The sequence below is a fragment of the Silene latifolia genome, chromosome Y, assembly GCF_048544455.1.
Source record: "Silene latifolia isolate original U9 population chromosome Y, ASM4854445v1, whole genome shotgun sequence".
NCBI classification, from domain to species: Eukaryota; Viridiplantae; Streptophyta; class Magnoliopsida; order Caryophyllales; family Caryophyllaceae; genus Silene; species Silene latifolia.
The window spans coordinates 367,559,517-367,631,605 of NC_133538.1; the positions used below are offsets into that span (position 1 = coordinate 367,559,517).

A 72,089-nucleotide genomic window follows, 5' to 3' on the forward strand; every position below is an offset into this window, starting at 1 on the left:
ACTAATTGTCGTTATCAAAGTTGATTGATCAAGCCATTAATGAGGCTTGATCCTTCAACCTCTTGGTTTGAAAGCCCTTACTATTACCACTGTGACCCATCCATCTTGTTATCATTTTTGCATATCTTTTGATATATATCTTTGTTAAGACCTGAGTTAAAACAATATGTACATATAATAATTATTAATTGTATTTCTAACTTATATTCAATGTACCTTTAGTATTAAATCAATGTACATACTTGATTAGTTAAATGTACTTGATAAAAATTAAACTAAATATTTTATGTACATATGGTAATTATTATTTGTAATTATAATTTACATAAATAAGATAAAATTTATATTCTATAACATATTATTATAACGGAAAATGTATGTACGTAAAATATATTTATACCAAAGGTACATCTTATTTCCACTGGAGGTACATAATATATACCTATATGACATGTCATGTATATTCCAATTTAATTATCAAGTGTATATGTATGTATATATATATATATATATATATATATATATATATATATATATATATATATATATATATATATATATCATTAACTCATTAAGTGCATCTTAGATATATAATGGGTACATATATAGATTTGGGATCCGGTGAGAACCACTAGGATAATGAGAACCGTGAGAACTCCCCCTTACAAAATTTTATTTTTAAAATAACGACATATTTGGATTCGACGTACAATTTCATGTCTAGATAATATATTTCTTGGCTAAGTTATAGAAGGAAATTGAGGCGAAATACATTTTACTAATTTTCATGCACCTACTAATCATTTTCATATATGTAACACTTTTCATGAACCTACTACTCGTTTTCATACATCTAGATCATGTTTTAGTGTGTCATTGTATTTTTGTACACTAAGTATATATATATATATATATTTTTAATATAATAAATAATAATAAATAAATTAAGTTTAATTACACCCAATATTATACTTTAATGAACTAAATTAATGGTAAACAAATCGGGTTATGAAAACTATAAAGAGATAAATAAAATAAAAATTCCCAACATATGCAATATTTCATAATATATTAGATTTGTACTTTATTTAGTGAATAATAATGAGCGCTCTTAAATAATATTTTAGTATAAGATTTCATATTTATTTAAATATATAACTCTAATAAATTCATATAATAAACTAATATAAAATTTGATTTGATAAAATTAAGCAAGAGAAAGATTTAACAAATATCTGAAATATTTATTTAAATTAGAACTCTTCATGGACGGGACGGGCCTATTCCCGCTAACAAAGAGGGTTTGGACAAACGTATTTTCCAAATTTTACAAAGGCCCGGTCCACGAACCCGCTGGGACTGGGCACTAAACCTAGTTAAATGTAAACTAAAGGTATAGATGGTAATTACCATAAGTAAATAAAATATTTTATTCAATTTTTTTCAAGTATACTTAAGTAACTCAATAAATACATTGCATAAATGTGTCACAATTACATAACAAGTATAGGTCCACAAAAGGTCATGAGTTCGAGCCTCATCAACAACATTTTGGTATGGAAACCATACACCTCGTTTTCTTTTTGGATATTCAACCATTATTCATTTCCATTTTTATTAAATATTTCTCAAAATCTCCTGAATTTACTATTCAAGGTGACCCAATTCAGCCTGCATTCATCATTTTTCTGTATCAATATTTCAGAGAAAAAAAGAAGCAATTTTTACGGTAAAAAAACAGTGAATTTCGTAGATTTTTTACTTCTTTTTATCATCAATGAGTTTACTCAGTTGGGTTTTTATGTCAAGTGATAATTTATTAGATTAAAGCAGCAATTTTTCATCTGCGTATTTGATTTAGAGTAGTTGGTTTAATTTTCATGTTTTTTTGGATTATATTTGCTTTTTTATGTGTACCAATTTTGGAATTTGGGTTTATCGTTGATTGTTTTGCTTGATTATGTGTTTTCTTGTATTAGTTTGACCGTTTTATGGTGTTCATTGGTTCAATATATTGATAGTAAGTCTCTGACACGTTTTTGTGATATATTTAGGGAGAGATCGTCTCGCTCGAGTTTTTGTGACTGTATTGAGGTTCAATTGTCTAGTTGTGGATCTCTTCTTGTATTATGAACTGGGTAATGCTTGCTTGATATTATCCAATGTTTGGAAAATGATTGTTTTCTTGTTTTTGTTTTGTTTGAATTGGTGCAGTTTGATTTTGTAAGTGTATATAGCTATTCTTTGAAGAGGGTTAGTGGATCAGACGGGAAAAATGTTGTCCAAATCCTATTCGAATTTGCTAGATTTACTATCAGGTGATTTTCGGACTGTGAAATTGGAGAACAAGGGGCTCTCTAGAGTAATGAAAGTGCCAGGGAATGTTAATGAACTTGAAACCGAGCAGACCCAAAGTCTATCTTCGGATAGTTCGTGTACTATAACCCAAGACCGTATGATCATTGTTGCGAACCAGTTACCGATAGTTGCTAATCAGGGTTTGGATGGTACTGGATGGATTTTTAGCTATGATGAGGATTCTTTGTTATTACAATTGAGGGATGGTTTGCCTGATGATACAGAAGTGTTTTATGTTGGATCGCTTCTGGCAGATGTAGATAGTAGTGAACAAGATAGTGTGTCACAAATTCTTTTGAGCACCTTTAAATGTGTGCCTACATTTTTGCCTCCTGATCTTTGTGATCGATACTTCAATAGGTTTTGTAAGAAGCACTTGTGGCCACTTTTTCATTATATGTTGCCCTTTTCAGCTGGTAATGGAGGACGATTTGAGCGGTCATTGTGGGAGGACTATGTTTCTGTAAATAGATTGTTTGCTGAGAAGGTCATTGAGGTGCTTAATCCTGATGATGATTATGTTTGGATTCATGATTACCATTTGATGGCATTGCCAACCTTTTTGAGGAGGCGTTTTCACCAATTAAGGATGGGATTTTTCCTTCATAGCCCTTTTCCTTCATCTGAAATTTACCGCACACTCCCTGTTAGAGAGGAAATTATAAGATCCTTGCTGAATGCAGACTTAATTGGTTTCCATACTTTTGATTATGCCCGACATTTCCTTTCCTGCTGTAGCCGCATGTTGGGTTTAGAGTACCAATCAAAGAGGGGTTACCTGGGCTTAGAATACAACGGTAGGACAATTGGGATTAAAATCATGCCTGTTGGGGTTCATGTGGGTAGAATCGAGTTATGTATAAAACATTCAGAAGAGGAGATGAAGATAGCTCAGCTGAGGCAACAATTTGACGGGAAATCCGTCTTACTTGGCGTGGATGATTTGGATTTATTTCAGGGAATTAATTTGAAGCTTTTGGCAATGGAGCAAATGCTAAAGCAACATGAAGCATGGCGAGGCCGGGTTGTGCTAGTTCAGATTATTAACTCTGGAAGAACTACAGGAAGTGATATACAGGAGATGGTGTCTGAGATAGAGGAGATCTCTCAGAGGATTAATAAAGAATATGGGAAACCAGGATATGAGCCTGTCGTTATTATTTACAGACCGGTAAGTGCAACTGAGAAGATGGCTTACTACACAACTGCAGAGTGTGTGGTTGTCACAGCTGTGAGGGATGGTTTGAATCTTACTCCATATGAGTACATCGTATGCCGAGAAGGGATTTCTGGTTCAGAATCAAGTGCTGGTGTGGCAAGTGGACCAAGGAAGAGTATGATTGTGGTTTCTGAGTTCATAGGGTGCTCTCCATCCCTCAGTGGAGCCATTCGGGTTAACCCATGGAATGTTGAAGCAACTGCAGAAGCCATGAATGCTGCTATCTCTATAAGAGACTCAGAAAAACAATTGCGACATGAAAAACACTACCGATATGTTAGCTCACATAATGTGGGCTACTGGGCTAGAAGCTTTGTGCAAGATTTGCAACGAAACTGCTCTGACCATTTCACGAGAAACTATTGGGGTACTGGTTTAGGATTTGGCTTTAGGGTTTTCTCTATTGATCCTAATTTCAGAAAGCTCTCTATTGATGCTGTTGAGTCAGCTTATAAAGTTTCACAAAGCAGGGCTATTCTATTTGACTACGACGGAACTTTAATGCCACAAAATTCCATGAGCAAAAGGCCTAATCAGGAGGTCATTTCAACATTGGTTACACTTTGTGCTGATTCCTGCAACACGATTTTCATTGTTTGTGGAAGAGGGAAGGATAGTCTAAGTGACTGGTTTTCACCGTGCAAGAAGCTGGGCATTGCTGCTGAGCATGGTTATTTTTTGAGGTTTGCCTCTTTTTTCTCTGCCACGTGTTACTTCTAACAGTTGGATTTTCTCTTTTATGATTTAGAATTTTATTTTCAATGCCATATGTAAAAAATTGATTAGCAAGTATCAACGTGGGCTGTTAGCTTCTAAGATTAAGAAGCTGAGATCAAGATCATGGTACTAAATCAGAGATTCAATCTCAGAATTGGTTGTCGTGATCTGCTACCACTCGTTGCGATATAATTATTGCCTCAAAAGGCGGTGGCGGTAAACCTTCGAAACCCTAATATCTCGGTCATGGTTCTGTATCGCAACCAATATTTAATACCTGGTCAATATCTTAAATCGTTTTTGTCTCTGGATTTTGTTAAAAAAAACGACCTTACCTACATTCTTTTGGGACTGCAGTTCTGCCTGTGAGATTGAAAACTATAAAGTTAATCATAGCTCTGCTTGTGTGCTGAAGAACGTCGAAAATTAGAGCCTATGTTTATGGGATATGTAGGGGAGCTACTGTAGTGCCTGTAATGTTGTCTTAACAGAGTGTAATTTGACATTGGAGAGGGTTGATTGAAGAGAGAATTCATGTCGATTATGAAGATCTTTAGTTTATTGAGTACTCCATATTTTGTTATTTGGACCTCTTTGTTAATTATATTCCCCAAGGTTTTTGTATCTATTAATTGATTTTTCTTCTCAAATCTATTTTACTCAAAAGAGTTCCCTCACTTTTATATCTTCCCGCTTAATTGAGAAATGGGCTGTTTGATTACTTCCCTGGCGGATTAAAGCAAGCAAGAGCATAAGATATAAGTAAAAATAGAACAAACATAAAATGTCGAAAACTAGACCCTTGTCTAGTATGGGTTTCTGTTGCTTACAAAATTATGGTTTATGGATATAGATGACAAGTTTAGCACTACATTTTACTAAGTGTTCTATTCTGTCAGAAAAGATACCTTGTCGCTAAAATTACTGTGTTACTTCAGGTGGCCTGAGAAGGAAAACTGGGAAACATGTGGGCATAGTACGGAGTTTGGGTGGATGCAGATTGCTGAGCCAGTGATGAAACATTATACAGAGGCAACTGATGGTTCGTATCTGGAGAGTAAGCAGAGCGCTCTTGTGTGGCATTATCAAGATGCACATTGTGACTTTGGTTCGGCTCAGGCTAAAGAAATGCTTGATCATTTGGAAAGTGTTCTTGCTAATGAACCTGTAGTTGTCAAGAAGGGTCAGTTTATTGTTGAAGTCAAACCCCAGGTATGCTTCTTCCTCAACGCCTCCATTCTATATTCCCATGTTACTCATTCCAGTTAGAAGTAGTGCGTTCCCAGCATCAGACTCGCCATCACAAAAATAAAAATAAAAACTTCTGTTTTTGGCCCAAGTTAAGTATCATGTGTCATATAAGTGTAGAGTTAAACATGGCCACTCAAGAAAATACAGGTTGGAGTATATAGGTTATCTAAGTCTAGCATGTAATATCTTGTCTAGCTTACATAGTGTCACGAATCACAATCTATGTTAAGTATTTGCACAAAATGTTTACTTAATCTTCCTTTCTCCCAAAATATAGCTTCTTTTTAAATATTTGCACATATTTTTTTTTTAATATTGGGCGCATCAGTGCATGGGGTACTTATTTATTTTGTTTGAGGAGCCACTGAGGTCAGTTTAGATGCGTACGGGTTTGAATTTACCAAGCTTGGGTTAGGTCACATATGCTATATGTATCAAAGTGTAACGACAACAGCCTAACGAATTCCATTATCAAATTGCGTTTGCTAGGGGGTCACAAAAGGTATGGTTGCTGAGAAAGTTTTTAAATCAATGGAGGAAAAGGGGAAACGCGCAGACTTCGTGCTGTGCATAGGGGACGACAGGTCGGATGAGGATATGTTTGAGACAGTAGAGAATGCAGTTTCAGCAGAGTTGTTGTCTCCAAAAGCGGCAGTGTTTGCATGTACAGTAGAGCAGAAGCCTAGCAAAGCCCATTTCTTTGTAAATGATACAGATGAAGTCAGGCTTATACTCGACTCGCTTGCCAACTTATCCCTTCCTTCCAGTTCTGCTTCTTAGATAACAAACAATACAATTATAATTCATTCTTTTAATTCTTTTTTCTTCTTCTTTTCTGTCTTGTTTGTGTACATCATTATATCAAATTATCAATCTTTCCAGTCAATTCTTTTTTTCCAGCTCATAATTTTGTCTATGCATAGTGCAGTTACGTGAAAGATGCAGAAGTTTTCTTTGACGATACTAACTGTTCACATACAACATTAACTCGTGGCGATAGAAGATCTTGGAAACAAGCGTATTCCGACTACAAATCTTGGTGAATACCATAAATTAGATTTAGTTAACAAGGTGTTGTTCATGGTATCATAACATAAACTACTTAGTAAGGACCAAAAAAAGTACTTGTATCAATAGTTTTTCAATTTCCGATTAATTACAATTTTACACCGTCTAAATTATACAATGGTATGTTCCACCTGGAGCCTGTATACCTCAGCATCAAGAAAGGAAGGAAAAAGCTCGGAGTATAATATGCATACATGGAAACCTATGCTGCAACTGGAGTTGCTACTGTTGTGGGTACACGGTTTTCTGGAGGAATCTCTACAAACTATGACAGAAGAGCACGGAATTCGTCTCCCTTAATGGTTTCCTTCTCAAGGAGAACATCAACAATTTTGTTCATGGCCTCTCGGTTGTTCCTAATGTGGCTAAGCACAATCTCGTAAGCCTCATCGGAGAGTCTCTAGATAGCAGTGTCAATGTCCTCAGCCAGCTTCTCTGACATGGAGTTCCTGGCCATCAATCTCAATTCTCATGATCACATCTTGACTTTGTGATGAATCGATAAGAGACCAGGGTCCAATATCCGACATTCCAAACGTGACAACCATCTGTCCAGAAAAGATATTGACAATTCATCGATTTAGCAAATCTATTGTAAAACGGTTTTACATACAAAGTACATACATAATATAAAGCCATCATAAATTAAGGCACTTGATCAAATAAAATTAATGTGCACTTAATGAATAATAATATTCCATACTAGTTATATAAGATCGCACACATAAGTATTGTGTATCGAATTAGGAATCCTCTCTGACAGGTACCAGCAAAAGAGACAGAATTTAGGACCTATTCTGGTCGAGAAAGATGAGGATAGTCTTACAAGAAAAACCAAGTGCTTACATGGATAACTTATTTTTCCTTCGAAAACATGGAATCAAAAAAAAAAAAGAGGATATTCTCAGTTCAAAAGTATTCTTTTGAAACCAAACAAAGCCTTAGTATAAGCTGCTTGAGTTCAAAACTGAAAACACTGTTTGGGTTGTATACGTGCACCAACATGGGCTGATTTTTATTCGTTATTTTGCCAACATAGGAACTAGGAACTGCATTTTCAATTAAAGCCAATAAGAGAAGACAGGATTGGATGAATTATAGTTTCACCTGTTTGGCCAAACCAGTGATTTGCTGCAAATCACCAGCTGCTCCAGTGGTGACTTCCGGTTCACCAAAGATGACTTCCTCAGCAGCTCTTCCACCTAGACCACCCACAATTCTAGCAAAGAGTTGTTGCTTTGAGATTAGGGTTGGATCATCTGACGGAATGAACCAAGTCAGCCCTCGTGCTTGTCCACGTGGGACTAAGGTGACCTTCTGGACAGCGTCATGCCCGGGTGTCAATGTTCTGCAAAATAATACATCATGAGTAATTGTTCTACAACATTTTCAGTTGATAGAATGTTAGGGTTTTTTTTGAACCATTGAGAAATTAAACCAACTCCCACCAAAGATATACTTTGAATAATGTTTGGTCTGATCGCCCTTCAAACGGTTTAAAACAAACAGTAATCATCCAATCTGAAAAATAAAAGTTATGGCCAAACCAGAAGGCGTACAACTGTACAAGTGTACAACATCTTCGTATTTAATCACAATTACAATGATTGTACTAGTTTCAGAGATTTAAGGTAGAAATGGTCACGGGAAAATTTTGTATCCTGAAGTCATTTTCAAAATGCAATAAAAAAAAGTAGAGATGTGGATTAATTCTATCCTGGAGAAAGAAATAACCCAGAGACACCTAGAATCCTAGGTAGAAAAAAGAGATTTCTCCGATTTCCATCAAGAAAGAGGATTGCAGATGTAAACATGAAGAACTGATAAGCTTGGTTGAAAGAAGAAAAGAAACCAGAAAAGTATGGTTATACTCAATGATGATACTTGGTTAACAAAGACGGCAGCTTACCCCAAGACAGTCACTGATGTTAGTGAACTGCATAATTTTTAAAAGCTGACTTACCCACAGATAGCATGGCCCACTTCGTGATACGCAACAAGGCTTTTGCTTTTACCATCAGTCATCACTGTTCCCTCCATTCCAGGTACAATTCTATCAATCAAATCATCTATCTCTTTGGAGGAAATTGCAGTCTTGCCACGGTGACCTGCCAAAATCGTAGCTTCATTTAAAAGGTTTGCTAGTGTTGTTTTGATAGAGTGCAGTAACAAAGAAAGAATAAGAACAGAAACAAAACCGATTTGCAGCGACGAGGTATGAAGGCCTCTGCCTTGAAAACTATTTCGGCATGACCGTGGTGGCGATCAGCAGGCGCCGGTAGTTCCCCAATGTTTGACACTGCAGCACCCAGACTTGCCCACTCAAGGCGGGAAGCTTTGGAACGATGATAAGAACAGTACCCAGAAACGAATTTAGAAGAGAGGAAACATTTGAGATTGAGAGAGTAGAGTGAATTGTGTGTGTTTCTGGTGTAGAACTGATGCTCTATTTATAATAAATAGAGGCAGTTAGAGAGCCAAAAAACGTGGCCCTAAAACGCAGCCAACAACAGAGAAAAACCGGGAGAAAGACTTTCTCCCACTAACTGTCATATTGACTGACTGTTAGACATATTCACTGCACATGGACATCCCATATACACACAAGAGCAAAAAGGTAAAAGGGGGCCTTTGGCCCGCACCGCAGGTGCTCTACCCAAACCCGAGCCCGAGCTCAAGCCGGGCCGGGCCGGCGCGCGCGCGTGTGTGTGTTTGGACCCAAACCCACTGACCCAATACTCCCAACAAAAGCCTCCTTGGTCCACACAATTAACCAACCAAGGGGAGGGACAAATATAAATCACTCAAACTATAGCTTCCCCACCGATGTGGGATAGAGGCAAAACCAAAAAGTTGGTTTTTCCCTTTTTTCAAAGGCATCATTTCCAACAATCCCCCACTGATGGCGAAGAAAAGAACTAAAAGAATTTCTGGGTAAAGGAAGGGTTGGATACTTAGGTGTCAATATCTTTCGATTTGAATTGACACTTTAGTGAAATGAGGAAACAACTTACTTACAGCGAGAGAATATCTTGCGATTTGAATTCCTAGTTGTGCTTCGGTCGATACCCCCCACAACACATATCATACCTTCAGATCTTGATCGTTCCGCGATTTCAAAGTGCAACGCGCTCTTTAGAGCCTTGCGTTTACCTTGGTACTAATAGATATATTCACAAAACTTCTCATAGTTTTATGATTATTATACCTACGTAGGTGGCTCAAGTGCTTCTCAATAGCACTTCTTACACGAGCCATTAAGGACATAAGTCCAACCTTGTGTATAATTCATCAAGTGCGTCTCAAAAGCACCACCGTTTAAGGCTATGAATCATACAACGCCATAGGAATGGAAGCTTGTGACCTAGTTGTGGGAAATAATCTGTATACTTCCCTTTAACATGAAGGATTATAACGATATAATAAAGATGATCTATGGTCATAAAATAAAATACATAAGCATAAGTAAAAAGATTTAGAATTAACCTCGGGTCCTTGCAAAATTGGCCTAAGAACAATATCAAAATTGATATTCGCCTATTAGTTGCACCCAAGACGATCTAAGATATACCCTTTGATTATGCTAGAAATCAATCTAAAATTTTCTGTAAAATTTTATTGTCTTTGTGGTTTTTGTGATGAGAAAGAGGAGGCTAGGTCAGAAAAAGAATTAGGTTAGAAGTAATTCTCCACCTTTCTTTTATATAGACCGAAATCCGAAATCAATTAGGAAAGATTTACATCTCCTAATTTCGGCCAATGTGATCCGAAAATAAGGAATTAAATTTCCTTATTTTTGGTCTTTCCAAAAATATATAAAGTGTGTTAAATTGTCATCTAGTGAGGATCGAACCCATGACCTCTTGGCTTGTGTACCCTCACTATTACCACTATGACACATTCAACTTGTTGATATTAAATACAACTGATTATATTTAATTACTTAATTAATGATTAATTCTCTCAAACTAACCTTATATATATATTTAATTAAATATAACTTATTATATTTAATTTACGAATTGACAGTTAATTCGTCTCAACTTAATATTATTTAATTTTCATTAAATAATTATCTCATCAACACATTAACTAACTTTTTAGTCATTTTGGGCATCAATGTAATTATATTTCTATAACCACATTTCTCAAATACGTCCTATAGGTGTGACCTTTAGGGACCAGTTGATCACCGCCATCTGTATGATAATAACGTCAAACTTTCTAGCAAGCCAACCGTTATTAGGTAAACGTTAATCAACTGATTAAATATACGAAGTATACCCTTGTGAACCTGTAAGAGATTTACAAATGTTATCTCACTAATTTGTGGAGGACACAAGCTCCAACAAACTCCCACTTGTCCTCACAAGTGTATGTGCGATAACCGATTCTCATATCCTTTAAAATTTCTCCCACTCAATGTAAAACAATTTGCAAATCCGAATTCACAAAGGTCGTATTTTACAAGCGATCAGTATCAAGAGTGGTTTTCCCGACTAGAGAGTAACTTAACTGATAAACGAATCAACATTCGAGCATGGCCATGCGTTTCAGTTACAACTCCGCCTCGAGTGGCTCTGAGAAATAACTATACCTGATAAGGGATGGATATTTTCCTTAACTCAAATCTTGCAGATGTAAGCACAATATGAAATGACCCAGAAAAAATCTACTTTAGCCCCAGTTACGGTAGATCGTGAGAAAGAAACCAAAGTCACCCAAAAACTGCCTTAATCTCAAGAGACAGTTGATAGTCAAAAGAATCGACTCTAGGTACACAATAGATGTCCTATCCACGACCTGACACCGAATGTTATAGAACATTTAGGACTCCATTACATTGTCACAAATAAAAATTGTCCTACGAGGTATCGTCATAATCTCGTATCTGTGATCGATTAGGCAACCGTTTAACTTATGGCTCGTTGAACCCACCATCAATCGACTGCACAATATAATAGCCGGAGTTATCAGCTCACATTGGCGATTACGGACAAAAACAAATATAATGTAATTCAGTTCACTTTGTGGCGTTCAATGTTGTCAGTACAATCCACATGAAAAACAAAATATTATATATATAAAACGATGAAGTTATAAATAATATATGAAAAAGATAATGTATCAAATCCATAATCAAGTACTACAACTTAGGAACATGTTTAATTCCCATAGAATTAACATGCCCTACATGCTTATCATAATTCAATGGTTTGGTGAGAGGATCTGCGATGTTATCATCCGTCGCAATCTTGTCAATCACTATCTCTTCTTGCTCCACGTAATCACGGATCAGCTGAGCCTTCCGTAGTACATGTCTAGATTTGTTTCTAGACTTTGGCTCCTTAACCTGGAAGATGGCACCTATATTGTCACAATAGATGGTGATCGGGTCATTCGAACTAGGAACTACCGAAAGCCCTTGTAAGAATTGACGCATCCATATCGCTTCCTTTGCTGCCTCCGAAGCGGCATAGTACTCGGATTCGATAGTAGAATCTGCTACAACACTGTTTGGAACTCTTCCACCGACCGCAAAGACCATTAAGAGTGAAGACGAACCCGGACTGAGATTTTGAATCGTCTCGATCCGTTTGGAAGCTAGCATTTGCGTAACCGGTTGCGCATAGCTTAGTATCTCCTCCATAAGTCAATACCCAATCCTTAGTCCTCCGTAGGTACTTGAGGATATTTTTGACTGCTATCCAGTGTGTTTCACCTGGAGTCTTTTGGTACCGACTCGTCATACTCAATGCATATTCCACGTCTGGACGTGTGCATATCATGGCATACATGATCGATCCTATTGCAGAAGCATAAGGAACACGACTCATGCGCTCAATACCTTCAGCCGTCGTGGGTGACTGAGACTTGCTCAACTGCATCCCAGTCGTCATAGGAAGGTTCCTCTTTTTGGAGTTGGTCATGCTGAACCTCTCAAGAACCTTATCTAGATAAGACTCCTGACTAAGTGATAACGTCCGTCGTGATCTATCTCGGTAGATACGGATTCCCAAAATACGCTGTGCCTCACCCAGATCTTTCATCTGGAAATGGTTCTTCAACCATTCTTTCACCGAAGAAAGGAGAGGAATGTCATTCCCAATCAAGAGTATGTCATCGACATACAATATCAAGAATACAATCTTGCTCCCACTCGACTTGATATATAAGCATGGTTCTTCGACCGATCGAGTGAAACCATACTCTTTTATCACTTGGTCGAAACGATGATTCCAACTCCGAGAAGCTTGCTTAAGTCCATAAATGGAACGCTTAAGCTTGCATAATTTCTTAGGATGTTTAGGATCTATGAAACCTTCGGGTTGCACCATGTACAACTCTTCCTCCAAATAACCGTTTAAGAAGGCGGTTTTCACATCCATTTGCCAAATCTCATAATCATGAAATGCGGCAATCGCTAAGATTATCCGAATGGAACGTAGCATGACTACAGGTGCAAAAATCTCATCATAATGCAATCCTTGCACTTGAGTGAAACCTTTTGCCACAAGTCGTGCCTTATAGATATCTGGTTGCGCGTCTACAGAACGCTTTATTTTGTAAAGCCATTTGCACTCTAGAGGTTTTACCTTATTAGGTAAATCAACTAGATCCCATACGTTATTCTCATACATGGAGTCCATCTCGGATTGCATGACTTCGAGCCATAGCTTTGAGTCGGAACAGGCCATAGCACCTTTATAGGTTGCGGGTTCATTACTTTCTCGAAGTAAAACGTCATTCTCCTCGACCATACCAATGTATCTGTCCGGAGGATGAGAGTCTCTACCCGACCTCCTAGGTTCCTCAGGAATATTAACCGTATCATCAGTTGGAGGTACAGCTTCCTCCATCTGTTCCTCGGTTGTTGGTTCTAGAATCTCCGACAGCTCGAAGGTTCTATTACTCGACTTGTTCTCGAAAAATTCTTTCTCTAAGAACGTCGCACTAGCCGCAACAAATACTCGATGTTCGGTTGACGAATAGAAGTAATGACCAAATGTTCCTTTTGGATAACCTATAAAGTATGTCTTGACCGATCGCGGGCCGAGCTTATCCTCGTGTCTCCACTTGACATAAGCCTCGCAGCCCCAAACCCGAATAAAGGACAAGTTAGGTACCGTTCCCTTCCACATTTCATATGGAGTCTTGTCGACAGCTTTAGACGGACTTCGGTTAAGTATAAGAGCAGCTGACAAAAGAGCAAAACCCCATAATGAATCAGGCACTACCGTGTGACTCATCATGGATCGAACCATATCAAGTAAGGTTCGATTTCTCCGTTCGGACACACCATTTAATTGAGGTGTTCCAGGTGGAGTTAACTGTAGAGCGATTCCACAGTCTTTCAGGTGTTGATCAAACTCATTTGAAAGATATTCGCCACCCCGATCTGAACGGAGTGCTTTAATCTTTCTACCCAGTTGGTTCTGTACCCTATTCTGGTATTCCTTAAATTTCTCAAAGGACTCATTTTTATGCTTCATTAAGTAGACATATCCGTATCTACTCAAATCGTCCGTGAAAGTGATAAAATATCTATAGCCATCTCTAGCGGTAATTGACATAGGTCCACATACGTCCGTATGTATGAGTCCTAATAGGTCACTAGCGCGCATTCCAACACCTTTGAAGGAAATTTGAGTCATCTTGCCAATGAGACATGATTCACACGTGCCATATGCAGAAAATCCGAATGAGGGAATAGTCCCATTATCGACGAGTTTCTTTACGCGTTTCTCATTTATGTGTCCCATTCGACAATGCCTTAGATAGGTTTGATCTTTGTCACCAACCTTTAATTTCTTATTATTCATGTGTAATACTTCCGTGGTTTGATCTAAGATATAAATTCCATTCATGGAAACTGCTTTGCCATAAATCATTTCATTAAAAGAGAAAATACAACTATTATCCTTTATTGAAAATGTAAAACCGTCTTTAGCAAGTACGAAACAAAATAATGTTCTTAGATAAACTGGGTACATAGTAACAGTTATTTAGAGATAACTCAAAACCACTAGGGAGTTGGATTACATATGTTCCCTTCGAGGCAGCAGCTACTCGTGCTCCATTCCCGACTCGCAGGTCCACATCACCTTTTTCGAGAGGTATGATGTTCTTTAGGCCCTGCAAATGATTACACATATGAGAACCACAACCAGTATCTAGTACCCAAGTTCCGAAACTTGCATGGTTAATCTCAATCATATGAATATAAGATGACATACCAACAGGAACGACGCGGCCTGCCTTAATGTCCTCACGGTAGACGGGACAGTTCCTCCTCCAATGTCCAGTCTTGTGACAATGGTGGCACTCTATGTCACCACCCTTGCTCTTTGTCTTGCCCTGTGAGCCACTAGTCTCACCAGGCGCACTCTTACCGTTTCCTGGCTTCTTAAACTTTGGCTTACCTACACCTAGGTCGCCATGAGCCTTGCCCTTAACTTTACTCTTGTTGTGAATCGTGAGAACATCCTGCTTCATGCTCCCACTCAATTTCATATCCTTCTCGGTCTGTACGAGAAGGGAGTGTAGCTCATGAGGACTCTTTTTCAAGTCATTCATGTAGTAGTTCGCCCTGAAAAGGGCAAAACCATCGTGAAGAGAATGAAGCATTCGGTCAATGACAATGCTCTCACTGATTTTACAATTTAGTGCCTCCAGCTTCTCGACTTTGTCAATCATGTGAAGAATGTGTGGGCTAACCGGTTGGCCCTTCTGGAGTTTCGCATCAAAGAAGCGACAGGTATGCTCATATGTGATGATTCTCGGTGCCTTTGAGAACTCATTAGTGAGCGTGGTGAAAATCTTGTTTGCACCTTGGGCAATGAAGCGTCTCTGCAAATTGGTTTCCATTGCAAAGATGAGTACGTTCTTTATCGCACCCGCTTCCATAACGAAATCACTATAAGCGAGTGACTCGTTGGCTCCTGCATTTGGGCCTGGTTGACCGGTATTGGCTCGATTAAATACCCGAGCTTACCGTCGTGATGCAGTGGCAGATTCCGTAGTGCCGCCTCCCGATCCGCAAAATTGGACCCATCATTCTTCAGTCAAGTGGACTGATTCATTTGGTCCATGAACATTTTAAGCCGGGACGAACGATCTAGTGTGGCACTAGGCAATCGGGATTGCGTTATTTCCACCATTTGTTGTAAATGATTATTGATAATAAGCGTGTTCTACACTGCGAAAGAAGAATAAAATAATAAGCATGCATCGTTTTTATTTTAAGTCTAATGAACTAATGTCATAACGTGAAGACTCAAAAACATTTATACAATTGACCTCCCTCAAGAATTATATAAATGACCCCAAGACTCAATTCTCTGTAAATTGATAAGCTAACCTTTTAGCTAATTCTACCGTTAGAATTCTTGGTCGATAAATTTTTGTAAATTCTATCTATAGTCCATCATAATCACGAGAAACTCTTCGGACTATGATGTTGAGGTAAACTAAGTCAACACAACTACTTACCCAACGTAGAAGGGGTCATATTAGGCCTACCGACGAAGAAGGGACTCATAGATGTTTGCCCTTATAAAGACTAATCTCAATTTCCATTTTAGAGGGAGATCCCATCAACTTTTTAATTCATTTTAAGTGAACTATAATCTAGCATGCGAGAATGATTTAAACTAAGGTGATGGCTTAAAGACTGTGACATCTGCATGTCCATGAAAACTAACATACAACCTATATGAGTCAATTTTCATGCATTTTAGTAGTAGGTAGTTTGGTTTTAGGCGGAATATGATGCAATTACTAGCATGTGAATGAAAAGCAATAAAATGAGAAACGTAAAAAAAACAGTAAAAGTCCTAGTGTGGCCTATCCTATCAAAATGAACAATAAATACAAGTTTGGAATCCATCCTTGGACCCGAGAAGCTTGTCTTGATGTTCCATCTTGATCCATGTAGCGGGAGTGAGCTTGAATCTTCATCTTTAGTCTTCTTTGAAATTACAATAATTAAAATTACATAATTGACCTATTAATTACATTCTAATTTCAAAACCCAAAACTAAAATAAAGGAGATTCGAGATCTCATAATTACATAAAAATTATGTTTCCTTCATTACGAAAACATAATTGACTAAGGCCACACTAAGTATTACAAATTACAATCGATTGCAAAATTAAATACGTAAATAAAATTCATTCATTCGATTCATTCAACATAATTAAAAGCATCAACTAAAAATAAATTAAACATACATAATACAATAAATAAATTATGTTGATTAATTTATCCAAACCACCTATTTAAATTAAATTAAGTGACAATTCCGCAATTTAATCACATTAATTTCAAACTTAATCCATATTATACTTGTAATATGAATTCTATCCGTCAAAAATTTTAAACTGCTTTAAAATAACTCGGTATCATTAAATTGTGAACCGATTCACAATAACTAATTGGCCAAAATAAAGAAAAATAAAATCCAATTCTCTAAATATTACTCGGCCAAAAAAAACGAAAAGTCCTTTTTTTTTTTATTTGACACGGCTGAAAAAAAATAAAAAAACAACTCCTTTCCTATTCTAATTAGGTAAATAGGAAAAACAAGGGAAAAAAAACTTTCCAAAAAAATTACTCTAATTTTTCGGCAAAAGCCAAAAAAAAACTTTCCTAATTTTTTTTTTCATTTTTCACGGTTTACCAAAAATAAAATTAACATAAATTTTTTTTTTTCTTCGTAAACCCTAAAAAAAACGGCCTCCTTTTTTTTCTTTTCTTTTTGCGGCAATTATGCCCTAAAACAAGATTTGATGATCAATTGTTTACCTTTGCTATTAGAACATGATTAGCATATGAAATAATAAACATGATTAATTTATATGCCAAAAACTATATAGCAAAAACAATCTTTTAATCATAAACATGACGATTCCATTTGATTTTAACTTAATCTGCATTAAATCAAAAACTACCAATTCTTCATATGATAATTTTAACTGATTATAAACTATAATATGAAAAATAGAATGGAAGAACTATCATCAAACGAAAAAAAAACCGGCATAAAAATTTCGATCCTAAAAAAAACCGAAACCCTAATTTTTTTTTCTTCTCGAAAATCTGATCGTTTACATACAAATTTTATGAAAATCATCAAAATTAAAATCGTAGCCTTAAGCTCTGATACCACTTGTGGGAAATAATCTGTATACTTCCCTTTAACATGAAGGATTATAACGATATAATAAAGATGATCTTGTTGGGGTTGGTGTCCTTAACAGTTAGTGCAAGGACTTATAAACCTCTAAAAGGATCAAAGGGCATACTTTGGTATTATTATCAGTTGATCCACGTTTATCAATAACGGTTGGCTTGCTAGATAAGTTTGACGTTATTGTCATACAGATGGCGGTGATCAACTGGTCCCTAAAAGTCACACCTATAGGATACGTTCGAGAGATGTGACGGTATGAAAATACAGTCATGTAGATGCCAAAATTGACTAACCAGTTAGTCCGAGTTATTTGACTAGTAATTAGTCAAAATGTGATGTTGAGATATTATATTTAATACGGATTAAATATCATGGGCTAAAAGCGAATTAACCAATTAATTCGTAAAATTAAATATAAGCGTTTTATATTTAATTAATGTATATTGAATTAATTATACAATATTGTCTTTGTCGGACATGTATTAATACTTCAACTAACCCGTGTTATTAGTTGATGTTTTAATAGCCGATAACCGATGACGATTTATAATAAACCGCGTCATATACATTTAGCAATTTATGAGCCGGACCACGAGGTAAAATTAAGAGGAAGTGGAAGCCCACTTCCCCATGCAAACCCACGGCTGGCCGAGGTTAACAAAAGGAGAGACTCCCTCTCCTTTTGACCTAGATAATTTCATTTTACAGAAAACTAGGGTTTTGGAGACACTTTCTCTCTGAAACTCAGATCTCACATCTCGAAAACCTCACAACAAGTTCTCCCAATATTGCAAGGCAATCGGAGAACACGTTCTAGCACAAGGGCATATCTCGGACAAGTCTTGGGTGCAACAATTAGGAGGGAATCTCGTTTGATTTCTGTTCTTTACGCCGTGCATCAAAGGACCCGAGGTTATTTCTTGTTCCTTATCGTTTCTATTGTATTTATGTTTTATGACAATAATCACATGTTTAAATTTACGTTATAGTCCTAAATTTAAAGGGTATTATACGGATGTATACCTTCAAGTGGTATCAGAGCGAGGCCACGTAAATTTTCATTGTGTTTTTCATAAAACGATTATTGAAACGGTTGTGTTTGTCTCAAATCCGTGCCTTGTATACACGGATGTTGCGTTTCGCTTTAAAACCGTGAGGCGCGGGTTTTTAATCACGAAAATTTTTTTTGTTTGTGCGTTTTTCTTTGTCTCAAAACCGTGTCCGGTTTACACGGCTAAATTTTTTTTTGAAACCGTGACATGTCTTACACGGTTCATTCATCTTGTTTATCAATTTGTTTTATGCATATTGTTGTTTTATACGGAGATTATAACAATATGTCAAGTTTTGTCAAATTGTTAAATTGTTTTGATGCGATTTTGATCTAAATTGCGTTTGTTTTGTTTCACCAAAACTGTTTCTCGAGGGTTTTAAGTTTCCGAGAGACTTTTTGCACTGATCGACCAAGGTTTTAATCGATCGAGTGGTTTTTCTGTTTAGATTTTACTCGATCGAGTCCTTGTTGTACTCGATCGACACCTTTAAAACCCCACGCTCGATCGAGAAGTCCTCGTACTCGATCGAGCGATTTCTTGATATAAGTCCTCGATCGACCACCGTTAAATGATCGAGTACCTCTGATTAGCATACCTCTCGATCGACTTGCGATTCGATCGATCGAGCCCTTTCCGTCCTCGATCGAGCACTTATGTCCCTGGATCGAGGGATTTAAATCTTGAATGACTTTGAAAATTTGTTTCTTTTGATTTAAATTTTTTTGGCTTCATAATGTACATTATACGGATATTGTACACTCGCTATGATTGTGAAACTGTTCACACACGTACCATTAAGTTATTTTAAAGCGTATTTAAAGTAATTTCGTATTAGATTAAAATTAAATTGATAGAAGCAGTTTTATCACATGAATTTTAATCATTAAAAGGTGGTTTGGATAAATTTAACATAATTACGGAATTATGTCACGAATGAATTTGTTTTTAGTTGATGCATTTTTATTTATCGTTTTTTTGAATGCTTGTGAATGCCTTTTATTACGTATTTAATTTTTACAATCATTTGTAACTTAGTGTGGCCTTAGTAGAACGTGTTACCGTAATGATGGAACACGGTCTTGGTTGTATTTTGAGATTTCGTATCTCCGTTTTGGATTTTTCACTTGTAATTACAGTTTTTAATTAGAATGTAAATAGGTTTATATTTTGTAATTTTAATTGTAATTTTTGAGAAGACCAAAGATGGAGACCGGATGCTCACTCCCGCTACATGGATCAAGATGGAACATCAAGACAAGCTTTTCGGGTCCAACGGTGGATTCCAAAGTTGTATTATGTTCTTATACTAGGATAGGCCACACTAGGAAATTTTTTATTTACGTATTGCATTTTTCCATTTATTTTTATGCAACGATAATATGCATCATTTTCCGCCTAAAAACCAAACCACCTAATTTATTGCATGAAAACTGACACATATAGAGGTCACGAGTTAGTTTTCATTGACATTCTCATGTCACACGTTTTAAAGCCATCATCCAAATAAATTCATTCACGACAGACGCTAGTTATTCGTTCACTTAAAATGAATTATAATTTTGTTGATGGGATCTTCCTCGTATAAACTAAAATTGAGAACGGTCTTTATAGGTCAAACTCCAATGAGTCCCTTCTTCGTCGGTAGGCATAATATGACCCCTTCTACGTCGGGTAAGTTGGAACCGATTGACCTATTTTATCTCAACACTATGGTCACTCGTACGATCCTGTGACTATGGTGGACTATAGATAGGATTTACGGAAATCTATCGACCAAGAGTTCTTCCTAAGAATTAGCTAAACAGGTTGGCTTATCAATTTACAGAAATTGAGTCTTGGGATCACTTGTATCATTCTTGAGGAGATCAATTATGCAAGTGCGAGAGTCTACATGTTTAAAATGAATTTTAAAATAGACTTAAATCACCTCGATGAGTTGCTTATTTCGTTTTTCTTTTTCTTTCTTTTTCAGTGTAGATCACGTATTTTAAACTGCTAAACAACAAATGGCTGGTTCTACTGAAAACCCAATGCCAAGTGCCACATTGGACCGTGAGTCCTGGCTTCGGATCTTCATGAATCGGATGAATCGTCTACTCGATCAAGAATGATGGATCCAACTTCGCGGACCGGGAGGCGGCATTACGGAATCCGCCGCTGCGACGGAAGCTCAAATATCTCTTGAGCCTATCCCAAAAACCCAGTCCCCACGGCTAGAGTCGCTGAAGTCACCAAGTTTAATGATTTATGTATGGAAGCGGGTGCGATTAAAAACGTACTCATTTTTGCAATGGAACCCAATTTGCAGAAACGCTTCATAGCCCATGGTGCAAACAAGATTTTCACCACGCTCACTAAGGAATTCTCGAAAGCACCGAGAATCGTGACCTATGAGCATACCACTCGCTTCTTTGATGCGAGACTCCAGAAGGGCCAACCGGTTAGCCCACACATTCTCAGCATGATTGAGAATGTCGAGAAACTGGAGACCTTTAACTGTAACATCAGCGAGAATATTGTTATCGACCGTATTCTTCACTCACTCCACGATGGTTATTCGCAATTTAGAGCGAATTACTATATGAATGATTTGAAGAAAACTCCACATGAACTGCACTCCCTCCTCGTACAGACCGAGAAGGACATGAAGTTCAGTGGGAGCATGAAACAGGATGTTCTCGTTGTGTCAAATAAAGGAAAGGGTAAGGGCAAAGCTCGAGGCAAACCTAGCGAGAGGTAAGGCGAAGTTCAAGAAGTCGGGTCCGGGGTAAGAGTGGGCCTGGTGAGTCGAGCACCTCATCAGGCGTGACAAAGAGCAAGAATGAAAACATGGAATGCCATCATTGCCACAAGACCGGGCATTGGAGACGCACATGTCCTGTTTATCATGAGGACTTAAAGGCAGTCGTGTTAAACTCGTTGGTATGTCTTCCTCTTCTTCTACTTTTATTCATATGATTGAGATTAACCACGCAAGTTACGGAACTTGGGTACTTGATACTGGTTGTGGTTCTCATCATGTAATCATGTGCGGGGCTCAAAACATCGAACCCCTCGTAAAGGGTGAGGTGGAACTGCGTGTTGGGAATGGAGCAAGAGTGGCTGCCATCTCAAAGGGGACATATGTGATCCGACTTCCTAGCGGATTTGAGTTGTCTTTATATGATTGCTATTATGTTCCTAGTCTTTCGAAAAACATTATTTCGGTTTACGCACTTGATAAACTTGGTTTTTCATTTGTAATAGAAAATAATACTTGCATTTTCTCATTACACGATATGATTTACTGCAAGGCGATCTCCATGAACGGAATTTATGTTTTAGATCAGACCACGGAAATATTACACGTAATGAATAAAAGGTTAAAGGTTGGTGACAAAGATCAAACGTATCTATGGCACTGCCGTATGGGACACATTAATGAGAAACGCGTAAAACAGCTCATCAAACATGGAGCTATCTCGGCCTTTGATTTTCAATCATTTGGCACGTGTGAATCATGTCTCATCGGTAAGATGACTCGTATTTCCTTCAAAGGTGTTGGAATGCGCGCTGGCCGACCTATTAGGACTCGTACACACGGATGTATGTGGCCCTATGTCAATCACCGCACGAGAAGGCTATAGATATTTCATCACTTTCACGGACGATTTAAGTAGATATGGCTATGTCTACTTAATGAAGCACAAAAGTGAATCCTTTGAGAAATTCAAGGAATACCAAAATAGGGTACAGAACCTATTAGGTAGAAAGATTAAAACACTACGTTCAGATCGTGGTGGCGAGTATCTTTCTCACGAGTTTGATCAACACCTCAAAGACTGTGGGATTGCCTTACGCTTAACTCCACCGGAACACCTCGGAATGGTGTGTCCGAACGGAGAAATCGAACACTACTTGATATGGTTCGATCCATGATGAGTCACACGATATTACCCGATTCATTGTGGGGTTATGCTCTTATGTCAGGCCGCTCTAATACTTAACCGAAGTCCGTCTAAAGTCATTGACAAGACTCCATATGAATTATGGAAGGGAACGGTCCCTAACTTGTCCTTTATACGGGTTTGGGGCTGCGAGGCTTATGTCAAGTGGAGACACGAGGATAAGCTCGGCCCGCGATCGGTCAAGACATACTTTATAGGTTATCCTAAAGGAACACTTGGTCATTACTTCTATTCGCCAACCGAACAACGCGTTTTTGTTGCGGCTAGTGCGACATTCTTAGAGAAGGAATTTCTCGAGAATGCAAAGAGTGATAGAACCTTCGACTGTCGGAGATTCCGAACCAAACACCGAGCAACCATTGGAGGAACCTATTCCTTCAATCCCGGCTGCGGTGAATATTCCTGAGGAACCTAGGAGGACGGGAAGAGTCTCTATTCCTCCGATGGATACATTGGTATGGTCGAGGAACATGACATAGATGACGTTCTACTCTTAACGAGTAGTGAACCCGCAACCTATAAAGGTGCCATGACTAGTTTCGACTCAAAGCTATGGCTTGAGGCCATGCAATCCGAGATGGACTCTATGTATGAGAACAACGTGTGGGATCTTGTTGACTTACCTGCTAAGGTTCGTCCCCTTCAATACAAATGGCTTTACAAGATAAAGCATTCTGTGGAAGGTCAACAAGATATCTACAAAGCACGACTAGTTGCTAAAGGTTTCACCCAAGTGCCAGGTTTGCACTACGATGAGATTTTGCACCCGTAGTCATGCTGCGTTCCATTCGGATTATCTTAGCGATTGCCGCTTTTCATGACTATGAAATTTGGCAAATGGACGTGAAAACCGCCTTCTTAAACGGCTTTTTGGAGGAAGAGTTGTACATGGTACAACCCGAAGGTTTCATCGATCCAGTACATCCTAAGAAAGTGTGCAAGCTTAAGCGTTCCATTTATGGACTTAAGCAAGCATCAAGGAGTTGGAATCATCGCTTCGACCAAGTGATAAAAGACAATGGATTTACTCGATCGGTCGAGGAACCATGTCTATATATCAAGTCGAGTGGGAGCAAGATTGTCTTCCTAATATTGTATGTTGACGACATACTCCTGATTGGGAATGACACACCTCTCTTAACTTCGGTGAAAGTATGGTTGAAAAACCATTTCCAGATGAAAGATCTGGGAGAGGCACAAAGAATTCTAGGCATCCGTATCTATCGAGATAGATCACGACGGATGTTATCTCTCGATCGAGTCTTACATAGACAAAGTCCTAGAGAGATTCAGTATGACTAACTCCAAGAAGGGGTTCCTTCCTATGGCTCCGGGGGTGCATTTGAGCCGATCTCGGCACCGAGACACCGGAAGAGAAAGAGCGCATGACACGGATTCCTTATGCTTCGGCTATAGGATCAATCATGTATGCCATGATATGCACACGTCCGGACGTGGCATATGCATTGAGTATGACAAGTCGATTCCAACAAAGATCCGGTGAACCACATTGGTTGGTTGTCAAGAACATTCTTAAGTACCTACGGAGGACTAAAGATTGGGCATTGACTTATGGAGGCTCTCAAACGCTATGCGCAACCGATTCTGCAGATGCTAGCTTCCAAACGGATCGAGATGACTCGAAATCTCGGTCTGGATTCGTTTTTACTCTTAATGGCGCTATGATCACCGGAAGAGTTCGAAACAAAACATACTGAGAGATTCTACGACGAGTCCGAGTACTATGCCGCGTCTGAAGCTACAAAGGAAGCGATATGGATGCGTCAATTCTTACATGGGCTCTCTGTAGTGCCTAGTTCGAATGACCCGATCACCATCTATTGCGACAATAGTGGTGCCATCTTCCAAGCTAAGGAGCCAAAGTCTAGCAACAAGTCTAGACATGTACAACGGAAAGCTCATCTAATCCGGGATTACGTGGAGCAAAAGGAAGTAGTGATAGAAAAGATTGCTAGAGATGATAACATAGCAGATCCTCTCACTAAAGCATTACGACAAGATAAGCATGAAGGGCATGTTAATTCCATGGGAATTAAACGTGTTCCTAAGTTGTAGTACTCTTTTATGGATCTGATTCATTCTCTCTTGTACTCTATACGACATCATCGTTTTGATATTTTATATATATTTTGTTTGTCATGTGGATTTGTACGACAAATTTTGAACACCACAAAGTGAACCGAACGAACATTATATCTTTTCAGGTCCTTAATTGCCCACATGAGCTGATAACTCGGCAATTATTTTGTGACGTTGGTTGATGGTGGGTTCAACGAGCCATAAGTCAACCGGTTGACTGACCAATCACGGAGGCGATTTATACGGATATTTCGTAGGACACTATTGTGACATCGACGTGGAGTCCTAAATGTTTTACAACATTCGATGCCCGGTCGTGGATAGGACCTCCATGGTGATCCTAAGAGTCGATTCTTTTGACTATCGACTGTCTCTTGAGACTACGGCAGATTTTGGGTGACTTTGGTTTCTTTCTCACGGTCATCCGTAACGGGGGCCAAGTAGATTTTTTTCGGGTCATTTCATGCCGTGCTTAGATCGGAAGGAGTCGAGTTGAAGGAAATATTCAGCCTTTATCGGTACTAGATATTTCTCGGGGCCACTCGAGGAGTCAGAATCGAAATGCATGGCCATGCTCGGATACGGATTCGTTTTATCGGTTAAGTTACTCTCTAGTCGGGGAAACCACTCTAGATACAGATCGATTGTAAAATACGACCTTTGTGGATCCGGATCTGCAAATTGTTTTACATTGAGTGGGAGAAATTTTAAATGAATATGAGAATCGGTTATCGCACATACACTTGTACGGACAAGTGGGAGTTTGTTGGAGCTTGTGTCCTCCGGTTAGTGCGGATAACGTCATTGCACATGCACTTGTACGGACAAGTGGGAGCTTGTTGGGGTTAGTGTCCTTAACGGTTAGTGCAAGGACTTATAAACCTCTAAAAGGATCAAAGGGCATACTTTTGGTATTATTATCGGTTGATCCACGTTTATCAATAACGGTTGGCTTGCTAGATAAGTTTGACGTTATTGTCATACTGATGGCGGTGATCAACTGGTTCCTAAAAGTCACACCTATAGGATACGTTCGAGAGATGTGACGGTATGAAAATACAGTCATGTAGATGCCAAAATTGACTAACCAATTAGTCCGAGTTATTTGACTAGTAATTAGTCAAAATGTGATGTTGAGATATTATATTTAATACGGATTAAATATCATGGGCTAAGGCGAATTAACCGGTTAATTCGTAAAATTAAATATAAGCGTTTTATATTTAATTAATGTATATTGAATTAATTATACAATATTGTCTTTGTCGGACATGTATTAATACTTCAACTAACCCGTGTTATTAGTTGATGTTTTAATAGCCGATAACCGATGACGATTTATAATAAACCGCGTCATATACATTTAGCAATTTATGAGCCGGACCACGAGGTAAAATTAAGAGGAAGTGGAAGCCCACTTCCCCATGCAAACCCACGGCTGGCCGAGGTTAACAAAAGGAGAGACTCCCTCTCCTTTTTGACCTAGATATTTCATTTTACAGAAAACTAGGGTTTTGGAGACACTTTCTCTCTAAAACTCAGATCTCACATCTCGAAAACCTCACAACAAGTTCTCCCAATATTGCAAGGCAATCGGAGAACACGTTCTAGCACAAGGGCATATCTCGGACAAGTCTTGGGTGCAACAATTAGGAGGGAATCTCGTTTGATTTACTTCTTTTACGCCGTGCATCAAAGGACCCGAGGTTATTTCTTGTTCCTTATCGTTTCTATTGTATTTATGTTTTATGACAATAATCACATGTTTAAATTTACGTTATAGTCCTAAATTTAAAGGGTATTATACGGATGTATACCTTCAGATCTATGGTCATAAAATAAAATACATAAGCATAAGTAAAAAGATTTAGAATTAACCTCGGGTCCTTGCAAAATTGGCCTAAGAACAATATCAAAATTGATATTCGCCTATTAGTTGCACCTAAGACGATCTAAGATATACCCTTTGATTATGCTAGAAATCAATCTAAAATTTTCTGTAAAATTTTATTGTCTTTGTGGTTTTTGTGATGAGAAAGAGGAGGCTAGGTCAGAAAAAGAATTAGGTTAAATTGTCATCTAGTGAGGATCGAACCCATGACCTCTTGGCTTGTGTACCCTCACTATTACCACTATGACACATTCAACTTGTTGATATTAAATACAACTGATTATATTTAATTACGAATTAACAGATTAATTCTTTCAAACTAACCTTTTATATATTTAATTAAATATAACTTATTATATTTAATTTACGAATTGACAGTTAATTCGTCTCAACTTAATATTATTTAATTTTCATTAAATAATTATCTCATCAACACATTGACTAACGTTTTAGTCATTTTGGGCATCAATGTAATTATATTTCTATAACCACATTTCTCAAATACGTCCTATAGGTGTGACCTTTAGGGACCAGTTGATCACCGCCATCTGTATGATAATAACGTCAAACTTTCTAGCAAGCCAACCGTTATTAGGTAAACGTTAATCAACTGATTAAATATACGAAGTATACCCTTGTGAACCTGTAAGAGATTTACAAATGTTATCTCACTAATTTGTGGAGGACACAAGCTCCAACACTAGTCACTCTTGACTTAAGGACTTAAGCCCCATTCCCCTCGACGTTTCAACGACTAGTCTCCTAGTCAATCCTTTAGTAAAGGGGTCAACCAAATTGCTTTCAGACTTCACATAGTCCAAAGTGATTACTCCATTATCAAGGAGTTGTCTAACTGCAGCGTGCCTGATTCGAATGTGTCGTTTCTTTGCATTATAGACACTATTCTTAGCAGCACCAATAACAGCTTGTGAGTCACAATGTAAGGAGACCGGTGTTTGCCGACCTCCCCACACTAGTACATCTGCTAATAGGTTTTTCAACCAATCAGCCTCTTGTCCTGCCAACTCAAGAGCTATGACCTTTGACTCCATGGTAGAGCGTGCAATACAGGTCTGTTTAGAAGATTTCCACGATATAGCACCTCCACCCATGGTGAAGACATAACCACTAGTAGAACAGATCTCATCGTTACCTGCAACCCAATTTGCATCACAATATCCTTCTAACATAGCAGGAAATCTACTATAATGCAAACAAAGGTCAACTGTTCCTTTTAGGTATTTTAGTAAACGACGAAGAGCATTCCAATGTTCACTACTAGGGTTATGTGTATAACGACTCAGTCTACTAACTGCATATGCAATATCTGGTCGGGTACAGTTCATAAGAAACATCACACTACCTAGGATTTTAGCATACTCTTCTTGGGATACACTCTTACCCAAGTTTTTACATAGATGTATGCTGGCATCGTAGGGTGTCCTAGCAGGCACATCATCAAAGCAGTTACATTTTTTCAACACTTTTTCCACATAATGAGATTGACTTAAAGAAATTCCTCTAGAGTTTCGAATAATCTTGACTCCTAGGATTACATCAGCTTCTCCTAAGTCCTTCATCTCAAATTGTGATGATAAAAATTCTTTGTTTTTAATTATTATCTCCAAGTTATTACCAAGAATTAACATGTCATCAACATAAAGGCATATAAGCACACAATCAGATTCTATTACCTTTGAATAAACACATGAATCAGAGTTGTTAACCATATAGCCATTACTTACCAAAGTGTTGTTAAATTTCTCATACCACTGTTTAGGTGCTTGTTTTAGACCATATAGTGATTTATTCAGTTTACACACCTTATTCTCTTGACCCTTTACCACAAACCCTTCAGGTTGCGACATATAAATATCTTCCCTTATCTCACCATTCAAAAAGGCAGTTTTGACATCCATTTGATGTATAAAAAGGTTATGAATAGCAGCTAAGGCGACAAGAGTTCTAATAGTCGATATTTTGGTCACAGGTGAATAAGTATCAAAATAATCAATACCTTTCTTTTGTGTAAACCCTCTAACCACAAGTCTAGCTTTGAACCTTTCTATTGTACCGTCAGGTCTCAGTTTCTTTTTAAAGATCCATTTACTCGTAATGGGTTTACTACCTTTAGGTAAATCAGTCAACTCCCAAGTCTGATTAGACACAATAGAATCAAGTTCACTTTTAATAGCATCTTTCCAAAAGTTAGCATCAATGGATTTCATTGCCTGACTATAAGTTTTTGGGTCATCTTCTATTAAAAAAGCTGAAACAAATTCATCACTAGCACAAACAGTGTATCCATGTTCTGACAGCAAAGTTGAAACAAAATCAGCTCCAAAGTTCTTTGGACATCTAGGTCTCTTAGTCCTTCTAGGTTCAACAACATGATCAATAGAAGTGCTACTACTAGCATGTGAAGAGATATCAATAGATGTAACGGGTAAACTAGGAGGTGAATCAACATTCTTCTGTAATGGAAAAACATGCTCAAAAAACACAGCATCTCTAGCTTCAGATATAGAACGATCACTTAAATACATGAATCTATAAGCAGAACTATTTTGAGCATAACCTATAAAAACACAATCATAGGTCTTTAATCCAACGGTAGGTCTTCTAAAGTCAGGTAAACCCACTTTAGCCAAACACCCCCATACCCTAAGATAACTCAGGTTAGGAGGATAGCCCTTCCAAATCTCGTAGGGTGTCTCAACTTTCTTATGAGGTACACGGTTAAGAATGTGACAAGCAGAAAGTATTGCTTCCCCCCACATGTCGTCAGACAGGCCAGAACTTAAAAGCATAGCATTCATCATCTCTTTTAAGGTTCTATTTTTACGTTCAGCTACACCGTTAGACTGAGTTAAGTAAGGTGGACTAGTCTCATGTATTAGACCGTTAGAAGCACAAAAATTGGCTAGATAACTAGACTTATACTCACCACCTCTGTCAGACCTTACCCTTTTAATTTTTCTATCGAGTTGATTTTCGACTTCATTTTTAAAGTTTATAAACGATTGTTCTGCTTCATCTTTAGACTTAAGCAAATAAACACGTGTGTACCTTGAACAGTCGTCTATAAAAGTAACATAATAATTTTTACCACCTCTACTTGCAACATTTTTGAAGTCAGCTAGGTCGGTGTGAATTAACTCAAGAAGACTCGCATTCCTAGTTGTGACAGGTTTACTAGGTTTCTTTGTGAATTTAGCCTCAACACAGCTAGCACATTTAGATAATTCTTGATTCGATAAACTTGGAATTAAACTCATAGTTCTAAGTTATTTAATATAGTCAACATTCACATGACCTAATCTACCATGCCAAACATCAATAGACTCAGCGATATAAGCAGAAGTAGATGCAATATTATTAAAAACTGAATCAGTGTTCAATACAAAAAGACCCCCAGAAAGATAACCCTTGCCCACAAATTCCCCATTACGCGACATTACAACCTTATCAGCCTAAAAAACAAGTTTCAAACCAGCTTTGTTCAATAAGGCACCAGACACGAGGTTTCGACGCAATGAGGGTACAAATAAAACATTAGTGAGAGCAAGTGTTTTCCCCGAGGTGAGTTTGAGAAAGATCTTGCCTTTACCTGTGATCATTGCAGATGAAGAATTACCCATGTAGACACATTCCCCATCAGCTACTTCCTCGAACTCAGCAAATAAACCCTTGTCAGCACAGAGATGTTTGGAAGCGCCAGTATCCAAGACCCATTCAGCAACATTACCCACCAGATTAGCTTCCACAACCACAACAGCAATGACATCATCAGTCACAGCAACATTAGCTTCAGCAGTTTTCTTTTCAGTGCACTGGTAGGCTTTGTGACCAGTTTTCCCACAGACGTAGCAAACAATGGGACCCTTTGGTTTCTGAATCTTAGCAACTGGTTTGGTATGCTTCCCTGGACCATTCTTCTTAGCTGACCCTGGTTCTTACCCCGACCAACCTTGGCCTTACCCTTACCCTTGAACTTCTCGGTATAAGACGGACCACGGACTCGGCCAGATTAGCATCAACAGCAGCAACAGAAGTTTTAACAGATTGACTAACAGGTTTGTCTTTAAGGTGATTTGCCTCTTCGGTCCTCATGTGTCCTACTAGTTCTTGGAGAGACAGGTACTTTTCTTATGCTTAAGGTGGTTCCTATAGTCAGACCAGGAGGGAGGGAACTTTTCTAACAGAACATTAGCCACGAAAATGTCATCTAATTTCATACCCTCATTAACAACATTAGCACAAAGGTTCTCATAGATATGAACTTGTTCCATGATGGGTTTCCCGTCAGCCATCTGAAATTCCAGCCACTTTCCCACAACATATTTCTTATTCCCCGCATCATCAGCCCCATACTTAGCCTCTAAGGATTCCCATATCAGTTTGGAAGACTTATGAACCATAAATAGGTCAAATAGGGTGTCAGTCATGTTGTTTAGGAGCTGGCATCTAACAGTCTTATTGTCCTTATCAAATTTTTTGATATCCTCTTCGTTTGACTTAACTACTTGACTTAGCAGGGGGGGGGGGGTGTTCTCTACAGTCTCAGTAACATCAGCCTCTTTAACAGGAGCAGGCGGGTCACTAAACAGCACATAATCAATTTCCAGTTGTTCGAAAAACATCAGCAGTTTCTGTGACCAACGCTTATAGTTATGACCATCTAATTTTTCCAGTTTAGTCAAATCAGGAAGAGTTTTGGACAGAACAAACGACATTGTTACAACAAGAAAAAATAGTTTTCAAATTGTTGTTTTGATAGAGTGCAGTAACAAAGAAAGAATAAGAACAGAAACAGAACCGATTTGCAGCGACGAGGTATGAAGGCCTCTGCCTTGAAAACTATTTCGGCATGACCGTGGTGGCGATCAGCAGGCGCCGGTAGTTCCCCAAGGTTTGACACTGCAGCACCCAGACTTGCCCATTCAAGGCTGGAAGCTTTGGAACGATGATAAGAACAGTACCCAGAAACAAATTTAGAAGAGAGGAAACATTTGAGATTGAGAGAGTAGAGTGAATTGTGTGTGTTTCTGGTGTAGAACTGATGCTCTATTTATAATAAATAGAGGCAGTTAGAGAGCCAGAAAACGTGGCCCTAAAACACAGCCAACAACAGAGAAAAACCGGGAGAAAGACTCTCTCCCACTAACAGTCATATTGACTGACTGTTAGACACATTCACTGCACATGGACAGCCCATATACACACAAGAGCAAAAATGTAAAAGGGGGCCTTTGGCCCGCACCGCAGGTGCTCTACCCAAACCCAAACCCGAGAGCGTGAGCTCAAGCCGGGCCGGGCCGGCGCGCGCGCGCGCGCGTGTTTGTGTTTGGACCCAAACCCACTGGCCTAATACTCCTAACAAAAGCCTCCTTGGTCCACACAATTAACCAACCAAGGGGAGGGACAACTATAAATCCCTCAACCTATAGCTTCCCCACCGATGTGGGATAGAAGCAAAACCAAAAAGTTGGTTTTTCCCTTTTTTCAAAGGCATCACTGCCAACAGCTAGATCAGGGAAACCAGGTGTCCTCATCGCTATCACATCAAAAGAAACATCGGTATCAAACTTTGTATTGCTGCCATGAAATTTCAAGATCTTTGTTATTCCCCTTATGTCAGGAACATCTACAGCCACCTGAAAAAAAGCAGAAAAAAAAAAGATAAGTAGTGCTTCGCTTATCGCCTTATCACCATATTTAACTTTAAGAAATGGTCTTAGATTACAAAAGAAGTTTACGGACCTGGCTAAATTGGTCATGTGGGGTCACAGCTCAGATCAATTTGGGCAGGTCATTTAGGGTACAATAGGTCTTGGTATAGACGGGTGGGGCGAACAGACGGGTAAAGACCTCTAATAAAATGGGTAGGGGGAACAAGGTGGGGCACCCCCCATGTGCTTCCCACTTTAGGGCAAATGGGTATTTTGTGAGGAAAAATGGTATCCGTCTATACGTATAGACAGATAGTGTCCGTCTATAATGAGAATTTGTGTTTAGGGTATATTTTACCCTTAGGATCAGGTGAGGTCTTTTTAGGACCCGTCAATTGGGTCTAACTCGGGTCATTTAGGGCTTCGTTGACTTTTTTTTGTTATTTATTAATGTAGAAAAACATAGTATAATCTCAAGTTAGGCTTCGTTTGGCACGACACTTCAGGTAGCTTATTTGACCAAAGTAGCTTATTTGACTAAAATTTCAGCTACCTGATTTTTTTGCAAGTGTTTGACAAGTAGCTTATTTGGTCAAATAAGGTACCTGAAATGAAATGCTACCTCGGGTAGCATTTGAGAAATCAGGTACCTGAAATGACTTATTTTCCATTTTGTACCCTTTTATTCTATAATATTAAATAATTTTCATATCCTTTTACGTCATTTTACCAAAATCAGCTACCTTTTCAGCTAGTTTGCCAAACACATTTTTATATAATCAGTTACCTTGTCAACTCCTAATTTTCAGCTACCTTATCAGTTGCCTTTTCAGGTTTCAGTTAGCTTTTCAGTTTTCAGCTACCTTTTCAGGTTTAAGCTACCTTTTCAGTTAGTTTTGCCAGAGAGAGCCTTAGTCATTTTTGACAATTCAGGTCATTTCAGATATGGTGAAGTGGTTATGGGCCAGGCCAGGCCATTTCGACCAGGTCACTATAAAAACTAATAATATTCAGACATGGTTGGTTCCGATTTGGGTTATGGATCATGTTTGAGTTGTTTTGTTAGGCTCTGATTCGGATCTCAGGTCGAACCATTCAGGTCGGCCAAGTCTACTTCTATGGCAACAACATCTCATATAAAACTTATAATTGGATTATTTAAAAGATAGTGACCAAGGTAAAATAACTACACTTGTCGGTCAAAACGTCCTGGCCTCAGAAGAGCTGAATCAAGAATGTCAGCTCTGTTAGTTGCAGCAATTACTATTACGCCAATGTTACCCTTAAAGCCATCCATCTCAGTGAGAAGCTGATTAAGTGTTTGTTCCCTTTCATCATTCCCTCCCCCAATTCCAGTACCTCTGTTAGGCCCAAATTCTGGATATGGGCCGATCCAGAGAAGCAAGTCAGGAAGCAGAGTAATCAGGAAGCAGAGGCAGGATAACGTGCAAGGAGGACTTGGACCCGGACTAGGATGCTAGCGGATTCACGGGTAAAATAAAGAAATCCTAGTTATTACCAAATTCTGAATACTTAGAGAGAAAGCAAGGAACCCTAGGTGCGGAAGCTTCACTATATAAGGGGCATAAACGTAAGACCTAAGATTCATTCAGGAATACACACGAAGAACCCTAGCCTCCAAAGTATAATTATTCTAGCATCGTTCCACATTGTATTCTCAACCGAATTATAGTGAAAATATTGGTGGGATTCCGTCTCCCCCGTGGTTGTTTCCCACATCGGGTTTTCCGCGTAACCAAAATTCCTTATGTCCTTTATTTGCGTTTACGTTCAACTTAGCATAACATTCAAAATACAATCAGACACAAATCGTAATATTGATTAGGCACTAAGACCACTTTAACCCTGCTTGGTAGAAATTTACCAAAACAGTTTGGCGCCCACCATGAGGCATAGTGGTCGTCTCCATTAATAAGTATACAAAGAACAGTAGCATGTCAGGACAACCAGAAGCAAATATGAGCATAACGCACGGCGTTCCAGCAACGCGAGCACTGCCTCCTTCCATGGCAACAATACGCACAACCCCAACACAGCCACCAAACGTCGTACCTACACAAGGGACAGTTCCAGTGCCAGTTATTAAACAAAGCCATAGTTCTCAGACAGTGGTGAGTCCACCACAAACGGAAAGAGCGCAAGCCAGGGACCCAGGTGTCGGCCAGGGCACACAAAGGATGGGACAACCGGAGAAAAGGGGGCAGTCCAGGCACCAAGATCTGACTCCACCGAGTCCCACTAGCATTATGATAAGCGGGCTAGACACCTTAGCAAGGACCATCAGGACAATGCAAAGTGAGAATAGGAGTATGAGATCTCAGATGGACGCGGATAATAACCTCCTCCGAGCCCAGATCGATGAGCTACGACAGAAAACTGCAAGTCCTACGACCTGGACGCATGATACTAGGTTCAGAGGAGCACCAGCAGGAGATAGTGAGAGGAGGCAGGCTCGCCAACTGCCACATGATATGATATCTCGGCTAGATATGGAAACTACACCGCAGCAGAAGAGAGGCCTGATTCCGACGAGATTGGGGGCACTAATACCAGATGACGAGTCAAAGCACCAGGAACCAATGCCCATATCAGGTACTCTGCCCCTAGATAATTTCATACGTTCTGACAATCTTTTTGGCGCAGATGGAAGGGAGAAACAACACCCACGGGGCAGGTTGGGATCCGTAACCCCGCTGGCCATAGAGCCAATCCTACATAGGCCAGAATATGTGTAGGTAAGCAACTCAGGTCCGGTAACCCCCAAGATGCCCGCATCAACAACAATTGGATGGCAGGGCCTAGCAGATACTCAGAATATGCAACCACCGGCGTACTAGCAGCCCACAGGAAGGGAAGCCTATATAGAGCAGCAGTACTAGGAACTACGTAGCCTTCTCCGGAGAGTCCTAGGAATGCCGCCACCTATGGACATGGCAATGCCAGACAGCTATGCTGATTCGCCCTTTACTGACGCCATAGCTACTGTGGCTTTGCCGAAAGGATTCAGTGTCAGAACGATGACTCACTTTGATGGGACCTCAGATCTGTGTGACCACGTCAGCCAGTATAAACAGAAGATGATGGTAACTGCAGCAACGAGGTCCTCTCAAGAGGCGTGTATGTGTAAAGGATTTGGGTAGACCTTGTCGGGAGAAGCGCTACAGTGGTTTGTTAGTCTGCCCAACAAATCTATATCCTCATTTTCCGACCTGGTCAACCCATTCAATCAGCAATTCGCCAGCAGCAGAAGGACTCCAAAACAGCCTAGTGATCTTTACAGGATCGTACAAGAGATTGGGGAATCAATCAAGGATTATGTTACACGATTCAACACGAAAAAGGTGGCCATACGGGGTTGCGACACGTCTAAAGCTATTAATGCCTTCAGGCAAGGCTTAGATAAGGATTCAGATCTGTATAAGGAATTAACGATGCATCCCTGTGAGAGATTTGAGGAAGTTCAGCAGCGCGGAACAGCAGCATTAAGGTTGGAGAAAGATATATTGTCCAGAAAAGGAACGGTAACTTTCGATAGAAGGAGTAGGAAGATTCCGACAGAGAAAAAAAATGAGAGAACTAAACCATACAGCAGATCCAACATCAGCAAAGTGGCAGAAAAATCTCAGCAGGGGGAAGATTCGCAATATCCACCCAGGTTAGCTGAGTACGGGTTCAATACGGGAATGGAAGGTCTGTTAAAAGCATTGAGAGAAATGGGCGACCAGGTGAGGTGGCCTAAGCCACCAACGCATGACAGGCCTAATGATGACTGGGACCGCAGTAATAGGTGTGAGTATCACCAAGACATAGGACACCGAACAGAAGATTGTTTCAGGCTCCGGAAGGAGGTACGATTTCAGGTGCGAAAGGAGAGTTTGGATCACCTATTATCACGTGGGGGAAAGTAGGACATGAGGGAGACAGCAAATCAGGTGCTCCCCTCTGCGCCACCTATCTACACCAAGATCATTAACGTGATAACAGGTGGATCCGAGTTGTCAGGGTCAACCTACTATGCAACCAAGAGACGAGCTACCGAAGGAAAAGGAGACCACCCAGAAACATCATGCAGGGTGAACCAGAGTGACTTGCCTATAGTCACATTCGATGAAACTGACGCAGGAAACGAGGCAGAGCAGCACCACGACGCCCTCACCATAACACTATCTATTGGGAATTACACCGTGAAGAAGGTATTAGTGGACACTGGAAGCTCTGTGAACCTCATCATATTTGAAACCCTCAAAATAATGGGCTTCAACAAGGAAAGTTTAGTAAAGAAATCTGTGCCATTGGTGGGATTTAGTGGTGAGACAGCGCATTCATTAGGCGAGATAACTATCCCAACTTATATCAAAGGAGTCTACAAATTAGTGAGGTACCTAGTCATCGAGGGCACAACCACTTACAACGTTATCTTGGGAAGACCATGGCTACATCAAATGAAGGCAATCCCCTCAACATACCATCAATGTCTCAAGTTCCCAACTCCGTGGGGGTGTAGTCAAAGTAAGAGGAGATCGCGAGAAATTCAGAAGCTGTTATAAGCAAGCCCTAAAAGCCACAACCAAGCTTCCTTCATAGCAATTACATGACCGGTGCACTTTGGAGGAGTACAAGGAGCCACCCTCAGAGGAATTAGACCAGGTCCACCTGGACGAGGCGCACCCAGATAGAGCAGTATTAATCGGAGGAACCTGTGATGGAAAACTACGAGATTAGCTAATTCAATTTCTTAAAGATAACATGGACTGTTTTGTCTGGTCCCACGGTGATATGGTCAGCATAGATCCATCCATCATCTCACATAAGTTAAGCGTGAATCCGGGCTGCTTCGCGGTACAACAGAAGAGAATGAAATTTGCGGCAGAGCGAAATGAGGTTATCAATAAAGAAGTGGACAGCCTCCTGGCAGCGGGAAAGATTAGGGAGGTCAGCTATCCAGATTGGCTCTCTAATGTGGTAGTGGTACCTAAGAAGAATGGAAAGTTGAGGGTCTGTGTAGATTTACAGACCTAAATAAAGCTTGTCCTAAAGATCATTTTTCACTGCCACATATCGATGCAATGGTGGATGCCACGGCTGGACAGGAAGTGCTCACCTTCCTAGACGCCTGGAGTGGTTATAATCAGATCAAGATGCATCCGCAAGATCAAGAGAAGACAACATTCATGTCAGAACGAGGCATATACTGTTACAATGTAATGCCCTTTGGCCTGAAAAACGCTGGCTCCACCTACCAGCGACTGGTAGACAAGATGTTCAAACAGTAGATAGGGAAGACCATGGAGGTATTCATAGATGATATGGTAGTTAAATCAAAGAAAGCTGGTATGCACACGCACTAGTAGAAAAACCCCCTACGGTGACGGTTATAAATGAACTTTTATGGCGGTTTTTAGGGATTTAGGGCCCGTCGTTTATCACAGCGTCGTATAAACTTTACGGCAGTTGTAAGCGGTTGTTGAACCGCTGCTATAGCTTTATTATATTGGTGGTTGTTATACAAAACCGTCATTATAAACGTATATAATACGACGGTTGTTAGACAAGAACCGCCATTGTAATTCATCTATTGGACTTGTTATTTTCTGAAAACCACCACCATAGGTATTACAATAATAATTTACCACCTCAAACCCGACATTACATGTTATCTATAATGTCGGTTGTAGTTATATAACCGTCGCGAAAGTTTAGTATAACGTCAGTTATGTAATCTATTGTGGGGGTTCAAACTTAAGAACCGCCATAGTATGCAAATCTATAGTGGCGTTTCTAACTTGAGAACCGCCACCATAAATAGGTATATTTTTTTTAAAAAAAATTGCTACCTAAATTATTGCTGCAACATCCTGTAAATTTGATGATCTAGATATGAAATAAACAAACAATACATACACAAGAATACAAGTATGCAACCAACTACTAAAAACCTTTCATGTCATGGTGTTCAAAAAGTATACATCTAAATGTATAAGTAATCACTAGATCTTGAATTGAACAATTAAAAGATATCTATGCACCCCACAAGCTACACCCAACTAGCAAAAAAAAAGCAAGAATAAATAGCCTACAATTCTAGAAGTAATGCAGCCGCAGTAGCAGTAGCAACATGAAGAAGGCGACATGCATCATCAAAACAACAGCCGATAGTCGATAGTTGGCCTAATCTCTAGGCCAACAACCTCAGCCTGCATCACAGTACAACAACAATGTAAGAAGCACTACAACAGTCACGACTCGACAATAGTTCTATGGTTTTACCATTGTGCACCATTACACAACTAACTTCTAACATCTAATATTCGAGCAAATGGACATATCCGACTGCAGCTGAAAACAATTTTTTCTTTAAATTTGCTGCTATTAGCAACAAAAAGGGAAGACATTCTCAAACAAATATATTCATATTCAAACTTGATATTTGCCAATGTTATAGCATGAATGTACTGTGTTGACTTAAGATACTTGATTAAAACATAGACTACATGACAATACAAGAAAGAAAAAGAGCTTACGTATCAAGTGGATGTACTGAGGTTCGATGAAGAATCAATAAATCCAGTTGAGAATGTATAATTACACGTACATTAATCCCTGCAAGAGAAAAACACTTACATCAATTAACGTACCATGTTGCTGGTAGAAGACTGGTTTTTGAGTCAATAAGAGAAAAGGCTAAATTCTGAAGAAATACCTACGCTGTAAAAGCTAAATATGTACGACGAAGGCTGGGATCCACAGTAGGCTCATTCGCGCTGCAACAAATCCAAATATAAATATAACAAAATGTTAAACAAGTTGCGAACTATTATAACATCAGAATTCCTTGAAGATCGCCACTGAGTCACAATAGAAACAATTAGAGTACTATATTCAATTTATATAGACTTTAAATATCAAAATTATTGTTAACTTGAATAATATATTCATTAAAACTAAGCATTATATCTAAATTCTAACACTAAGAGAAACCCAAGTGTTTAGAATTTAAGTAAAGCTATACACGTAATTTTAAAGTCACTTGGCAGTTTGCTAATCTGCTCCTATATCCTAAAGTGATTAAAAATTCATACATGGTCAAGTTATGATTGAAAATTGGTGACCTTCTTATATGATATACACATTAGTAATTAAATCTTCATGAGTGGAGGTGCATATAAAAGTTTATGTCATGAAAAAAAATAAGGCTATGTGACTATTATACTTTGTTTTAGTCCAAAACACTTGATAGTTAACACTACTGAAACTGTCATATATATGCTGTGGAAGAATTGTGTTAAAAAATCAATATCTTGCTGTCTACTTATTGGCTACCCATTATATCTATATTAATAGAAAGCTAGGGTCTTATCTAAACAATCGCTTTTGGATCATCATTATATCATGTCTATAGCTCAAGTTATAGTTGCTGAAAACAGACGCTGCATGAAAATGATCTACAGCACAACTGACCTGAACTTACTCAATGCCCTATATATATCTTGATAGTATGATGGAATTGATGAGAAGGACATGGCATCAACAATTAAGCTCAAGAAACAAAACTGAAAAAACGAATGCACATCAATTTGTGGTACTCACTTTGTCTCTTCTCTAATCTTAACAGTTAGCACTGAGTACACTGAATTATGCCCTTTCTTAGCACAACCAAAGACGTATCCCTCCTGGAAACACCTCCTACATTTATATATGCTGCACAAGCTAAAAAATCACTCTTATCCAGAGAACCAAACAACAAAATCCTAACAAAAAACATGTATAAATCAGGCCTTACTCTTTGCTTACCAAACAACAATATCCTAACAAAAGACTCGTCCCCATCTTTGCCCTATTCGGAGCTGTATAAAAGGAAAACACATCAGAGTTTACACTCATAGAGTCGCACTTTTCACAAACAGACCAACTATCCAGTAATTCAAATCACCAAGCCATGTAACTCGGCTGCACCAGATTTAACATATCAAATATATGGAGAAAGGCATATTGTTATAGACAAATTACAAAGTTGAATCAAACAACTGATAAAATTAGGGTTCGTGTTTTGGTAAAAATTTACCGGTTACGAAATTAATTATGTGAGTGATAGTGATTAATCTAGTGCCAATCACAATTTGAATGCAACGGTGATAATGAACGAAATAAAGACGAATGAAAGAATGACACGGAGGATTTTTGGTGACGCGGAAAACTCGGTGTGAGAACAACCGCGGGGGAGTCGGAATCCCACCAACTTTGCACTATAATCAAGGTTTAATATGTAAGTAAGGAAATACAATTATTATTTTAGCTATTGAATTGTTGCCAAGTATAGACGGTATTTTTGAGGAATGATGCGTTGCTCGAGATAAATTTCGAATGCCCCTTGAATGTTACTCCCTTCTCGTTTATATAATAGCCAGAATCAGACTTAGGGTTTTCCGGAGCTGCCTCTGCTTCTGTTGCTAAATACCAGTCAACTCCCTAAAGAATAGGTGTTGGTTGTTGACTCAATTCCTCTTCCCTTTTTGCACGTGTGTTTTCTCCTTGGCCCATTTGTGTTTGTTGCTTTTTGATATCACGACTCTCTTTATGCCACGTCATCGGTCCATCTCCATTGTTTTCCTCCAATCGATGGTTGCCACGTCATGAGTGATAAAAGTGTAAATTTTATCCCTAACAATTGCCCCCAAATTTCCGTCTCAAAAACATTTTTAGGCGGGAATTTCTGTTTGCGATGCGGAGAACTGACGAAGTATTTGCAGTTGCTTCGATTTTGGTAACTCCCCACTTTATATCTTCTCAACCGCCACATTTACTCTCCCACTCTCCCACAAACTCTCTCTCTTTCCCATATATTATCCCCCCGGTTTTCCAACTCCATCATTATTCCTTTTCTTCTAACTTCTTCATCACTAATCTTTAATTTTTCGGCTTCCGTTCAGGTACACCGCCTTCCTCTTTCCCTTCTTTGTTTTTCTTTGCTATGTCTCAAAATACCGCCTCCTCGACCTCTGCCGCAGATCCCTTGACGTCGCCCGATCTTTTATTCTTCGGCGGCGTGCTCTCTTCTAAGCATTCCTGCGATTCTGAATTCACTGCGGAGGACCTTGCCTATATCAAGGAGACCTTCGGGTTTTCTGATCAGGTAGTATTCCATATTCCCGCGCCTGGTCAGAAAGCTGATTCTGTGCGAGAGGGGTGGATTTGTCTATATGAATATACTTTTCGTCTGGGCTTGAGGTTCCCGTTTCCTCCTCTGATTCAGGAGTTCCTGAATCATTTGGCTATTTGCCAAGTTGCTCCGTATACCTGGCGGACCTTGCTCGCGATTCATGCTATGAATAGCCGCTTTGGCTATGAAATTGGTCTCTCAGACCTTGCCCACCTATTTCCGGTCAGATCCCTTAGCCGGGGCCAAGTGACCATCCGGGTTCGATACGGGGAGAAGAACTGCATTATCTTCCCCGTGAAGCCGGATGACAACAAGTGGTTTACCCGTTTTATTTTCGTGAAAGTAGACACTTTGCCTCCTCCCACTGATTACGTTGTCAGCGCCTGTGCCATTTGCCTCCATCTTCTGACGAGGTTGCGTCTCTCTCCAAACTTTTTGGTCCACCTCTTGAACACATGACCTTTCCAAACCTGGTTCAGGACTCTGTTTCTACTTCGAAGGAGGAGGAGATAGCGGTTGAGGAGAAAGAACACCGTGAATCAATGTCGACTGGTGAGTTGTTTTGTTCTTTTCGACTGTTTTCTGTATCTGGAAACTTGATGCTTTTCTGGTTCTGACTCGGTTTTCCCTACTTCTAGGTTCTGCAAAATCTAAAGTTTCACTGGATGACATTCTGGCTCTAAGAGAAAAGAAACGTGTCGAGGTTGCTCCTAAGCCTGCTGAGAAGAGGAAATCTGTTCCTGCTTCTGGTTTTGGAGCTCGTACTAAGAGAAGATCTGCTGCTGATGGTCAGGCTAAAGAACATACTCCCATCGAAGCCACTCCTCTAGCCGTGAGGCCTCCAATTCATGTGTATGTGCCGTGATGCCTTCAGCGATCATACATTCCCCAGCACCCCCTTGCTTCCGCCTGTTTACTCTCATCGAGCACATACGCAGCTATTCCTGCTTCCGGAGCTGTTCATGCTTCTGGGGCTACTCCTACTTCCAAATCTGCTCCTGCTGCTGGAGTTGTTGCCATTACATTGCCAGATGACTTTGGCAAGGCCAAATCTGCGCGTAACCTGGGCCTGATGGATCAACTGTTGTTTCCTGCCCTCGAGTCTGCATTGGGGACAAGAGCCTTGCATGATTTGGTGGACCGTGCAGCTGAGCACTCTTTTGAGGTAATCACACGCTGACTGCCTCGAAATATTTTCTCTCTGTTTTATTTTTTATTTTTTATTTTATTTTTTTACACTCTGTCCTGGCATGGCAGTCTTTCCAGATGTCCTTATTCCTGAGGAGGAAATTTCCTCTCCTGGAATTTGAGAAGGTGGAGCTCCTGAAGTAGACAAAGGCAGCCGAGGAGGGCAAATTCAAAATTCAAGCTGATCTAGACAAGGCCCAGAGTCTGCTGCTGGAGGAGGCTGCTCAGAAGCAGAAGTTGCAAAGCAGTATTTCTGATGCTGAAGAACGGATCTCTGGTGCTAAGAATAATGCTGCTGATGCTAAGGAACATGCTGCCGAGGCCAGAAAGTCTGCTGCTGATGCTGAGAAACGCGCCTCCGACGCTGAGAAAAGTGCTTCTGATGCTGAGGCTCGTGTTTCTCAGATTTTGGAAGAGAAGGTCTCCCTGGCTTCTGAGGTGCAGGAGCTGAAAGAGAAAAATGCTGAGCGTGGTGAAACTTTGGTGAATGCTCTTACCTATGCTGCTCTGGAGACGAATATCAGGTGTATAAAGGCGTTCTAGAGTGGAGAGCATTCGACTTCGGACCTGGAAGCTGAAGAGGGGAAGCTCGCTGCTGATTTCCCTGATGGTTTGTACCTGGATCTGCTAGCTGGTATGGTGGGAGCGGGTGTTGCTTCTGCTGATGATCCAGGTGCTGAGGAAGAGGTGACTTCTCCTGCTCCTGACACCCAGGCAGTTGCTTTTGAGGCTGTGGATCATATTGATATAGATTAGCTTTTCCTGCATCTGAAAACTTTTATTGTGCTTAGTTAGTTTTTGACCCTGCGGGGCGTAACATTTTAGCAGTTTGGTGTACTTTGGTTTGGTCATGGGGCCAGACATATTTTGCTTTTGAACTTAAGTATTTTCTGTTGGGTATGTCTTTGTGTCGTACCGTTTCTGGTGCTTTGATTTGTGCATGCACGTCGTTTGTTTGGCCATCGCTGTCTGATTGCTGGCTAAGGGGTCTAGTACGCCCACTCGTTCGGAGAAGCCAGGCTTGCGTGGATGCTAATGCATCGCGGGAGGTCGATTGTCCTGGTTGTACGTGCTTAGCCACGGACACACACTTTCTGTAGTGAATACAGACCCTGCCAGATTAGTTTGCATTTTTATTCAATTGGCTATTTATTTGAAAAAGTTTACAAAAAGGAATTTCTTTACTTAAAACTTTTACAGTGGTTTTATAACTTGAAAATTAGAATCTTAATTAAAATACATGTAGAGTTATTTCAGAACCAGAAAATGTTAAAATCTACATATGCTAGAAAAATTTCAGAACTAAAAAATGTCAAACTTGGAATGTATGCAGAACATTTTCAGAATCAAAAGGTGTTCAAATTCAGAATTGTTGCAAAGTTTTCAGAACCAGAGAAATATTCAGAGCCAGAGAAATATTTAAAGCAATATCTAGAACCTGGCTGAGCTGTATCTGGTAGGCTGAGTACCCAGTTGCTGACCATGCTTGTGACTTAAGTGAAATACTTTTTCAAGTGTGTGATATTCCAGGATCTGGGAACCAATTGTCCTTCCATAGTCATGAGTCGGTAAGCTCCATTTCCAACTGTGCTTTCTACTTGGTACGCCCCTCCCAGTTGTAGGCGAATTTTCCCGCTCGCTGGTTTTTGGTATTCTGGAAGACTTTCCTCAGGACCAGATCTCCTACCTGCAGGGTTCTTACTTTTACATTCTTGTTATAGCTTCTGGCCACAGTCTGTCGGTAGGAAGCTATCCTGATTTGGGCACTGGTTCTGAGTTCATCTATCGTGTCCAGACTGCTTGCCATCTCCACCTGATTCCGATCTTCTGTTATGCATCCATATCTGTGGGTTGGGACCCTAAATTCGGATGGAATGACTGCTTCTGCTCCAAACACCAGGCTGAAGGGGGTTTGACCCGTTGCAACCTTGGGTGTGGTTCTGTCAGCCCAGAGAACCAGAGGTAGCTCTTCTGCCCATTTGCCCCCAATCTCCTCCAGCTTCTTTTTCAAGTTTTCAACGATAATATTATTGCTGGATTCGGCTTGTCCGTTGGACTGGGAGTTCCTAGGAGTAGATTTCTGCAACGAGATATTCCACCTAGCACAAAAAGCTTCTGTCTTATTTCCAATGAATTGGGACCCATTATCACATATAATCTCAGATGGAATGCCAAACCTGCATATGATATTGCATTTAATGAAAGATATCACCTGGGTTTCTGTAACCTGGGAGGATGATTCTGCTTCTATCCACTTGGAGAAGTAGTCCGTCATGGCGAGCATATAGATTTTATTTCCTGGTGCTCTGGTTAATGGTCCCACGATGTCCATTCCCCACTTCATGAAGGGCCATGGTGAGATTACCTGATGTAGAGGCTCTGCTGGCTGGCGGCTAACGTGGGCGTGCCTCTGACAAGCGTCACATATCTTTGCGAATTCCATGGCATCTTTGCGCATCGTGAGCTAGAAGTATCCCTGCCTCAGGTCTTTGTTGGACAGGCTCCTACCCCCAGCATGGTTTCCACATTCTCCACTGTGGATGACATGCAAAACAGCCTGAGACTCTTCCCGATCCAGCCATCTGAGGTAGGGTCCAGTGAGAGATTTCCTGAACAAGACACCATCAATTAGTATGAATCTGGACGCTCTCATTCTGAAGCTTCTTACCTCCTTTTTATCTGCTGGCAGGATATCATTCTACAGCCAGTCCAGGTATGGTTTCCTCCAGTCTGGAGTATTTTCTTCACTACTGGTGCTGCACAGCACTTCTGCTTCCTGCTCAGGTTTTAGTATTGCTAGCTCCAGTACGTGGATGATTGGTATTGTGGAGACGGCTCCTGCTTTGAAGGTTGCCCCCCGGGTGGCTAGTGCGTCTGTTCTGGGTTCTCGTCCATGGGGATTTGCTTGATGTTGAACGTGGCAAATATGATTTTCAACTCTTGTGCTTCGTCTAGGTATGTGTAACACCCCGGCCCAAACCGGGTCGGGAGCGGTTACTTATGATAGCTCACCAGGCTGTGTACATGGCCCACAGATCAACACGGGTCCTTTATATCACATTTTGTCCTCACTCATGCGCATCCCGGAAGCTTCCCAGGAGGTCACCCATCCTAAGACTACTCTCAGTCAAGCACGCTTAACTTTGAAGTTCTTTCGCATGGATGAACATAAAAGAAAATGCACTTTGTTGATATGAGTAGTACTTTCAATCCCTTTAAGCACTAGTCATTTAAGCTTATCACTAGACCTCTTCAATGAACGTGGGGTGTTACAGTATGCCATCATCCTGGGATCCCTGGCTTCATAACAATCATTTACATGGTTAACTATAAGTTTAGAATCACTGCAAACCTGGAGGTGTTTGATTTTCAGATCCAGAGCCAGCTTCAGACCCAGGATTAATGCCTCGTACTCTGCTTCGTTGTTTGTGGCCTTGAATTCACATCGTACAGCCTGGACTATGAGATCTCCCTGGGGTGATTTGAGGACCAATCCTACTCCTGCTCCTCTTGCGTTGAAGGCTCTGTCCACATGTAATTCCCATACTTGTTCCCCTTTATCTTCTTCCAGATTCAAAATGTCCTGTTCTGCCTGGGTCTGGAGAGCTGGGCAGAAGTCAGACACAAAGTCTGCTAGAGCCTGAGACTTTATGGCCGTACGAGGTTCAAATTTCAAATCATAACCGCTCAGGTGCACGGACCATTTAGCCATCCTCCCTGACAATTCTGGTTTTCTCATGATTGTCTTAAGAGGATAGTTAGTTATCACAGAAATTGTATGAGATTCGAAGTAAGGACGCAATTTATAAGATGCTGTAACTAGTGCGAGGACAAGTTTTTCTAGTGACGTGTACCTGGTCTTTGCTGGAAGCAGAGACTTACTGATGTAGTATACTGGGTGCTGTGATCCTTCATGCTCTCGCACTAGTACTGCACTAACTGGTGCTTCTGTGACTGACAGGTACAGGAATAGTGGTTCTCTTGGTTCTGGATTTGACAGGAGTGGCGGGGTGCTGAGATAACGTTTCAGCTCCTGAAATGCTTTCTCATGATACTCCGTCCACTCGAATCTTTGGCTCTTTCTGAGTACATCATAAAACAGCCTGCATCTATCCGAGTATCTGGATATAAATCTGTTTAGGGCTGCCACTCTTCCAGTCAGGCGCTGGACATCTTTCGGTTTTTGTGGTGACTCCAGCTGCAGAATTGCTTTGATTTGCTTGGTGCTGGCCTCTATCCCCCTCTGGGTCACCATGTACCCCAGAAATTTTCCAGTGGATACTCCAAAGGTACACTCTGTCGGATTCAGCTTCATTTGGTATTTTCTGAGGGTATTGAAAGTTTCTGCCAGATGCTGGTGATGTTGTGAAGCCTGCTTCGATTTGACGACCATATCGTCTATGTATACTTCCATGGTTTAGCCTATTTGCTCTATAAACATCATGTTTACCAGCCTCTGATAGGTAGATCCTGCATTTTTCAGTCCAAAAGGCATAACATTATAACAGTAGATACCTCACTCGGACCTGAATGCCGTCTTTTCCTGGTCACTGGGGTGCATCTTTTTTTGGTTATATCCACTCCAGGCATCCAGAAATGTCAGCATCTCGTGACCTGCAGTAGCGTCCACCATGGCGTCTATGTGTGGTAGTGGAAATGGATCTTTTGGACAAGCTTTATTTAGATCCGTGAAATCGACGCAGCCCCTCCACTTGCCATTCTTCTTCGGAACCACCACCACATTGGACAACCATTCTGGATATTTTACCTCTCGAATCTTTCCTGCAGCAACCAGGTTATCTACTTCCTGGTTTATAACCTGGTTCCTTTCAGAAGCAAACTTTCTTCTTTTCTGCTGCACAGGTTTATAGCTTGGATCCACACTTAGCTTGTGGGTTATCACACTTGGGTCTATCCCTATCATATCATTATGTGACCAAGCTAAACAATCCATGTTAGTTCTCAATAACCGAATGAGTTCTTCACGAATGTTACCTGTACATTCAGATCCAATGAGCACGGTTCGTTCTGGGTGCAGCACGTCCAGGATGACTTCGTCTAGTTCTACCTGATGGGGTTTAATGTATTCATCCTGGATGCGCTGGCTCTGTAATTGCTATACATGCGAGCTGGTTGTCGACTTCAGAGCTACTTTATAGCAATCCTTAGCTTCTTTCTGGTCTCCACGTATCTCTTGCACCCCTAAGGCGTTGGAAACTTCAGACACTGGTGGTACATTGAGGGAATTGCTTTCATCTCGTGGATCCAGGGCATGCCAAGGATCACATTGTAAGTAGAGGGTCCTTCAATAACAAGACACCTTACCTGCTTGTTTACACCTCCGGCATAGGTTGGGATGACGATTTCTCCTAGGGAATGCTTTGTTTCGCCACTGAAACCAACCAAGGGGACCTCCTTCTTTGCTAGATCTTTCTCGGTGAATCCCATGCCTTTGAGTTTCTCTAGCATGATCAAGTTGACGGAGCTTCCGGTATCCATCAAGATCTTTTTCACCTCACAGTTTCCTATGGGGAGCGTGATGATTAGAGCATCGTGGTGCTGTTCTGGAGCAGACCCTGCATCTGTTTCGTCAAAGGTGACTGATGGCAGATTCTGGCGGTTGATCTTGCAGGAATTTTATGGTCTGTCTCCCTTAGTTCTGGTTGCGTGCCTCTTTGCTGCTGAATATGTTAGTCCGCACAGCTCTGATCCACCTGTAATGACATTCACAGTTCTAGTGCATTGAGGAGGAGGAGATGGCAGAACCTGATCTGCTGAGTTTACTCTGGTTGTGCCTCTGGGTAGGAGGTGATCCAGGTTTTCTTGATCATAATGGAACTTGACTTCCTTTCTGAGGGAATGGCACTCGTTGGTGTCATGGGTGTTGCTGCCGTGGAACTCACACTTCTTGCCTGTGTCCTTTCTACTACTGGAGTATCCTTCTGCTGGAGGTTTTGGCCATCTGACTCTGCGATCTAGCTCCTTCAAGGCTTTAAATAATCCTGCAAGATTAGTGGTAAAACCATATTCACTTACTTTCGGAGGTAGATCTGCTTCGCTTTTTCCTTCAGAACTTCCAAAAACTTTGTTCACGCTCTTGCTGTAGGGTTTGGGCCTTTCGCTCCTCTTCTCTACTGGAGCTTTTCTGGAAACTGGATCTGAATCATAGACGCCTCTGATGGGTTCAGAGTCATCCTTCAATCTTATGACAACAATTACCTTTGACTGTACTTCCTCAAAGGTGGTGCAAGGGTGCTTCGTCAGGTCCTTGTAAAGATCTGAATCCTGGTGCAGTCCTCGGCGGAAGGCTTGTATAGCGGTTTCTATATCACATCTCGGGATAGCCACCTTCTCTTTATTGAACCTGTTCAAGTAATCACGGGTGGACTCCTCAAACCCTTGCACTATCCGGTAGAGGTCACTAGTCTGCTTCTCCGGCTTTCTGCTGCTGGCAAATTGTTGGTTGAATGCATTGACTAGGTCGGCAAAGTTGGCTATGCTCTTCTTGGGCAGGCCGACGAACCACTGCAGAGCTGCTCCAGACAAGGTTGACCCGAATGCTTTACACATACAAGCCTCCTTTAAGGATCCAATTGCGGTTATCACCATCATTTTCTTCTTGTAGTTGTTGATATTACCGAGCGGGCCTGTGGTTCAGTCGTAGAGCGTCATGGCTGGCGGTACACATCCTTTAGGGACACCGAAAAGGGCTATGTCGTCCACAAAAGGTCAGTCTGCGTAGCTATCTCGGGCTGCTTTCTCTAACAGTTGGGATACGCTTGGTATCTTGTACATCAACTCCCTCAGCTCCTGGTACTGCTGCTCCAGCGAGTTACCTGCTCTTGAAAGAGGGTTAGAAACAGGCTGGAAGGATCCAGCAGGTGTACCTCCTAGCTAGGGCACTCCAGAAAATTGGCCTGATGCTGGATGACTGGTCACTGGTGTGGCACTGATTATGGATCCATGCTGCCATCCTGGTGTCTGCTGTAGTCCTCCAATCCAGGCTCCACCGGGGAACTGGCTGCAGGATGGGGCTGCTGTATTGATGACAGGTCCAGATTGTCATCCTGATGTCTGGTGTGCGGGGGTACCTGAAAAGGGCGGAATAGGGATGTTATTGGGGAGGGGCGGTAGTGGATATAGGCTCCCCCGTACCTGTAACCACCAAGAAAAACTCGTACCCATCCCCGCCCCACCACCCATGGCGGGTACAAGTTTCCAAAACCATCCCCGCCCCAACGGGTGGAAACTTAAAACCGTACCCGCCCCGCTTACCCATTAACCCGCTACACGATAATTTTATTCGATAAAGTTTTTCGTAAAATTTTGTTTAATCATTATTAATTTCCATTTTTTTGAATTTATCTTTATAATTTTATTTTTTCACCAAGTAAGTTAGTAAAAAACTTTATAAAATAGTTATTATTAACATTATATCTTAACTATAACTATATAAGATTTATATAATTATGGTAATCCTACTAGTTTTTTTAATGATTTGTGGGTAGACGGGTATTAGGTGGGTAAAATGCAAAATCCATCCCCGCCCCAGGACCCATGGCGGGTACAATTTTCGTACCCACACCCGCCCCACCACCCGCCAAAACTCTACCCATCCTCGCCCCAAATGGGGCGGGTGCGGGGCGGTACCCACTTATACCCGCCCCGCTGACATCCCTAGGGCGGAAGGTGAGATCCTGATGAGGTATTAAACAAAGAATTACCTGATGTCTGCTGCAGGTTGGGTAGGTTGTCAAATGACAGGCACCCCAATCCTCTGGGCTCAATTGGTTCACTGGGTGCTACTCCTACAAGGTCCAGTCTGGTGACTAGTTCTGATGGAATTGATCGACTCGATCCACCACCGCTGGTTCGGGTCGGAGCCTCTGGTGCTGACGTTGGCTTAGCCTGGACTACTGTCAGGATATGAGCAATCAGGTTCTGGTTGTCCTTCCTCAGATTCTCAACGGTCTGACGCAGAGTGTCCATCGCATGAATCATCACCTGCATCAGATCAAGCGCTGGAGATCCTCTGCTTCTAAGAACTTCTGCGCCTGATCCCTCCTGGGTCGGGCCTCTAGATGCAGCTTCACCTCTGCTGGGGCTGCTTTCCCTGTTGGATCTGGATTGGCTGGGTGCGCCTGTGGCTTTGGGTATCTGTGGTGGTTTCAGAGGTGGAGGTATGGTTCTGGGCGACATGCTGACGGGGATTATCTTACTGGACGCTGAGGATGCACTGACTGATCCTGTGGATGCAGAAGTAGGTCCTGCTCCAGAAGACAGGGCTGACATGCTCTGGCTGCTGGAAGGATTCTGGCTGGTTCCAGACATGGGGATGGCTGGTTCGGTTTTGCGAGATTTGGCTATAGAAAATGATCACTATGCCCCCACGGTGGGCGCCAAATTGTTTTGGTAATAATTTACCGGTTACGAAATTAATTATGTGAGTGATAGTGATTAATCTAGTGCCAATCACAATTTGAATGCAACGGTGATAACGAACGAAATAAAGACGAATGAAAGAATGACACGGAGGATTTTTGGTGACGCGGAAAACCCGGTGTGGGAACAACTGTGGGGGGAGTCGGAATCCCGCCACCAACTTTGCACTATAATGAAGGTTTAATATGCAAGTAAGGAAATACAATTATTATTTTAGCTAGTGAATTATTGCCAAGTATAGACGATATTTTTGAGGAATGATGCGTTGCTTGAGATAAATTTCGAATGCCCCTTGAATGTTACTCCCTTCTCATTTATATAATAGCCAGAATCAGACTTAGGGTTTTGCGGAGCTGCCTCTGCTTCTGTTGCTAAATACCAGGTCAACTCCCTAAAGAATAGGGGTTGGTTGTTGACTCAATTCCTCTTCCCTTTTTGTACGTGTGTTTTCTCCTTGGCCCATTTGTGTTTGTTGCTTTTTGATCTCACGGCTCCCTTTATGCCACGTCATCGGTCCATCTCCATTGTTTTCCTCCAATCGATGACCGCCACGTCATGAGTGTTAAAAGTGTAAATTTTATCCCTAACAGTTGGCCCCAAATAAAAACCCGAATTCATCCAAATTAGGGTTACACTTCCCTTAAAATTCAACAATTTCATCAGATCACATTCAAATAGTTAAGCACAAAATAACATTAACGATAAAAAATCAAATCAGTAAAGAAATCAGCAATGAAATTGAAAAAAAGGGATGGAGAAGAAAGAAACCTTTTGAAAATTGGGAGGAGCGACGCCAGGGAAGATCACCACCAATCAGTGGTCGACGCTAGTGGAGAATGAACGTCGTCGTGGTTGTCGGCTTTGAGGATTATGAGGAATAGTGGCAATCGAGAGAGTTGTTGAGACTTGAGAGAGTGATAAAGGTTGGACTGTTGGGAGAGTTACTCATAAGGTGAGCAGTGTGAGGGGGTGGGTTGTGTTAAACGTAATTTTGGGTGAACTAAATGACATCGGTTTTAAATAAAACCGCCAGAAATAATTTATAGCCGCGGTTTAAAAATAAAACCATCTCATCATTTTTCACGTTGGTTTTAAAATAAGACCGCCACAAAAGCTTTATAATGACGGTTTTTAAATAAAACCGCCACACCACTTTTCATGTCGGTTGTAAATTAAACCACCACAAAAGCCCAATAAATAAAAACCGTCATAAATAGTTTCTTAGTCGCGTCGGTTCTTAATTAAAGCCGCCACCAAAAGTTTCACTACTACTTTTTTTGTCAGTTTCTATTAGAACCTCCGTTATAACAGCGTCGCGATAGGAGGTTTTTCTACTAGTGATGGAACATCTATCAGATACCTTCAAAACATTAAGGTAATATAAGATGAAGCTTAATCCATCCAAGTGCTCGTTTGGGGTGTCCTCCGGAAAGTTCCTAGGATACATGGTAACGCAGAGAGGAATTGAAGCCAGTGTGGAGCAGATCAAGGCAGTCCTCCAGTTGGAGTCACCATAGAGGCCAAAGGACGTGCAGCGGTTAGCATGAAAGGTGGCAGCATTAAGTAGATTCATCTCATGAGCCTCGGATAGATGCAAGCTGTTCTATGATATACCGAGAAAGAGCCAGAAGTTCGAGTGGACGGAAGAGCACGAGAAAGCATTCAAAGAACTCAAGTGCTACCTAAGCACACCACCACTGCTGGCCAAGCCAGAGCAGGGAGAGCCATTGTTCCTGTATCTGTCGGTTACTGAAGCGGCTGTAAGTGCTGTTCTGGTCAAAGAGCAAGAGGGGATGCAGCATCCAGTATACTATATCAGTAAGTCTCTGCTTCCTGCAGAGAACAGGTACACGCATTTCAAGAAACTAGTATTAGCTCTGGTCACTGCTTCGTACAAACTACGCCCATATTTTGAATCTCATACTATTCATGTAGTAACTAATTACCCATTGAAAACGATCATGAGGAAACCTGAATTATCTGGAAGAATGATCAAGTGGTCGGTACACCTAAGTGGCTATGATTTACAATTTGAACCTAGGACGACAATCAAGTCCCAGGCCCTGGCAGATTTTGTCTCAGATTTCTTTCCCGCTACCCATGTGGAGGCAGAAAAGGGGATGTTAACATTACCAGGGGATCAGGAAAGTGGGACTTGGACCCTATACATAGATGGAGCCTCGAATGCTCGGGGAGCTGGAGTAGGTCTGGTCCTCCGGTCCCCAAAGGGCGATATGATGGTACAAGCAGTCAGATGCGAATTCAAAGCAACTAATAATGAAGCAGAGTATGAGGCACTTATACTGGGGATGCAAATTGCGCAGGGGCTCAAGGCGAGGAACCTGAGAGTGTACAGTTACTCATTGCTTGTGGTGAACCCTGTGAACAATGAATACGTGGTGCGTGATTCGAAAATGATAGCCTACCTGAAGGTAGCCACAGAGTAGAAGCTGAAGTTCCGGTCTTTCAAAATTACTCAGGTCCCAAGGGATCAAAACGTGGAGGCAGACGCTTTAGCCACGTTGGGAGCCACCTTCCATCCCATGGAACTTTCTAATATACCAATTACTCATGTGTTAACTCCAGCTATACAGAAAGAGTTAGAATAAAATAAACCAGGGGAAGCAACACACGTGCAATACGTGAATGGAGCAGGAATCCTGGTATCAGATGAAAACCAACAGGTGGATTCAGATTGGAGAAAACCTTATGTAGAATGGCTGAAAGACGGGAAACTCCCAGAAGATAAGAAAGAAGCACAGAGTTTCAGAATCAAAGCTTTCAGATTCGTGCTAATAGATAACGTGCTCTTTAGGAGATCTTTGGCGGTACCTTATCTCAGGTGCCTGAGTAAGGAATAAGCCAACACGGTGCTGCAGGATGTGCATAGCGGAGAATGTGGGAATCACGCTGGAGGGACTATCTAATAAAGTCTTAAGGCAGGGGTATTTCTGGCCTACTATGAGAGCAGACGCTGTGAACCACGCCAAACGTTGTGATTCGTGCCAAAAGGCAGCCCCAACAATTCATCAACCAACAGAACCAATAAATCCAATCATCTCCCCGTGGCCATTTATGATGTGGGGGATGAACATAGTAGGAAAACTACCCATGGCTCCAGGAAACAGAGTGTATATGCTTGTCATGACCGACTATTTCTCAAAGTGGATTGAAGCTAAAGCAATGACAGAAGTAAAGGAGGCCCATGTGATCTCTTTTATAAAACGTAACATGATCAGCAGATTTGGGATACCATCTGAAATCATATGCTACAATGGATCCCATTTCATATCCGATAACACTGAAGGGTTTTGTTCACGTTGGAACATAACACTGAGAAAGTCTGTTCCCCGGTACCCGCAGACAAACGGCCAAGCAGAATCCAGCAATAAGATCATTGTGGAGAACCTCAGGAAGCGGCTGGAGGAGCTAGGGGGTAAGTGGGCAGACGTGTTACCACTAGTACTATGGTCAGACATGATGACGCCAAAGATAGCAACGGGACAAACGCCATTCAGCTTGGTATTTGGTGCAGAAGCTGTAATTCTATTGGAAGTTCTGGTGCCAACACACAGATATGGTTGCCAGACAGTAGAGCAAAATCAGATCGAAATGGCCAGGAGCCTAGGCACAGTTGACGAGCTAAGGGAAAGTGCCTACATACGCATGGCATCATACAAGCAATCCGTAGCCAGAACATATAACAAGAATGTCAAAATAAGGACCCTAGCAGTATGGGACCTGGTACTCAGAAGGGTGTTTGAAAATACCAAGAATCACAAGGCATGCAAGTTTGCTTACAAATGGGAAGGACTGTATCAGGTCGAAAGCATTGTTAAGAATAATGGGGCATACTGGTTGATGACCATGCAAGGTCAGATCCTGCACAAACCTTTTAACATTCGCCATCTGAAACAGTACTTTCTCTGACAAAGTGCTGAAACCTTAGTGTACAGAGGACCTTCCAACAGTCTATGAAGCAAAAAAAAAAAAAAAAAAAATCAAAAAAAAAGAAAAGAAAAAAAGGGGGCGGGGATAATATATGCTTTAGGTTATGGTTTGGTTTTTACTCTTAGTTATTTTTGTTTTTTCTCGTTTTTTTTAACAGATTGAGTCGTTTTAAAAACCAAGTAGTGCAAGCTGTGGCCTCCTTGATCCAGTCGTTGCCTTAGAACACCATGAGATAGCACAAAGTAATTTGTGATGCTTGGAAATTTTATGCTTCTAGGAAGAAAGGCTTTGAGTACTAACGTTGGTTGCTTGTCAGGCAAGGTAAACTTTGAGGGTGCAATCCCTGCCGTATGGGCTACGAGACGCTGCAAGTTCAGCCACATGGAGGACGTACGGTCTGGAGATAGCAGGGCTCGACGATACAAAGACCACCTGCATCTCAACGTTAATCCCGGATAAAAGCGTAGTTACGTTGTGGGTACTAGAATCCCGGGGCCATATACATAGGTGCATGCACGAAAATACAAACGCTGGAATCATAGGGAACGCAACATTCCTATTAACCAGAAAAGGACAATGAGAGGTACGCTTTAACTAGCTATCATATTGATAAAATATTTTGCGTCATGGGTAAGATATTTTATCAAGCATCTACCACCAGGGGCAGAGGATGTGTACCTGGGACCACGGCAGCCTCCTAGAAAAATCAAAAGTGGGAACTAAGCCCCAAACTAAGAAAGCACATCATGGATCAATGCAGAGTATAAGCAAAAGGGGCCTGTGAACCAGGCCTAAGCCATTTCAAAATAAGGACACCTGTTAGCCATAACAGGTGCCAAAATAGTTTCAAGCCTGCACACCAGTAGGCGCAAGCAAACATAAAAACAAAATAAAAAGAGTTTCAAAAGTGTAATTACAAAACTTGCACCACACAGGGCCAAGTCCCCAGAAATATGAATAAATATTTTTAAGAGAGGTCAATCCTCTCAACAGCAGCATCCTGACTCTTACCCTGCTCCCCATGCTTTGTCTGCTCCTTTAACGCAGGTACCTGATCAGCTCCAGAAGCCACTACAGCATCACCACCAGCCGCCTGTGCCAGGATCTCCTCTACATCATTTGCCTCAGAGATAGTTCCAGAGATGTCCATGGCAAGGAATTCGGGCTCAGGGTCAGCAACCTCAGCATCAGGGGGGCACAAAGCGCTCAAGTCCATAACATTGGGGAAAGCACGGGCAAATTCAGCCTGCTCCTCTTCCAGGTTCCAGGTAGTGTGCCTCCTCTCAGTGTAAGCTCGGATGCATTCAATCCTCCCTTCAAAGGCAGTATAGGCTCCCACGTTCATGGCCAGTTCAGCCATCTCTTCAGCACGAGCCTCAACCTTAGTCAGCCCAGTGGTCAGAACACGATTAGCCTCCTACGTCCAGGCTAGCTGATCGTTGGCCACCTCATTCTCCCTCTTCGCCGCATAAAAATGCTCCCTGAGTTTAGCACAGGTGGCTGGTTGTTCCTTGTTCTTCCCCACCGCCGCCAAGCATTCAGTCTTGGCTCTTTTCAGCATCTTGTAGAGGTAGAGGGAAGATTACAGAGCTTGGGGCACATGAGGAGGCTGTTAGTCAAAGAGAAAGTCGAAATAATAAAGGCAAGGGATAAAGAGAGCAAAGAGTAGACTTACGATGAAGCATTGTTCAGCATCCAGGTAAGTCATCTCTTGGGGGTCAGTCTCGTCAAAAATCTGGGTGCAAGTTGGTGTCAGGAGCCGCTCCAATGAGGGCCAGTAGTTGACGCGCTCTACTTCCCCGAAGCCAGCAGGAAGACGAATTAGCTGATCATCAGCACGAGTTAGAGAACCAGGGGCACGGGATAAGGGAGTAACCTCAATAGGCTCGGGAGTAGGTCTGGCTGCAGACCTTCTTTCGAGGAAGCAGGAGATAGGGTGGACTCAGCAACCCTCTACCTCGCTTGGCGCATTAGGATCTCGGAGGCAGTTGGGCGGGTACTTCCTATAAAAACGCCCGAAGGCAGATGTAAGGTGTCAGGGTAAATAGCTGCTAGGGCAAGCAAGAGTCAGAAAACGAACACTCACCAGAAGACATGGTTTCTTCAGCAGCAGAGTTGTCAAGGCCGGAGAGCAGTGCAGGGAACGTCCTTTGTTCTTTAGGGATGGAAAAGAGCTTGGCAACAGAGGTGTCCTCGTCCTCCGATTTCTCAGGATTCTTAAGTTCTGCAAAAAACACAGGGTAAGGAAGGTAAGTAACAGAAAGAATCAGGAAAAGAGACATACAAGCGTACTTACTCCTGGTCTGGATCTAGCGTTCGAAAAGGTAATCAGCATGCAGGGGAATAGAATCAAGCTTGATATAAAAGAAACCCACATACCAGCCGTCGTCTTTGCCTTTAGCCGCAGACTGAAGGAAGTGTTCAGTCTTCTCCACGACCCTAAACGTATATTGGCCATTCCCAAGTGACCGGCACTCAAACCTGTGGGCCAGATCTGATAGCCCAATCTCAGCACCCAGACTATTGTTCAGGGCGACGGTGGATACGAGGATTCTCCATGCATATGGAGCAATTTGAGCCATGGGAAGGGAGTTCAAATAAATAAACTCTTGGATCATGGGAGGAAAAGAAAACTTAAGACCAAGCACAAAAGGGTATGTATATAAACAGATGCACCCCTCACGCGAGGCGTCAACTTTTTGACCGGGGCTAGGGATGTGAATCACCACATCAACACCTAGACCTAGGAGAGCTTTGATTCTTGGAATATCGCTCTGGGTTAGGGTGGAGTCACAGAAATGGGGTTTCTTAAGGATACCTTGGGAAGGAAAGACGTCATCTTCGACAAGATCGATGGTGACAGACGAGGTGGCGGCGAAGCGAGTTTTGGCCATAATAAATTGAAGAAAAAGAAGGAATAAAAGTACCTGGGAGATGGGGAAGACGGCGCTGACGGCGAAGAAAAAACGGGGAGACGTTTTGAAGAATCGAGGGTTTTTGAGAGTTTTGAGGAGATGAAATGATTAAGGAGAGAGAGTGATAGGGGAGACGGATGAGATTAAATAGGGGAAGTGGTTGGGGTTTTAAATGTGAAAATTAGAGGATTAGAAAAGAGTATGCGGGAAGTCATTCAACGGTACATTGTAATTTCCCGCTCAACTATCAGAAGGTGATTTTCGCGAAAAATTGGAGGCAAACTGTTAGGCCCAAATTCTGGATATGGGCCGAGCAAGAGAAGCAGGTCAAGAAGCAGGTCAGGAAGCAGAGTAATCAGGAAGCAGAGGCAGGATAACGTCTAAGGAGGACTTGGACTTGGACTAGGATGCTAGCGGATTCACGGGTAAAATAAGGAAATCCTAGTTATTACCAAATTCTGAATACTGAGGGAGAAAGCAAGGAACCCTAGGTGCAGGAGCTTCACTATATAATAGGCATAAACGCAAGACCTAAGATTCATTCAGGAATACACACGAAGAACCCTAGGCTCCAAAGTATAATTGTTCTAGCATCGTTCCACATTGTATTCTCGACCGAATTATAGTGAAAATATTGGTGCGATTCCGTCTTCCCCCGCGGTTGTTTCCCACATCAGGTTTTCTGCGTAACCAAAATTCCTAGTGTCCTTTATTTGCGTTTACGTTCAACTTAGCATAACATTCAAAATACAATTAGACACAAATCGTAATATTGATTAGGCACTAAGACCACTTTAACCCTACTTGGTAGAAATTTACCAAAACAACCTCTTTGTCTCCCTACAACATCAATTTCATCAACAAAAACAATGCATGGAGCATTTTCTTTGGCTTTTTAAAGAGATCACGCACTCGAGAAGCACCCACGCCAACAATCATCTCAACGAATTCTGAACCCGAAATGGAGAAAAAGGGTACACCCGCTTCCCCTGCAATATATAGCCTTTGCCAGCAGGGTCTTTTCTGTCCCTGGAGGACCAACAAGAAGAACACCTTTAGGAATGCGAGCTCCAACAACTGTGAATCTTTTGGGTTTTTTAAGGAATTCGACTACTTACACTAAATCCTGCTTTGCTTCATCGACACCCAACATTATCAAAAGTTATGCCGGTATTAGGCTCCATCTGAAACTTTGCCTTAAACTGACCTATACCTAAGGGAAACTCGGGTCCACCTAGACCACCCATTCCTCCAGAAGAGCGTCTAGAGAAGAAAAAGTCCCCCAATCAAGAGAAGCGGGAAAGCAATATTTCCTATCAAGTTCAACAACACTGAACCAGAATCCTCTTGCGCATTATGTGCTGTAAAGTCTGTTCTTTTCCCTGAGCTTCTGAAAGAGCTCCTGGCTAAGACCTTGGTTTTGAACCCGAACTCGCTGAACACGGTTACCACTTACCAAGCTCAGGAGATATGGCCTCTACAATTGCTATGGTTCCATTTTCATACAAATCTACCCTCTTCACTCTATCCTTGTCAAGATACTCCAGAAACCTTGAGTAAGACATTCTGGAAGACGAAACTTCTTGTTCGTGAGCATAAGCATTTTTCCCATCTGTTAAGGTTGATGCAAGTCCCACATTTCTAAGCAACAATTTAAAAAAGTCTCTTCTTCCCTGATTTTGTCCTTGGTCCAAGGATGCCTTGACAATATAGGCTTTAGGAGACTTCAGCAGCATCGAGCGATCTCGTGTAGCCAAAGCATGGCCGTGAAATAATTTGTCCTTTAAAACAGTTTTGGTGCTGGAGGTTGACGGACCATATCCCACTAGACATGCGGATGAGGCAGCCATTCTGCACACAAGCTAACATTAGAGGCCAAACGCTAGATAGAGATAAGAGAGGAAGTTAGTAAAACAAAAAAATTCGTTGATCAACAAATGTACAAGCTTCGAAAGGATACAGATGAAAGAAATTCTACTGAAAAACTAAAAACATATTGTATATTTTGCCTCTCTTTAAAAATGTAAAAATAAAAACCTCCTACCGAAACACCACATCACCTTTTGCTACTCTCTCACATATTCATTTTCTTATTCCATAAACTTCAATACATAAGAAAAGTTTGAAGTTGCTAAAAAAATAACATACACACTTGATTCTGATTGTTGGTTTACAGGCTACAGCACATCAATTCGCTGGCCATCAAAAACTCTGTTAGGCCCAAAATCTGGATATTGGGCTGGTCTGGGGCAATGGGCCAGAAAGAAGTATGAGATGCAGGGCGTCAGGGAGCTAGGGTGGCAGCGCCACCGTGCAGTGCAAGACGCGGGCTTTGGGTCCGTGTGGAAGAAGTATATGGGGACTCTATCACTTGCCATATTCAGAGAAGGAAAGTCCTATTCCGCGCCAAATTAGGAATACTTGGGAAAGAAGCAAGAAACCCTAGATGAATGAGCTCCACTATATAAGGGGCCTCAGTGCAAGATAGAAGGATCATCAAAAAATACGAAAACTATACCCTAGCCTCCATAGCATAACGCCCGAACTGTATTTCCTCTCGAATTATAGTGAAAATCTTGGTGGGATTCCGTCTCCCCCCGCGGTTGTTTCCCAAATTGGGTTTTCCGCGTCACCAAAATCGCTTGTGTTATTTACTTACGTCGTACATTCAACTTATTATACAACAAACAGAGAAATCGTAATACCGACCTAACGTTAAGACCGCTTTAACCCTAAATTGGTGGAAATTTAACAAAACAGTTTGGCGCCCACCGTGGGGGCCTAGTGGTCGTCTTCGTTAGCCAGTCTACACAACAAGCATAACATGTCCGGACACCAAGAAAACACTTTGGCGCCCACCGTGGCGCCCACCGTGGGGCCTAGTGGTCGTCTTCGTTAGTAAATCCTCTCAACAACTGCATCCTGACCAATGCTCTTCTCCCCGTGCTCCATCTGCTTCTCTGTTGCAGGTACCTGAACAGCCTCAGGAGTTGCAGCAGCACCATCACCAGTCTCCTCCGCCAGGATCTCCTCTACAGCGTTCGTCCCAGAGATAGTCCCAGATATGTCCATGACTGTGAACTCAGGCTCCAGGCTTGCAGCCTCAGCATCAGGAGGGAATAGGGCGCTCAAGTCCATACCATTGGGAAAAGCACGGGAAAACTCAACCAGTTCTTCCTCCAGGTTCCAGGATGTGTGCCTCCCCTCAGTATAGGCACGGATGCAGTCAATCCTCCCCTCAAAGGCAGTGTAGGCTCCCACGTTCCTGGCCAGCTCTGCCATCTCCTCAACACGGGCCTCTGCCTTTGTCAACCCAGAAGTCAGAGCACAGTTGGCCTCCTGCATCCTCGCCAACTGATCTTTAGCTGCCTCCTTTTCCTTTTTGGCCGCATGAAGCTGCTCCCTCAGTTTGGCACAGGTAGCTGTGAGCTCCTTATTCTTCCCCACGGAAGCCAGACACTCAACTTTGACCCTCTGCAGCATCTTGCGGAGGTAGAGGGATGATTGAAGAGCCTGCAATGAAGAAAACCATCAGTCAGGGAAGCACAGGGGCAAAGAAAGAAAGGGGCCAGTAAAAAGAAGACTCACAAGAAAGCAGTGTTCAGCAGCCAGGCCAGTCATCTCCTGAGGGACAGTCTCATCGAATGTTCTGGAGCAAGCCGGAGTTAGGAGCCGCTGAATTGCAGGCCAGTAGCTGGCACGTTTAGTATCCCCAAAGTTGGCAGGGAGGCGCAGCAGCAGACCATCAGCATGAACAGGGGACCCAGGGGCACGAGATATTGGGGTCACTTCGATAGGTTCTGGAGCAGGTCTTGAGGAGGATCTCTTTCTTGAGGAGGCAGGAGAGGTGAAGGAGTCAGCAGTTCTTTTCCTGGCTTGGCGCATCAGGATCTCGGAGGCGGAGGGTCTAGCGTTTTCTATGGAGGAGCCAGGATACAAGAAGTCAGAATAAAGGGTAAATAGACATGGAAGCTAATGGAAGTCAAAAGAGGATATTTACCAGAGGACATGGTTTCTTCAGCGATGGAGTCGTCAGGGATGGAAAAGAGCTTGGCAACAGAAGCTTCCTCGTCCTCGGATTTCTCAGGGTTCTTGAGTTCTGCATCAGATCAAAGAGTAATAATAGTGAGTGACAAGAGCAATCAAAAATAGGCATACAATTATACTTACTCTTGGCAAAAATCTAGTGCTCGAACAGATAGTCAGCGTGGATGGGGAGTGAGTCAAGCTTGACGTAGAAAAAGTCTTCATACCACCCGTCATCCTTGCCCTTAGCAGCCGACTGACAAAAATTTTCAGTCTTCTCCACAGCCCTGAAAGTGTATTGGTCGTTCCCTAACGACCGACATTCAAACCTATGGGCCAGATCTGACAACCCAATTCCGGCGTCCCAACTATTGTTCAAAGCAACAGTGGACAAGAGGATTCTCCATGCGTAGGGGGCAATTTAGGTTATGGGAAGGGAGTTCAAGCGGATGAACTCTTGAATCATCAGGGGAAAAGGGAATCTAAGGCCAAGGACGAAGGGGTAGGTGTACAAGCAGATCCACCCCTCACGAAAAGCATCTTCCTTCTGACCAGGTTTGGGGATGTGGATCACCACATCGTCACCTAATCCAAGCAGGGCTTTAATCCTAGGGATGTCCTATTGGGTTAGGTGGGAGTCACCGGAGTGCGGTTTTTTGAGGACTCCTTGTGAAGGGAAGTCGTCGTCTTCCACAAGGTCGATGGTGGTCGAGGAGGATGATGTCAAACGGGTTTTTGCCATGATAAATGAGGAGAGAGAAGTGGAATTACCTGAAGAGATGGAGGGAGGCGGCGCTGACAGTGAAAGGACGATTGAAAGGATGGGTTTTGGTAATTGGTGAGTTTGAGGGATTTGAGGAAGTGAATTGATGATGAAAGAGAAAGAGGGAGAGGGGAGGGGGGGGGGGGGATGGATGAGATTAAATAGGAAGGGGTGGTTGGAGCTTTAAAAATGTGAATTGGAAAGGAGTATGCGAGAAGTCACTCAACGATACACTGCAATTTCCCGCTAAAAAATTAGGGTTGGACTTTCGCGGAAAATTGGGGGCAAACTGTTAGCCCAAAATCTGGATATTGGGCTGGTCTGGGGCAATGGGTCAGGAAGCAGTATGGGATGCGGGGCGTCAGGGAGCTAGGGTGGCAGCGCCAGCGTGTAGTGCAAGACGCGGGCTTTGGGTCCGTGTGGAAGAAGTATATGGGGACTCTATCACTTCCCATATTCAGAGAAGGAAAGTCCTATTCCGCGCCAAATTAGGAATACTTGGGAAAGAAGCAAGAAACCCTAGATGGATGAGCTCCACTATAAAAGGGGCCTCAGTGCAAGATAGAAGGATCATCAAAAAATACGAGAACTATACCCTAGCCTCCATAGCATAACGCTCGAACTGTATTTCCTCTCGAATTATAGTGAAAATCTTGGTGGGATTCCGTCTCCCCCCGCGGTTGTTTCCCAAATTAGGTTTTCCGCGTCACCAAAATCGCTTGTGTTATTTACTTACGTCGTACATTCAACTTATTATACAACAAACAGACAAATCGTAATACCGATCTAACGTTAAGACCGCTTTAACCCTAAATTGGTGGAAATTTAACAAAACAGTTTGGCTCCCACCGTGGGGCCTAGTGGTCGTCTTCGTTAGCCAGTCTACACAGCAAGCATAACATGTCCGGACACCAAGAAAACAGTTTGGCGCCCACCGTGGCGCCCACCGTGGGGCCTAATGGTCGTCTTCGTTAGTAAATCCTCTCAACAACTGCATCCTGACCAATGCTCTGCTCCCCGTGCTCCATCTGCTTCTCTGTTGCAGGTACCTGAACAGCCTCAAGAGTTGCAGCAGCACCATCACCAGTCTCCTCCGCCAGGATCTCCTCTACAGCGTTCGTCCCAGAGATAGTCCCAGATATGTCCATGATTGTGAACTCATGCTCCAGGCTTGCAGCCTCAGCATCAGGAGGGAATAGGGCGCTCAGGTCCATACCATTGGGAAAAGCACGGGCAAACTCAGCCAGCTCTTCCTCCAGGTTCCAGGATGTGTGCCTCCCCTCAGCATAGGCACGAATGCAGTCAATCCTCCCCTCAAAGGCAGTGTAGGCTCCCACGTTCCTGGCCAGCTCTGCCATCTCCTCAGCACGGGCCTCTGCCTTTGTCAACCCAGAAGTCAGAGCACAGTTGGCCTCCTGCATCCTCGCCAACTGATCTTTAGCTGCCTCCTTTTCCTTTTTGGCCGCATGAAGCTGCTCCCTCAGTTTGGCAAAGGTAGCTGTGAGCTCCTTGTTCTTCCCCACAGAAGCCAGGCACTCAACTTTGACCCTCTGCAGCATCTTGCGGAGGTAGAGGGATGATTGAAGAGCTGCGCAATGAAGAAAAAACCATCGATCGGGAAGCACGAGGGGCAAAGAAAGAAAGGGGCCGATAAAAAAGAAGACTCACAAGAAAGCGGTGTTCGGCGGCCCGGCGGTCATCTCCGAGGGACGGTCTCATCGAATGTTGGAGCAAGCGGGAGTCGGGAGCCGCTCAATGCGGGCCGAGGGGCACGTTTTGTATCCCAAAGTTGGCGGGGGCGCGGCGGACCATCGGCATGAACAGGGGGACCCGGGGGCACGAGATATTGGGGTCACTTCGATAGGTTCTGGAGCGGGTCTTGAGGAGGATCTCTTTCTTGAGGAGGCGAGGAGAGGTGAAGGAGTCGCGCTTCTTTTCCTGGCTTGCGCATCGGGATCTCGGAGGCGGAGGGTCTAGCGTTTCCTATGGAGGAGCCAGGATACAAGAAGTCAGAATAAAGGGTAAATAGACATGGAAGCTAATGGAAGTCAAAAGAGGATATGTACCGGAGGACATGGTTTCTTCAGCGATGAGTCGTCTAAACCGGAGAGCGGGATGGGGAACGATCTGCGGTCTTCGAGGATGGAAAAGAGCTTGGCAAATTGAGCTTCCTCGTCCTCGGATTTCTTAGGGTTCTTGAGTTCGCATCGGATCAAAGAGTAATAATAGTGAGTGACAAGAGCAATCAAAAATAGGCATACAATTATACTTACTCTTGGCAAAAATCTAGTGCTCGAATGGATAGTCGGCGTGGATGGGGAGTGAGTCAAGCTTGACGTAGAAAAAGTCTTCATACCACCCGTCATCCTTGCCCTTAGCGGCCGATCGACAAAATTTTGATCTTCTCCACATTACGAAAGTGTATTGGTCGTTCCCTAACGACCGACATTCAAACCTATGGGCCAGATCTGACAACCCAATTCCGGCGTCCCAACTATTGTTCAAAGCAACAGTGGACAAGAGGATTCACCATGCGTAGGGGGCAATTTGGGTCATGGGAAGGGAGTTTAAGCGGATGAACTCTTGAATCATCAGGGGAAATGGAATCTAAGGCCAAGGACGAAGGGGTAGGTGTACAAGCAGATCCACCCCTCACGAAAAGCATCTGCCTTCTGACCAGGTTTGGCGATGTGGATCACCACATCGTCACCTAATCCAAGCGGGCTTTAATCCCGAGGATGTCCTCTTGGGTTGGGTGGGAGTCACCGGAGTGCGGTTTTTTGAGGACTCCCTGTTAAGGGAAGTCATCGTCTTCGACGAGGTCGATGGTGGTGGAGGAGGATGATGTGAAACGGGTTTTTGCCATGATAAATGAGGAGAGAGAAGTGGAAGTACCTGAAGAGATTGAGGGAGGCGGCGTTGACAGTGAAAGGACGATTGAAAGGATGGGTTTTGGGAATTGGTGAGTTTGAGGGATTTGAGGAATTGAATTGATGATGAAAGAGAAAGAGGGAGGGAGGGGGGGGGGGATGGATGAGATTAAATAGGAAGGGGTGGTTGGAGCTTTGAAAATGTGAATTGGAAAGGAGTATGCGAGAAGTCACTCAACGATACACTGCAATTTCCCGCTAAAAAATTAGGGTTGGACTTTCGCGGAAAATTGGGAGCAAACTGTTAGGCCCAAAATATGGATATTGGGCTGGTCTGGGGCAATGGGTCAGGAAGCAGTATGGGATGCAGGGCGTTAGGGAGCTAGGGTGGCAGCGCCAGCGTGCAGTGCAAGACGCGGGCTTTGGGTCCGTGTGGATGAAGTATATGGGGACTCTATCACTTGCCATATTCAGAGAAGGAAAGTCCTATTCCGCGCCAAATTAGGAATACTTGGGAAAGAAGCAAGAAACCCTAGATGGATGAGCTCCACTATATAGGGGGCCTCAGTGCAAGATAGAAGGATCATCAAAAAATACGAGAACTATACCCTAGCCTCCATAGCATAACGCTCGAACTGTATTTCCTCTCGAATTATAGTGAAAATCTTGGTGGGATTCAGTCTCCCCCCGCGGTTTTTTCCCAATTGGGTTTTCCGCGTCACCAAAATCGCTTGTGTTATTTACTTACGTCGTACATTCAACTTATTATACAACAAACAGACAAATCGTAATACCGATCTAACTTTAAGACCGCTTTAACCCTAAATTGGTGGAAATTTAACAAAACAGTTTGGCTCCCACCGTGGGGCCTAGTGGTCGTCTTCGTTAGCCAGTCTACACAGCAAGCATAACATGTCCGGACACCAAGAAAACAGTTTGGCGCCCACCGTGGCGCCCACCGTGGGGCCTAATGGTCGTCTTCGTTAGTAAATCCTCTCAACAACTGCATCCTGACCAATGCTCTGCTCCCCGTGCTCCATCTGCTTCTCTGTTGCAGGTACCTGAACAGCCTCAAGAGTTGCAGCAGCACCATCACCAGTCTCCTCCGCCAGGATCTCCTCTACAGCGTTCGTCCCAGAGATAGTCCCAGATATGTCCATGATTGTGAACTCATGCTCCAGGCTTGCAGCCTCAGCATCAGGAGGGAATAGGGCGCTCAGGTCCATACCATTGGGAAAAGCACGGGCAAACTCAGCCAGCTCTTCCTCCAGGTTCCAGGATGTGTGCCTCCCCTCAGCATAGGCACGAATGCAGTCAATCCTCCCCTCAAAGGCAGTGTAGGCTCCCACGTTCCTGGCCAGCTCTGCCATCTCCTCAGCACGGGCCTCTGCCTTTGTCAACCCAGAAGTCAGAGCACAGTTGGCCTCCTGCATCCTCGCCAACTGATCTTTAGCTGCCTCCTTTTCCTTTTTGGCCGCATGAAGCTGCTCCCTCAGTTTGGCAAAGGTAGCTGTGAGCTCCTTGTTCTTCCCCACAGAAGCCAGGCACTCAACTTTGACCCTCTGCAGCATCTTGCGGAGGTAGAGGGATGATTGAAGAGCCTGCAATGAAGAAAACCATCAGTCAGGGAAGCACAGGGGCAAAGAAAGAAAGGGGCCAGTAAAAAGAAGACTCACAAGAAAGCAGTGTTCAGCAGCCAGGCCAGTCATCTCCTGAGGGACAGTCTCATCGAATGTTCTGGAGCAAGCGGGAGTCAGGAGCCGCTCAATTGCAGGCCAGTAGCTGGCACGTTTTGTATCCCCAAAGTTGGCAGGGAGGCGCAGCAGCAGACCATCAGCATGAACAGGGGACCCAGGGGCACGAGATATTGGGGTCACTTCGATAGGTTCTGGAGCAGGTCTTGAGGAGGATCTCTTTCTTGAGGAGGCAGGAGAGGTGAAGGAGTCAGCAGTTCTTTTCCTGGCTTGGCGCATCAGGATCTCGGAGGCGGAGGGTCTAGCGTTTCCTATGGAGGAGCCAGGATACAAGAAGTCAGAATAAAGGGTAAATAGACATGGAAGCTAATGGAAGTCAAAAGAGGATATGTACCAGAGGACATGGTTTCTTCAGCGATGGAGTCGTCTAAACCAGAGAGCAGGATGGGGAACAGTCTGCGGTCTTCAGGGATGGAAAAGAGCTTGGCAACAGAAGCTTCCTCGTCCTCGGATTTCTTAGAGTTCTTGAGTTCTGCATCAGATCAAAGAGTAATAATAGTGAGTGACAAGAGCAATCAAAAATAGGCATACAATTATACTTACTCTTGGCAAAAATCTAGTGCTCGAACAGATAGTCAGCGTGGATGGGGAGTGAGTCAAGCTTGACGTAGAAAAAGTCTTCATACCACCCGTCATCCTTGCCCTTAGCAGCCGACTGACAAAAATTTTCAGTCTTCTCCACAGCCCTGAAAGTGTATTGGTCGTTCCCTAACGACCGACATTCAAACCTATGGGCCAGATCTGACAACCCAATTCCGGCGTCCCAACTATTGTTCAAAGCAACAGTGGACAAGAGGATTCACCATGCGTAGGGGGCAATTTGGGTCATGGGAAGGGAGTTTAAGCGGATGAACTCTTGAATCATCAGGGGAAATGGAATCTAAGGCCAAGGACGAAGGGGTAGGTGTACAAGCAGATCCACCCCTCACGAAAAGCATCTGCCTTCTGACCAGGTTTGGCGATGTGGATCACCACATCGTCACCTAATCCAAGCAGGGCTTTAATCCCAGGGATGTCCTCTTGGGTTGGGTGGGAGTCACCGGAGTGCGGTTTTTTGAGGACTCCCTGTTAAGGGAAGTCATCGTCTTCGACGAGGTCGATGGTGGTGGAGGAGGATGATGTGAAACGGGTTTTTGCCATGATAAATGAGGAGAGAGAAGTGGAAGTACCTGAAGAGATTGAGGGAGGCGGCGTTGACAGTGAAAGGACGATTGAAAGGATGGGTTTTGGGAATTGGTGAGTTTGAGGGATTTGAGGAATTGAATTGATGATGAAAGAGAAAGAGGGAGGGAGGGGGGGGGGGATGGATGAGATTAAATAGGAAGGGGTGGTTGGAGCTTTGAAAATGTGAATTGGAAAGGAGTATGCGAGAAGTCACTCAACGATACACTGCAATTTCCCGCTAAAAAATTAGGGTTGGACTTTCGCGGAAAATTGGGAGCAAACTGTTAGGCCCAAAATATGGATATTGGGCTGGTCTGGGGCAATGGGTCGAGAAGCGATGGGGATGCGGGCGTTAGGGAGCTAGGGTGGCGGCGCCAGGCGTCACGCTGTAAGACGCGGCTTTGGGTCCGTGTGGATGAAGTATATGGGGACTCTATCACTTGCCATATTCAGAGAAGGAAAGTCCTATTCCGCGCCAAATTAGGAATACTTGGGAAAGAAGCAAGAAACCCTAGATGGATGAGCTCCACTATATAGGGGGCCTCAGTGCAAGATAGAAGGATCATCAAAAAATACGAGAACTATACCCTAGCCTCGATAGCATAACGCTCGAACTGTATTTCCTCTCGAATTATAGTGAAAATCTTGGTGGGATTCAGTCTCCCCCCGCGGTTTTTTCCCAAATTGGGTTTTCCGCGTCACCAAAATCGCTTGTGTTATTTACTTACGTCGTACATTCAACTTATTATACAACAAACAGACAAATCGTAATACCGACCTAACTTTAAGACCGCTTTAACCCTAAATTGGTGGAAATTTAACAAAACAGTTTGGCGCCCACCGTGGGGCCTAGTGGTCGTCTTCGTTAGCCAGTCTACGAAGCAAGCATAACATGGCCGGACACCAAGAAAACAGTTTGGCGCCCACCGTGGGGCCTAATGGTCGTCTTCGTTAGTCAATCCTCTCAACAACTGCATCCTGACCAATGCTCTGCTCCCCGTGCTCCATCTGCTTCTCTATTGCAGGTACCTAAACAGCCTCAGGAGTTGCAGCAGCACCATCACCAGTCTTCTCCGCCAGGATCTCCTCTACAGCGTTCGTCCCAGATATAGTCCCAGATATGTCCATGACTGTGAACTCATGCTCCAGGCTTGCAGCCTCAGCATAAGGAGGGAATAGGGCGCTCAGGTCCATACCATTGGGAAAAGCACGGGCAAACTCAGCCAGTTCTTCCTCCAGGTTCCAGGATGTGTGCCTCCCCTTAGTATAGGCACGGATGCAGTCAATCCTCCCCTCAAAGGCAGTGTAGGCTCCCACGTTCCTGGCCAGCTCTGCCATCTCCTCAGCACGGGCCTCTGCCTTTGTCAACCCAGAAGTCAGAGCACAGTTGGCCTCCTGCGTCCTCGCCAACTGATCTTTAGCTGCCTCCTTTTCCTTTTTGGCCGCATGAAGCTGCTCCCTCAGTTTGGCACATGTAGCTCTGAGCTCCTTGTTCTTCCCCACAGAAGCTAAGCACTCAACTTTGACCCTCTGCAGCATCTTGCGGAGGTAGAGGGATGATTGAAGAGCCTGTAATGAAGAAAACCATCAGTCAGGGAAGCACAGGGGCAAAGAAAGAAAGGGGCCAGTAAAAAGAAGACTCACAAGAAAGCAGTGTTCAACAGCCAGGTCAGTCATCTGCTGAGGGGCAGTCTCATCGAATGTTCTGGAGCAAGCCGGAGTCAGGAGTGGCTCAATTGCAGGCCAATAGCTGGCACGTTCAGTATCCCCAAAGTTGGCAGGGAGGCGCAGCAGCAGATCATCAGCATGAACAGGGGACCCAGGGGCACGAGATATTGGGGTCACTTCGATAGGTTATGGAGCAGGTCTTGAGGAGGATCTCTTTCTTGAGGAGGCAGGAGAGGTGAAGGAGTCAGCAGTTCTTTTCCTGGCTTGGCGCATCAGGATCTCGGAGGCGGAGGGTCTAGCGTTTCCTATGGAGGAGCCAGGATACAAGAAGTCAGAATAAAGGGTAAATAGACATGGAAGCTAATGGAAGTCAAAAGAGGATATTTACCAGAGGGCATGGTTTCTTCAGCGATGGAGTCGTCTAAACCAGAGAGCAGGATGGGAAACAGTCTGCGGTCTTCAGGGATGGAAAAGAGCTTGGCAACAGAAGCTTCCTCGTCCTCGGATTTCTCAGGGTTCTTGAGTTCTGCATCAGATCAAAGAGTAAGAATAGTGAGTGACAAGAGCAATAGAAAATAGGCATACAATTATACTTACTCTTGGCAAAAATCCAGTGCTCGTACAGATAGTCAGCGTGGATGGGGAGTGAGTCAAGCTTGACGTAGAAAAAGTCTTCATACCACCCGTCATCCTTGCCCTTAGCAGCCGACTGAAGAAAATTTTCAGTCTTCTCCACAAACCTGAAAGTGTATTGATCGTTCCCTAACAACCCACATTCAAACCTATGGGCCAGATCTGACAACCCAATTCCGGCGTCCCAACTATTGTTCAAAGCAACAGTGGACAAGAGGATTCTCCATCCATAGTGGGCAATTTGGGTCATGGGAAGGGAGTTTAAGCGGATGAACTCTTGAATCATCAGGGGAAAAGGGAATCTAAGGCCAAGGACGAAGGGGTAGGTGTACAAGCAGATCCACCCCGCACGAAAAGCATCTGCCTTCTGACCAGGTTTGGGGATGTGGATCACCACATCGTCACCTAATCCAAGCAGGGCTTTAATCCTAGGGATGTCCTCTTGGGTTAGGTGGGAGTCAACGGAGTGCGGTTTTTTGAGGACTCCCTGTGAAGGGAAGTCGTCGTCTTCGACGAGGTCGATGGTGGTGGAGGAGTATGATGTGAAACGGGTTTTTGCCATGATAAATGAGGAGAGAGAAGTGGAAGTACCTGAAGAGACGGAGGGAGGCGGCGCTGACAGTGAAAGGACGATTGAAAGGATGGGTTTTGGGAATTGGTGAGTTTGAGGGATTTGAGGAAGTGAATTGATGATGAAAGAGAAAGAGGGGGGGGGGGGGGACGAATGAGATTAAATAGGAAAGTGTTGTTGGAGCTTTGAAAATGTGAATTGGAAAGGAGTATGCGAGAAGTCACTCAACGATACACTGCAATTTCCCGCTAAAAAATTAGGGTTGGACTTTCGCGGAAAATTGGGGGCAAACTGTTAGGCCCAAAATCTGGATATTGGGCTGGTCTGGGGCAATTGGTCAGGAAGCAGTATGGGATGCAGGGCGTCAGGGAGCTAGGTGGCGGCGCCCGGCGTCTGCAAGACGCGGGCTTTGGGTCCGTGTGGAAGAAGTATATGGGGACTCTATCACTTGCCATATTCAGAGAAGGAAAGTCCTATTCCGCGTCAAATTAG

At 42.5% G+C, this 72,089-nt stretch overlaps 1 protein-coding gene and 1 pseudogene across 1 annotated transcript; one reads left to right on the forward strand and one right to left on the reverse strand.

Moving 5' to 3' along the window:
• The first annotated feature begins 1,563 nt into the window (after positions 1-1,563).
• On the forward strand, positions 1,564-6,449 carry LOC141627283 (putative alpha,alpha-trehalose-phosphate synthase [UDP-forming] 7). The gene is made up of 4 exons (XM_074440625.1): positions 1,564-1,729; positions 2,215-4,260; positions 5,233-5,506; positions 6,035-6,449. Exons 2-4 carry the CDS (start codon positions 2,276-2,278, stop codon positions 6,323-6,325), a joined length of 2,550 nt encoding a protein of 849 aa, XP_074296726.1. The 5' UTR covers positions 1,564-1,729; positions 2,215-2,275; the 3' UTR covers positions 6,326-6,449.
• A 170-nt stretch (positions 6,450-6,619) lies between these two features.
• LOC141627284 (ATP-dependent zinc metalloprotease FTSH 2, chloroplastic-like) lies at positions 6,620-59,998 on the reverse strand (annotated as a pseudogene).
• Between the last annotated feature and the right edge of the window lie 12,091 nt (positions 59,999-72,089).

Bases quoted from the DNA above. Each gene is read 5' to 3' on its own strand.
- LOC141627283 (XM_074440625.1), top strand. From the start codon at position 2,276: ATGTTGTCCAAATCCTATTCGAATTTGCTAGATTTACTATCAGGTGAT. The intron at 4,261-5,232 runs GTTTGCCTCTTT...GTGTTACTTCAG, and splicing joins GAGCATGGTTATTTTTTGAG to GTGGCCTGAGAAGGAAAACT. The intron at 5,507-6,034 runs GTATGCTTCTTC...TGCGTTTGCTAG, and splicing joins TTGTTGAAGTCAAACCCCAG to GGGGTCACAAAAGGTATGGT.